Source organism: Aegilops tauschii, chromosome 2, assembly GCF_002575655.3.
Source record: "Aegilops tauschii subsp. strangulata cultivar AL8/78 chromosome 2, Aet v6.0, whole genome shotgun sequence".
Classification (NCBI taxonomy): domain Eukaryota; kingdom Viridiplantae; phylum Streptophyta; class Magnoliopsida; order Poales; family Poaceae; genus Aegilops; species Aegilops tauschii.
Window position 1 is genome coordinate 99,768,032 of NC_053036.3, and position 72,089 is coordinate 99,840,120.

The following is a 72,089-nucleotide window of genomic DNA, read 5'->3' on the forward strand; positions in this document are numbered from 1 at the left end:
ACTAATCTTGTCTTGAATTGGGGAAAGTGCCACTTTATGGTTAATGAAGGTATTGTCCTGGGGCATAAAATTTCTGAAAGAGGTATTGAAGTTGATAAAGCTAAAGTAGATGCTATTGAAAAGATACCATGTCCTAAAGATATCAAAGGTATAAGAAGTTTCCTTGGTCATGCTGGCTTTTATAGGAGGTTTATTAAATACTTCTCTAAAATTTCTAGGCCTCTCACTAATCTCTTGCAAAAAGATGTTCCTTTTGTTTTTGATGATGATTGTGTAGAAACATTTGAAATGCTTAAGACAGCCTTGATTTCTGCACCTATTGTTCAGCCACCTGATTGGAATTTACCCTTTGAAATTATGTGTGATGCTAGTGATTATGTTGTTCTAGGGCAAAGAGTTGATAAGAAATTGAATGTTATTCATTATGCTAGTAAAACTCTAGACAGTGCCCAGAGAAATTATGCTACTACTGAAAAATAATTTTTAGCAGTTGTTTTTGCTTGTGACAAGTTCATATCTTATATTGTTGATTCCAAAGTAACTGTTCATACTTATCATGCTGCTATTAAATATCTTATGGAAAAGAAAGATGCTAAACCTAGACTTATTAGATGGGTTCTCTTGCTACAATAATTTGATTTGCATATTATTGATAGAAAGGGAGCTGAGAACCCCGTTGCAGACAACTTGTCTAGGTTAGAAAATGTTCTTGATGACCCACTACCTTTTGATGACATATTTCCTGATGAACAATTAGCTGTCATAAATGCTTCTCGTAATGCTCCATGGTATGCTGATTATGCTAATTACATTGTTGCTAAATTTATACCACCTAGTTTCACATACCAGCAAAAGAAAAAGTTTTTCTATGATTTAAGACATTACTTTTGGGATGACCCACACCTTTATAAAGAAGGAGTAGATGGTGTCATTAGACGTTGTGTACTTGAGCATGAACAAGAGCAGATCCTACGCTAGTGCCACTCCGAGGCTTACGTAGGGCACCACGCTGGACACAGAACTGCACACAAGGTATTGCAATCCAGTTTCTATTGGTCCACTCTCTTCAAGGATGCTCGTAAGTTTGTCTTGTCTTGTGATGAATGTCAAAGAATTGGGAATATTAGTAGACATCAGGAAATGCCTATGAATTATTCACTTGTTATTGAACCATTTGATGTTTGGGGCTTTGATTATATGGGACCGGGACCTTTTCCTTCCTTTAATGGGTATACACATATTTTAGTTGCTGTTGATTATGTTACTAAATATGTAGAAGCTATTCTAACTAGTAGTGTTGATCATAACACTTCTATTAAGATGATTAAAGCAGTTATTTTTCTGAGGTTTAGAGTCCCTAGATATGTAATGACTGATGGTGGTTCAACATTTTATTCATGGTGCTTTCCGTAAAATGCTTGCTAAATATGATGTCAACCATAGAATTGCATCTCCATATCATCCTTAGTCTAGTGGTCAAGTAGAATTGAGCAATAGAGAGATTAAATTGATTTTGCAAAAGACTGTTAATAGATCTAGAAAGAATTGGTCTATGAAGCTTGATGATGCATTATGGGCTTATAGAACTGCTTATAAGAATCCTATGGGTAGGTCTCCGTATAAAATGGTTTATGGAAAGGCTTGTCACTTGCCTCTTGAACTAGAACATAAGGCTTATTGGGCTATTAAAGAGCACAACTATGATTTCAAACTTGCTGGTGAGAAGAGGTTATTTGACATTAGCTCACTTCATGAATGGTGAACCCAAGCCTATGAGAATGCCAAGTTGTTTAAAGAAAAAGTTCAAATATGGACTGATAAAAGGATACAAAAGCGTGAGTTTTATGTAGGTGATCATGTTTTGCTATACAACTCTCGTTTAAGATTTTTTGCAGGAAAACTTCTCTCTAAGTGGGAAGTGTTGGGGAACACGGTAATTTCAAAAAAATTCCTACGCACACGCAGGATCATGGTGATGCATAGCAACAAGAGGAGAGAGTGTTGTCCACGTACCCTCGTAGACCGAAAGCGGAAGCGTTAGAACAACGCGGTTGATGTAGTCGTACATCTTCACGATCCGACCGATCCAAGTACCGAACACACGGCGCCTCCGAGTTCAGCACACGTTCAGCTCCATGACGTCCCACGAACTCTGATCCAGCAGAGCTCCGAAGGAGAGTTCGGTCAGCACGACGGCGTGATGACGGTGATGATGATGCTACTGACGCAGGGCTTCGCCTAAGCACCGCTACGGTATGACCGAGGTGGACTATGGTGGAGGGGGGCACCGCACACGGCTAAAAGATCAATGATCAATTGTTGTCTCTTCAGGTGCCCCCTGCCCCCGTATATAAATGATGGAGGAGGGGAGGCCGGCCAGCCGCTAGGGCACGCCAGAAGTGTGGAGTCCTACTAGGACTCCCTAGTCCTAGTAGGATTCCTCCTCCCACATGGAATAGGAAAAAGGGAAGGGAAAAGGAGAAGGAAGGAAGGAGGCGCCCCCCTCTCTAGTCCAATTCGGACCAGACCATGGGTAGGGGTGCGGCCACCTTTTGAGGCCTTTCTCTCCTTTCCCGTATGGCCCATTAAGGCCCAATACGAATTCCCGTAACTCTCCGGTACTCCAAAAAATACCCGAATCACTCGGAACCTTTCCGATGTCCGAATATAGTCATCCAATATATTGATCTTTACGACTCGACCATTTCGAGACTCCTCGTCATGTCCCCAATCTCATCCCGGACTCCGAACTACCTTTGGTACATCAAATCACATAACTCATAATACAAATCGTCACCGAACGTTAAGCGTGCGGACCCTACGGGTTCGAGAACTATGTAGACATGACCGAGACACATCTCTGGTCAATAACCAATAGCGGAACCTGGATGCTCATATTGTCTACTACATATTCTACGAAGATCTTTACCAGTCAAACCGCATAACAACATATGTTGTTCCCTTTGTCATCGGTATGTTATTTGCCCGAGATTCGATCGTCGGTATCTCAATACCTAGTTCAATCTCGTTACTGGAAAGTCTCTTTACTCGTTCCGTAATGCATCATCCCGCAACTAACTCATTAGTAACATTGCTTGCAAGGCTTATAGTGATGTGCATTACCGAGAGGGCCCAGAAATACCTCTCTGATACACGAAGTGACGAATCCTAATCTTGATTCATGCCAACCCAACAAACACCTTCGGAAACACCTATAGAGCATCTTTATAATCACCCATTTATGTTGTGACGTTTGATTGCACACAAAGTGTTCCTCCGGATATTCGGGAGTTGCACAATCTCATAGTCCGAGGAACATGTATAAGTCATGAAGAAAGCAGCAGCAATAAAACTGTAACGATCACAATGCTAAGCTAATGAATGGGTCTTGTCCATCACATCATTCTCCTAATGATGTGATCCCGTTCATCAAATGACAACACATGTCTATGGCCAGGAAACATAACCATCTTTGATGAACAAGCTAGTCAAGTAGAGGCATACTAGGGACACATTGTTTTGTTTATGTATTCACACATGTATCAAGTTTCCGGTTAATACAATTCTAGCATGAATAATAAAGATTTATCATGAAATAAAGAAATAAATAATAACTTTATTATTGCCTCTAGGGCATATTTCCTTTAGTCTCCCAGTTGCACTAGAGTCAATAATCTAGTTCACATCGCCATGTGATTTAACACCAATAGTTCACATTACTATGTGATTAACACCCGTAGTTCACATCGCCATGTGACCAACACTGAAAGGGTTTACTAGAGTCAGTAATCTAGTTCACATCTCTATGTGATTAACACCCAAAGAGTACTAAGGTGTGATCATGTTTTGCTTGTGAGAGAAGTTTAGTCAACGGGTCTGCCAAAATTCAGATCCGTATGTATTTTGCAAATTTCTATGTCTACAATGCTCTGCACGGAGCTACTTTAGCTAATTGCTCCCACTTTCAATATGTATCCAGACTGAGACTTAGAGTCATCTGGATCAGTGTCAAAGCTTGCATCGACATAACTCTTTACGAAGAACCTTTTGTCACCTCCATAATCGAGAAACATATCCTTATTCCACTAAGGATAATTTTGACCGTTGTCCAGTGATCTACTCCTAGATCACTATTTTACTCCCTTGCCAAACTTAGTGTAGGGTATACAATAGATCTGGTACACAGCATGGCATACTTTATAGAACCTATGGCTGAGGCATAGGGAATGACTTCCATTCTCTTTCCATCTTCTGCCGTGGTCGGGCTTTTAGTCTTACTCAACTTCACACCTTGCAACACAGGCGATAACTCTTTCTTCGACTGTTCCATTTTGAACTAATTGAAAATCTTGTCAAGGTACATACTCATTGAAAATCTTATCAAGCGTCTTGATCTGTCTCTATAGATCTTGATGCTCAATATGTAAGCAGCTTCACCAAGGTCTTTCTTTGAAGAACTCCTTTCAAATACTCCTTTATGCTTTCCAGAAAATTCTAAATCATTTCTGATCAACAATATGTCATTTACATATACTTATCAGAAAGACTGTAGTGCTGCGACTCACTTTCTTGTAAATACAGGCTTCACCGCAAGTATGTATAAAACTATATGCTTTAATCAACTCATCAAAGCATATATTCCAACTCAGAGATGCTTGCACCAGTCCAAAGATGGATCGCTGGAGCTTGCACATTTTGTTAGCACCTTTAGGATTGACAAAACCTTCTGGTTGCATCATATACAACTCTTCTTTAATAAATCCATTAAGGATTGCAGTTTTGTTATCCATTTGCCGGATTTCATAAAATGCGGCAATTGCTAACATGATTCGGACAGACTTGAAGCATCGATACGAGTGAGAAAATCTCATCGTAGTCAACATCTTGAACTTTGTCAAAAAAACCTTTTTTGACAAGTCTAGCCTTGTAGATAGTAACACTACTATCAGCGTCCGTCTTCCTCTTGAAGATCCATTTATTTTCTATGGCTTGTCGATCATCGGGCAAGTCAACCAAAGTCCATACTTTGTTCTCATACATGGATCCTATCTCAGATTTCATGGCCTCAAACCATTTCGCGGAATCTGGGCTCATCATCGCTTCCTCATAGTTCGCAGGTTCGTCATGGTCTAGTAACATGACTTCCAGAATAGGATTATCGTACCACTCTGGTGCGGATCTTACTCTGGTTGACCTACGAGGTTTGGTAGAAACTTGATCTGAAGTTTCATGATCATCATCATTAACTTCCTCACTAATTCGTGTAGGCATCACTGGAACTGATTTCAGTGATGAGCTACTTTTCAATTCGAGAGAAGGTACAATACCTCATCAAGTTCTACTTTCCTCCCACTCACTTCTTTCAAGAGAAACTCCTTCTCTAGAAAGGATCCAAATTTAGCAACAAAAGTCTTGCCTTCGGATCTGTGATAGAAGGTGCACCCAATATTTTCTTTTTGGGTATCCTATGAAGTCGCACTTCTCCGATTTGGGTTCGAGCTTATCAGGTTGAAACTTTTTCACATAAGCATCGCAACCCCAAACTTTAAGAAACGACAACTTGGGTTTTCTGCCAAACCACAGTTCATATGGTGTCATCTCAACGGATTTAGATGGTGCCCTATTAATCGTGAATGTAGCTGTCTCTAATGCATAACCCCAAAACGATAGTGGTAAATCGGTAAGAGACATCATAGATTGCACCATATCCAATAAAGTACGGCTACGATGTTCGTACACACCATTACGCTGTGGTGTTCCGGGTGGCCTGAGTTGCGAAACTATTCCGCATTGTTTCAAATGAAGACCAAACTCGTAACTCAAATATTCTTCTCCACGATCAGATCGTAGAAACTTTATTTTCTTGTTACGATGATTTTCCACTTCACTCTGAAATTCTTTGAACTTTTCAAATGTTTCAGACTTATGTTTCATCAAGTAGATATACCCATATCTGCTCAAATTATCTGTGAAGGTCAGAAAATAACGATACTTGCCGCGAGCCTCAACACTCATCGGACCACATACATCAGTATGTATTATTTCCAATAAGTCAGTTGCTCGCTCCATTGTTCCGGAGAACGGAGTCTTAGTCATCTTGCCCATGAGGCATGGTTCGCAAGCATCAAGTGATTCATAATCAAGTGATTCCAAAATCCCATCAGCATGGAGTTTCTTCATGCGCTTTACACCAATATGACCTAAACGGCAGTGCCACAAATAAGTTGCACTATCATTATTAACTTTGCATCTTTTGGTTTCAATATTATGAATATGTGTATCACTACAATAGAGATCCAACAAACCATTTTCATTGGTTGTATGACCATAGAAGGTTTTATTCATGTAAACAGAACAACAATTATTCTCTAACTAAATGAATAACCATATTGCAATAAACATGATCAAATCATATTGATGCTCAACACAAACACCAAATAACACTTATTTAGGTTCAACACTAACCCCGAAAGTATAGGGAGTGTGCGATGATGATCATATCAATCTTGGAACTACTTCCAACACACATCGTCACCTCGCCCTTAACTAGTTTCTGTTCATTCTGCAACTCCCGTTTCGAGTTACTAATCTTAGCAACTGAACTAGTATCAAATACCGAGGGGTTGCTATTAACACTAGTAAAGTACACATCAATAACATGTATATCAAATATACCTTTGTTCACTTTGCCATCCTTCTTATCCGCCAAGTATCTAGGGGCAGTTCCACTTCCAGTGACCATTTCCTTTGCAGTAGAAGCACTCAGTTTCAGGCTTGGGTCTAGCTTTGGGCTTCTTCATGGGAGTGGCAACTTTTTTGCCATTCTTATTGAAGTTTCATTTTTTTTCCCTTGCCCTTTTACTTGAAACTAGTGGTCTTTTCAACCATCAACATTTGATGCTTTTCTTGATTTCTACCTTCGTCGATTTTAGCATCACGAAGAGCTCGGGAATCGTTTTCGTTATCCCTTGCATATTATAGTTCATCACAAAGTTCTAGTAACTTGGTGATAGTGACTAGAGAATTCTGTCAATCACTATTTTGTCTGGAAGATTAACTCCCACTTGATTCAAGCGATTGTAGTACTCAGATAATCTGAGCACATGCTCACTGGTTCAGCTATTCTCCTCCATCTTGTAGGCAAAGTACTGTCAGAGGTCTCATACCTCTTGACACGGGCATGAGTATGAAATACTAATTTCAACTCTTGGAACATCTGATATGCTCCGTGGCGTTCAAAACATTTTTGAAGTCCTGCTTCTAAGCCGTAAAGCATGGTGTACTAAACTATCAAGTAGTCATCATACCGAGCTTGTCAAAACGTTCATAACGTCTACATCTACTCCTGCAATAGTTCTGTCACCTAGCGGTGCATCAAGGACATAATTCTTCTGTGCAGCAATGAGGATAATCCTCAGATCACGGACCAAGTCCGCATCATTGCTACTATCATCTTTCAACTTATTTTTCTCTAGGAACGTATCAAAAATAAACGGGGAGCTACATCGCGAGCTATTGATCTACAACATAGTTATGCAAATACTATCAAGACTAAGTTCATGATAAATTAAAGTTCAATTGATCATATTACTTCAGAACTCCCACTTAGATAGACATCCCTCTAGTCTTCTAAATGGTCACGTGATCCATATCAACTAAACCATGTCCGATCATCACGTGAGATGGAGTAGTTTTCAATGGTGAACATCAGTATGTTGATCATATCTTCTATATGATTCACGCTCGACCTTTCGGTCTCCGTGTTCTGAGGCCATATCTACATATGCTAGGCTCGTCAAGTTTAACCCGAGTATTCTACGTGTGCAAAACTGGCTTGCACCCATGTAGATGAACGTAGAGCTTATCACACCCAATCATCACGTGGTGTCTCGGCACGACGAACTTTGGCAACGGTGCATACTCAGGGAGAACACTTTTATCTTGAAATTTAGTGAGAGATCATCTTATAATGCTACCGTCAATCAAAGCAAAATAAGATGCATAAAAGATAAATAACACATGCAATCAATATAAGTGATATGATATGGCCATCATCATCTTGTGCTTGTGATCTCCATCTCTGAAGCACCGTCATGATCACCATTGTGACCGGCGCGACACCTTGATCTCCATCGTATCATCGTTGTCGTCTCACCAACTATTGCTTCTACGACTATCGCTACCGCTTAGTGATGAAGTAAAGCAATTACAGGGCGATTGCATTGCATACAATAAAGCGACAACCATATGGCTCCTGCCAGTTGCTGATAACTCGGTTACAAAACAAGATCATCTCATACAATATAGCATCATGCCTTGACCATATCACATCACAACATGCCCTGCAAAAACAAGTTAGACGTCCTCTACTTTGTTGTTGCAAGTTTTACGTGGCTGCTACGGGCTAAGCAAGAACCGTTCTTACCTACGCATCAAAACCACAATGATAGTTCGTCAAGTTAGTGTTGTTTTAACCTTCTCAAGGACCGGGCGTAGTCACACTCGGTTCAACTAAAGTTGGAGAAACTGACACCCGCCAGCCACCTGTGTGCAAAGCACGTCGGTAGAACCAGTCTCGCGTAAGCGTACGCATGATGTCGGTCCGGGCCGCTTCATCCAACAATACCGCCGAACCAAAGTATGACATGCTGGTAAGCAGTATGACTTGTATCGCCCACAACTCACTTGTGTTCTACTCGTGCATATAACATCTACGCATAAACCTGGCTTGGATGCCACTGTTGGGGAACGTAGTAATTACAAAAATTTCCTACGCACACGCGGGATCATGGTGATGCATAGCAACGAGAGGGGAGAGTGTTGTCCACGTACCCTCGTAGACCGAAAGCGGAAGCGTAAGAACAACGCGGTTGATGTAGTCGTACGTCTTCACGATCCGACCGATCCAAGTACCGAACGCACGGCACCTCCGAGTTCAGCACACGTTCAGCTCGATGACGTCCCACGAACTCCGATCCAGCAGAGCTTTGAAGGAGAGTTCCGTCAGCACGACGGCGTGATGACGGTGATAATGATGCTACCGACGCAGGGCTTGGCCTAAGCACCGCTACGATAAGACCGAGGTGGATTATGGTGGAGGGGGGCACCACACACGGCTAAAAGATCAATGATCAACTGTTGTCTCTTGAGGTACCCCCTGCCCCCGTATATAAAGGATGGAGGAGGGGAGGCCGGCCAGCCCCTAGGGCGCGCCAGAAGTGTGGAGTCCTACTAGGACTCCCTAGGCCTAGTAGGATTCCTCCTCCCACATGGAATAGGAAAAAGGGAAGGGAAAAGGAGAAGGAATGATGGGGGCGCCCCCCCTCTCTATTCCAATTCGGACCAGACCATGGGGAGGGGTGCGGTCACCTTTTGAGGCGTTTCTTCCTTTCCCGTATGGCCCATTAAGGCCCAATACGAATTCCCGTAACTCTCCAGTACTCCGAAAAATACCCGAATCACTCGGAACCTTTCCGATGTCCGAATATAGTCGTCCAATATATCGATCTTTATGTCTCGACCATTTCGAGACTCCTCGTCATGTCCCCGATCTCATCCGGGACCCCAAAATACCTTTGGTACATCAAATCACATAATTCATAATACAAATCGTCACCGAACGTTAAGCGTGCGGACCCTACGGGTTCGAGAACTATGTAGACATGACCGAGACACATCTCCGGTCAATAACCAATAGCGAAACCTGGATGCTCATATTGGCTCCTACATATTCTATGAAGATCTTTATCGGTCAAGCCGCATAACAACATCTGTTGTTCCCTTTGTCATCGGTATGTTACTTGCCCGAGATTCGATCGTCGGTATCTCAATACCTAGTTCAATCTTATTACTGGCAAGTCTCTTTACTCGTTCTGTAATGCATCATCCCGCAACTAACTCATTAGTAACATTGCTTGCAAGGCTTATAGTGATGTGCATTACCGAGAGGGCCCAGAGATACCTCTCTGATACACGGAGTGACGAATCCTAATCTTGATTCATGCCAACCCAACAAAACCTTCGGAAACACCTATAGAGCATCTTTATAATCACCCATTTACGTTGTGACGTTTGATTGCACATAAAGTGTTCCTCCGGATATTCGGGAGTTGCACAATCTCATAATCCGAGGAACATGTATAAGTCATGAAGAAAGCAGTAGCAATAAAACTGTAACGATCACAATGCTAAGCTAATGAATGGGTCTTGTCCATCACATCATTCTCCTAATGATGTGATCCCGTTCATCAAATGACAACACATGTCTATGGCTAGGAAACATAACCATCTTTGATGAACAAGCTAGTCAAGTAGAGGCATACTAGGGACACATTGTTTTGTCTATGTATTCACACATGTATCAAGTTTCTGGTTAATACAATTCTAGCATGAATAATAAACATTTATAATGAAATAAGAAAATAAATAATAACTTTATTATTGCCTCTAGGGCATATTTCCTTCAGGAAGGTCCTTACATCATCGAGGAGGTCTATCGTTCCGGTGCCATAAAAATCAACAACGCCGAAGGCACAAATCCAAAGGTGGTAAACGGTCAAAGAATCAAACATTATATCTCAGGTACTCCCATTAATGTTGAGACCAATATAATTAATACCGTAAAACCGGAGGAGTACATAAGGGACACTTTCAAGAACGTTTCAGACTCTGAAAGGAATAGGTATGTGGTACGGTAAGTAAACCGACTCCAAAACGTTTGCAGTAGCAATTTTTCTCCGTTTTGGAATATTCAAAAATTTAGGAAAATTAAAAGTATCCAGAAAGAGACACGAGGCCACCATAAGGGTGGAGGGCATGCCCTACCCCCTGGGCGCGCCCCCGTCCTTGTGGCCACCTCGTGTGCCCTCCGGACTCCGTTTTCTTGCACGATACTTCTTTTGGTCGGTAAAAATTCATTATATAATCCCCCAAAGGTTTTGACCATAGTACCACGACAAAATCCCCAGCTTTCGTTTTGAATTGTTTCTATAGCAGATTTGGAGCAAGATGTCTTTGCAAGAGTCGGTCAGGGAGAGTAGGGTATCTCACCCCTAGCCCAAGAGCATACAACGAAGCTAACCACTTCGGGCAATCAACGGAGGAAGAGATGGAGGCCGACTTGAAAAGAGTGGATGCCCTGGAAGAGGATCAAGAAGTTACCTCTATTCTTCAAACTAGATTCATGCTGGAGGAACTTCAGAGCTCAGCAATACCAAACTCGGTCATTCCTCCCAATGCTAGATTTCTCTCTTATGAAAATATGAAAAAGAGTGTTGCTTTTTCTCCCACAGCTATGAAACATCCATGGGTGAATGGAGCTCTAGCTATCACGGGCAAACTTCGCAAGGAAGTAATGTATCTTAAGCAACAAATAAATAAGCTCGAGGAAGAGAATTGCATCCTAAGGGGCATCATCGCCAAGAATATCACACCACCACCCCCGAAGAAAGAGACATAAATACATGGGTATGGGCACTCCCCTTGGCAACTGCCAAGCTTGGGGGAGGTGCCCTGGTATCGTATCACCATCACATCTTAATCTTTATTGTTTTTCTTAGTTCGTCCTTTTGGTTATATCTAGATCTAGTAGAATAAAGTTTTAGTATGATCTAGCTTTGAGTTTTGTTTCGATCTCTATCTATGTAATCGAGTCCGTGAGTTATATATAATAAAGACTAGTTTTGAGTTGAGGGCTTTGCTTTATTTCTATGATCTTGAGGGAATTAAATAAAAGAAAGGAATAAAAAGAAATAAAAAGATAATATATTGATCTTATGGAGAGTAAAGAGTATGATGAATAAAAATTGTTGAGAGTTGACAAACATAGTTTTGGTCATTGTTGCAATTAATAGGAAGTAATAAAGAAATATAGGTTTCACATATAAATATACTATCTTGGACATCTTGTGTAATTGTGAGCACTCATTAAAATATGACATGCTAAAAAGTTGATGTTGGAAAAGGAAGACAACATAATAGGTTATGTTTTCTTATATCCGAATTGAAGTTATATTGTCATGGATCATCCAACATGTTGAGCTTGCCTTTCTCCCTCATGCTAGCCAAATTCTTTGCACCAAGTAGAGATACTACTTGTTCTTCCAAACATCCCTAAACCCAGTTTTGCCATGAGAGTCCACCATACCTACCCATGGATTGAGTAAGAACCTTCAAGTAAGTTGTCATCGGTGCAAGCAATAAAAATTTCTCTCTAAATATGTATGATCTATTAGTGTGAAGAAAATAAGCTTTATACGAACTTGTGACATGCAATAAATAAAAGCGGCGGAATGCATAATAAAGGTACTTATCACAAGCGGCGATATAAAGTGACGTTCTTTTGCATTAAGATTTTGTGCATCCAATCATAAAAGCGCATGACAACCTCTGCTTCCCTCTGCGAAGGGCCTATCTTTTACTTTTGTCTTCTGCCCTTATACAAGAGTCATGGTGGTCATCACCTTTCCTTTTTACACTTTTTCCTTTGGCAAGCACTATGTGTTGGAGAGATCCGGATATATATATATCCACTCGGATGTAGGTTTTCATAAAGTATTATTGTTGACATTACCCTTGAGGTAAAAGGTTGGGAGGCGAAACTATAATCCCCTATCTTTCTCTGTGTCCGATTGAAACTTTGAACCCATAAGTATCGCGTGAGTGTTAGCAATTGTGAAAGATTAAATGATAGTTGAGTATGGGGACATGCTGAAAAGCTCTTATATTGACTCTTCCCAATGTTATGATAAATTGCAATTGCTTCAATGACTGAGATCATAGTTTGTTAGTTTTCAATGAAGTTTCTGATCCATACTTTACTTTGTGAACGAATTTTTACTTTAGCATAATAAATTATATGGCATTATATGTTGCTGTTCTAAACATGATCATGATGCCATCATGTCCGTATTTTATTTTTATCGACACCTCTATCTCTAAACATGTGGACATATTTTTCGATTTCGGCTTTCGCTTGAGGACAAGCGAGGTCTAAGCTTGGGGGAGTTGATACGTCCATTTTGCATCATGCTTTTATATTGATATTTATTGCATTATGGGCTGTTATTACACATGTCACAATACGTATGCCTTTTCTCTCTTATTTTATAAGGTTTACATGAAGAAGGAGAATGCCGACAGCTGGAATTCTGGACTGGAAAAGGAGCAAATATTAGAGAACTATTCTGCACAACTCCAAAAGTCCTGAAACTTCACATAGAGTGTTTTTGGAATATATAAAAATATTGGGCGAAGAAAGCACCAGAGGGGGGCCACCAGCCAGCCACAAGGATGGAGGGCGTGCCCCCGTCCTTGTGGGCCCCCTGGCAGGCCTCGGATGCCCATCTTCTGCTATGTGGTGTGTTTTGACGTAGAAAAATAGGGGGAAGCTTTCTGGACGAAGCGCCGCCGTCTCTAGGCGGAACTTGAGCAGAACCAATCTAGGGCTCTGGTAGAGCTGTTCTGCCGGGGAAACATCCCTCCGGGAGGGGGAAATCATCACCATCGTCATCACCAATGATCCTCTCATTGAGAGGGGGTCAATCTCCATCAACATCTTCACCAGCACCATCTCCTCTCAAACCCCAGTTCATCTCTTGTATTCGATCTTGGTCCCAAAACCTCAGATTGATACCTGTGGGTTGCTAGTAGTGTTGATTACTCCTTGTAGTTGATGATAGTTGGTTTATTCTGTGGAAGATTATATTTTCAGATCCTTAATGATAATTAATACTCCTTTGATCTTGATTATGAATATGCTTTGTGAGTAGTTACGTTTGTTCCTGAGGACATGGGAGAAGTCCTGTTGTAAGTAATCATGTGAATTTGGAATTTGTTCGATATTTTGATGAGATGTATGTTGTCTTTCCTCTAGTGGTGTTATGTGAACATCGACTACATGACACTTCAGCATTATTTGGGCCTAGGGGAAGACATTGGGAAGTAATAAGTGTTGGAACCTCCAGTCCCTCGCCGCCGCTCTCCTCGCTCTCTGTGTTGCTGTGGCTCGAACCAACGAAGGAGAAAGGGAGGAGGAGGATGAACACGAGGACACGGTGGTTATTCCAGGCGCACAAACGCCAACTCCACAAGCTCGTACTCGCAAAACCCGCACTGTTACAACGATTAGCCGCCGTGGCTTTATACCCGGAGCCAGCGACTCGGCACGCACCCACGCTCCCTCCCCCCTCGCACCCGCGATCCGCTCGCCTCGCTCGTGCCCACGACGCACCCCGAAGCGCACGGGTCACAGCGGGCCACCAGCAGATCACACGCGATCACCCCGCGTAGCTCGCCAACGGCCTACGGTCATACACACACACACACTGCGCATGTCCGCATGGACACGCCCGTGCTGGACCTACACGCACGCACACGCTACTCGCCGTGGACCCGGCGCGCCCGACACGTTCGGTGCGCGCCCATACACGCACCAGCCGTGCCAGGCTCGACGCCGCGGCTTATTACACCCAACACTTGCGCCCTAAGCTGCGGCTCACAGCAGGCCGGCGTCCTCGACGTCGCCGTCGACCAGCAACGCACGCTCTAATGCTGGTGCCTTCTTCCACTGCGGGCACTCCCGCTTGAAATGGTCGCGCACGCCGCACTTGTAGCAGCATCCACGCCGGTTGCCGCCGTTGCCCGACGCCTCGCTCCATGCGTTGTCGTCGTCCCGTGCACCTCCCTGCTGCCGCTCGCGTGCCCTCCACTGCGCCGTCGTGAACATGAGCGCGCCGTCTGCTCGCTCGCCGTCTGTCTATCCACGCCGTCTGCCTATCCACGCCTTCACAGCCGCTCGTCGAAGGCCTTCAGGCGCCCCAGTGCATCGTCGAACAACAGCGTGTCCAGGTCGCAGAACTACTCCATCCCGGCGACCGCCGCATACAGGTGATCGGGGACGCAGTCCAGCAGCTTCTTCACCATCGTTGTGTCTTCCAGCGTTGATCCGAGCCCTGCAAAACGCGCCGCCATGGCCCCGAGCTTGCCGGCGAACTCGTCCAGCGTGTCGCCGCTTGCCATGTGCAGGAGCTCGAACTCTCCGCGTAAAGTGCCCAGCCGCGCCGCCCGCATGCGATCCACGCCCACGAACATAGCCTTCAAGCTCGCCTACACCTCTGTCGCCGTCTTCTTCGACGCCACCTGCAGCAGCAGGTCGTCGGTGAGTGCACCGAGCAGATAGGCGTGCGCGGGCTTGTCCTTCTTTGCGATGACGGCCGCCGCCGCGTCCTCTGGCACCACCACCGCCTCCCATAGCTCAGCGGCATCAAGGTTCGCCTCCACCTTGATTGAACACGCCGTGTAGTTGTCGCCGGTGAGCAGCGGCACCGACTGCGGCAGCGATCCACCAGCTCTGCCGGTGTACGGGACGATCGACATCGCCGGCGCGCCCTGATCCAAACGTGGCTCTGATGCCAATTGTTGGAACCGCCAGTCCCTCGCTGCTACTCTCCTCGCTCTCTGTGTTGCCGTGGCTCGAACCAACGAAGGAGAAAGGGAGGAGGAGGATGAACACGAGGACATGGTGGTTATTCCCGGCGCACGAACGCCAACTCCACGAGCTCGTACTCGCAAAACCCGCACTGTTACAATGATCAGCCGCCGCGGCTTTATACCCGGAGCCAGCGACTGGGCACGCACCCACGCTCCCTTCCCCCTCGCGCCCGCGATCCGCTCGCCTCGTTCGTGCCCACGACGCACTCCGACGCGCACGGGTCATGGCGGGCCACCAGCAGATCACCTGGGATCACCCTGCGTAGCTCGCCAACGGCCTGCGGTCACACACACACTGCGCATGTCCGCACGAACATGCCCGTGCTGGACTTACACGCACGCACACGCTACTCGCCGCGGACCCGGCGCGCCCGACACGTCCGGTGCGCGCCCATACACGCACCAGCCATGCCAGGCTCGACGCCGCGGCTTATTACACCCAACAATAAGTAGATGATGGGTTGCTAGAGTGACAAAAGCTTAAACCCTAGTTTATGTGTTGCTTTGTAAGGTGCTGATTTCGATCCATATGTTTCATGCTATGGTTAGCTTTACCTTAATTCTTCTTTCGTAGTTGCGGATGTTTGCGGGAGGGGTTAATCATAAGTGGGAGGCTTGTCTAAGGAAGGGAAGCACCCAAGCACCGGTCCACCCACATATCAAATTATCAAAGTAACAAACACGAATCATATGAGCATGATGAAAACTAACTTGACAACAATTCCCATGTGTCCTCGGCAGTGCTTTGCTTTATATAAGAGTTCGTCCAGGCTTGTCCTTTGCTACAAAAAGGATTGGGCCACCTTGCTGCACCATTTTTTACTTGTTACCCATTACGAATTATCTCATCATACAACTATCTGTTACCGATAATTTCAGTGCTTGCAGAGAGTACCTTGCTGAAAACCGCTTGTCATTTCCTTCTGGTCCTCGTTGGGTTTGACACTCTTACTTATCAAAAGGACTACGATAGATCCCCTATACTTGTGGGTCATCAGCGACCAGAGTTTAGGTTCTTCGGTTCCGGCGTTTTTGCATGGGATCGAGCTAGGTAAGCTCATAAGCGACATCATGGGAGGCGCACGAGCACATTGATACTTGGCTCTTCACGAAGAGGACGACAACGAACTCGACATCGGCGGCCGAAGCAGCCGCAGTGGTAGCGGCTAGCAACAATGGTGTTTTGAGCAGTAGAGGGAGGGGAAGCAAGCAGAGCTCATCAAGGGAGCACATGGAAGGCTCTTCGGGGGCTTGTAGCGTAGAACGGTGGCAAATGAAGGCGGCGTTCGTCGGATCCTGAGGTGGAAGACGTAGTCGATCCGGTCGCTCCGTTGTAGCCTGGCTTGGTCCAGTGGTTGCAGTCGACGCAGATGAGGGTGGCGCTCCTCTTGGACATGATGAGGCGGCGTGGGACAGCCGGTGGCCGCAGGATCGACAACGAGCGTGGTGGCGGCGGCTTGGCCATGTGTGCGGGAGAGGATGAGGTAGTGCGAGGAGGAGGGCGACAGAGGAGCTAGGGTTCCAGGAGCGCGTGGACGGCCTTATCCCCCCTCTGGCACCATGTAGCGGCTCAGTAGTGTCGATCCGTCGACGGCATCGGCCGCAGGCGCGCGCGATGATGTCACGGCGATGAAAACAACGACTGGTGCGGTGGGCTGGGCTGGGCCTGGCACTGTATATGCTGGGCCAGGTAAGTGCACAACACGTTTTCTTTTTTTTTTCAAACTTGTCTTTTCTGTTTTGTGGAAGTGCCTAAGGGAACTGCATCTCGGCCTGTTTGTTCTCCTTCTCCTCAACCCTAGTGCATATCTTGATGTCCTCGGGCGCGAGAAGCACCGCGAACTCACGACACTCAGGGAAGTTCAGAATCGCCCCTTACTGAAAGAACTCTAGTGCCATGCATCATAAGCGTGCGCCGCTAACTCCGGGTGTCTCAATGGCCAAATTTGTGTATTAATTACATTGTCCTTCCTAATGGTGGCATAGTACTTATTTCTCTTCTGTCCCACACCACGAAACCTCAGAGCCATCTGTGACGAAGCATATATAACTAACAAGTTTGTAAAAAATGGGCATATTAACGAGTACCTGCAAAACCTACGATGTAATAAAACATACACTACAGCTACACTAATATAATCATAGTCTAGAACTACACTAAATTCTTTCACTACAAGTAAACTACATAGAACTACAATAAAAGTACACTATCTAAAATCATAGTCTACAACTACACTAAATTCTTTCACTACAAATAGATTACATATAACTACAATAAAAGTACACTATCTAAAATCATACTCTACAACTACACTAAATTGTTTCACCACAAGTACACTACATAGTACTACAATAAAAGTACATTATCTAAAATCATAGTCTACAACTACACTAAATTCTTTCATCACAAGTACACTAGTAGAACTACAATAAAATTACATTATCTAAAATCATAGTCTACAAATCATATAATATAATATTACACTAAAATTTTACACTACTCTTACACACAAAATTTCCACATTATTCTAACTTTTACACTACACTAAGTAGAACACACCCGTGGCGGCAATAGATGGCGAGGGGGCGTTGAGGCGTATGGGGGCGGGGACAACGGCCGGGGTGGAGGCGAGGCTACGTGGGCGGCGATGATGGAGGCGGAGGCGACGACAGCGGGGATGGCGGCGTTGGAGGCGGAGGCGACGGGGGCTTCGGCGGTGGAGGCGAAGGCAGAGGCGGCGGTGGAAGCGGAGGCGACGGCGACGGGGGCGGCGATTTAATGTGGATCGAATGGAGACAGATGGTTGTGTGTGTGGGTGGGGGAGGGGTGTTTTAATCAATCCGTCTGGGGGGCGACGGGGTAATTGCTGGCATTGGCCTACGTGGCCAATGCCATTGCTATTATATTGTTATTTTTTGTATCTGGTGTTGCACATATTTTTTTTTTATATTCATATAGATGTTTAGCTTCTTATTTTATTGTTTTATTTTCCTATTATTTATTTTATTTTTATTTTTATTTATTATTTTGTGTAAATATGTAAACATACAAGTAAAACCAATAATTAAAACACAACATCGATCTCATTAATCTAGCCTAGATACATAATAGTTGAAGAATGAAAATAATAACAAATATATATATAACATCTACTACTACACTCTTTATCTAGACAAAGAACATCATCAGTGTAATGATTTTCACGAGAAAAAAAGTTGCCACTACTCCAGCAGGGAGAACGAGGCCAAGCATAACATGAGCTAAAAGGGCATATTGAAGCATCTTGAATTTTTGGATTTGGCCGTGCATCACATCAGTCTTCAGCTGCATCTCATCTATCTGTTGTCTTAGTTCACCAATGGAGTACTGGAGCAACTCGCTCACGTACTTCAGCACGAGATCAACCCATATCCATGTGTAGCAATATTTTGTCCCTAACGTCTGTGGATCACAATATACACACACATATATTAATGATCACGACACTCTATATATAAAGTTGAATTGTACAAATTAGCAGAAATAGATCATAGATCAAGATGTATTTTCTGTCATGTTACCTTTCCATGGTTACTTTAGATGTACAACTTTCGCTCTGGATTACTTTGTGTGTGCGACATATGTTTATCAGCAGGGCGTCCACAGCCGCTGTCGGGAGAAACGACACCTACGGGGTCACGATGAATCCCTTTTGCTACGGTTGGCGGGCGAGGGGCCGTGGAAAGAGCGGGATTGAGAGATCAACGCAGGGGGGTTATCCAGGTTCGGGCCACAAGTGATGTGTAATACCCTACTCCTGCTGGTTTATGTTTATCTGGTATTCTTGGACTAGCTACAAAGCGTGCAGGGTCCAAAAAGTCTGGATCCTTCCTTAGTACACCGCGGGCCTCCTTTTATAGTTGAAAGGGGCTGCCACAGTGGCACACAGGAGGTGAAAAGTTGTATAGTAGTCGAGTCTATCTCCTGGCATCGTAGGACAAACACATTCAATGCGCTGCCGAAGTGCCCTTCTTGCTTTATCAGGGACGGCAAGGAAGCTCGTCCCAGCTGTCGCTGCCTCGCCTGGCTTCGACGCGCGTCTGAGCTGACGAGGCGTGTAGCGCCACGCTTGCTGGCTGGCTGCTGAGTTGGTGCGGTGGCAGAGTCTTCACGAAGATCTGCATGCCACCATGCAGGTGCTTGCTGAGTTGGTCTAGAGGCCGCACGTCCCCACGGAGGTGCTCGCCTAGTTGGTGGGCTGGCAGCTGTGTGGGAATGACGGTCGAGTCTTGGCTGGTGTGGGCCTGGCTGCGGCCCCGCGGATGTCTTTGGCAAGGGTCTTGCCGGGCCCCGACAAGGGTCTTGCCGTGGCATCGTGGGTGTCCTGGCAAGGGTCTTGCCGGGGGAGGACTCGTGGGTATCCTCCGCAAGGATCTTTCTGAGGATCTTCGTCTTCTGATTCTCATCTAGTCTTGCATGTTCTTGGTCTTCACAAAGATTTGCATGCCACCACGGAGGCGCCTCCCAAGCTTTGGTTCCAATGTGGTTGAGGGCGGCGGAACTCCCAGGCTCAAGGGCGGCAGCCCTGCTGGCGCTAGGCAAGTTGCCCCGGCAAGGTTCTTGATGGGGCTGGGGAGGCCGCCTCAGTAAGGGCCTTGCCGGGGGAGTCCACCTCGCCCTTCTGCTCTTTGTGCTTCTGGCTTGGCGTTGCTCTGGTTACCTTTGCCTCTTCTGCCCCGTGAAGCGTGGCCACGGGCGTGGGGCTGCGATTGCCCATGCACAAGTAAAGGGGTACAAAAAGGGACCCCTACTTTTGTACACCGACAGGAGCCCCCGGGCCTGGGACACATATAAGCGCGGGGCGTTATTGGGCCAGGCCCAGGACGGTGTGCGGGCACGCGTGCGGTGGAGTTTTTACCGCAGTAACTCCCTCGCTCGTTGCGCTTCCCCATGACCCACATTGAATGCGTGACGTGGGGGTCGTGCGTGGGGCGGTGGCTGCACGCATGCGTCACATCGTGGTAAAGAGGCGGCTCGCGCCTTCCCCATAAAAAGAGGAAAATGCAGGGGGGCGGCTCATTTACTAAGTGGACTCGAGTCGTGGCCTTCAAGGCGCCCGTGCCCCACGATCACCGGGTGGAAAACAGTCGCCTCACTTGTCTCCTCAATTTTGGCTTGCTCGCCACGTGTCCCCCATGCCTCGAAGATGGTAGGCGGTGGACGCGGGGGGCACGGGCCTTAAATGACATGGCAGGAAACCGGGTCGTCGCTGGTTGGAGCAGCGGGTCGGTCTCGATTCCCTGCGCCCCTGGTGGCCGGATTGGTTAAGTGGGCGGCCGAGCCCCGGCCCCGCCCCTTTATAAGAAGGGGAGGGGGATGGCACCCCTTAATCTCTCATCATTCATCTCCTTCCACCTTGGCTCCTTCCTTCCTTCTGCTATGGCGAGAGGGCGCGCCGACACTCCGATGGCGGCCACGAGGGTCTCTGCTTGATAGCGTGCCCCTCCTTCCCAAGACCTCGTGGCGGCGGAGCCGGCCGTGAGAGGAAGGGGGAGGGGGCGAGGCCGAGGCCGCCGTGGCGCTCGGGGAAGAGGAGGACGGGGCGGCACACCGGCCTCGCCCCCGCTAGCGGCCCCTCCCCCAATGGAGGGCCACGTCGGAGACCAGCCCCGCGAGTTCGTCATCAGGCTGCACCGGCCAGTGCGCCGTCGTCTTCGTCTCCCTACTCCGTTTGCTCGGGAGATGGAGCTCGACCCACGACATGCTCTGAGGTTGCATATGAGGGGCTGCGGGAATGGCAGCATATGAGGGGCTCGTTCTCCACTTCAAATTAATGGAGAACGGCCTGCTCTCCATCAAGGTCTTTGGGCACTTGGGAACTCGCCTAAGGTGTTGCGTGGAGAGATCCTCAGATGATGAAGATTCCTCCTCAAGCGGGAGTGATGACGAGGACAGCGACAACGACAACGAGGGCGTCAAGCGGGAGGATGCCGACTCCGATTGACTGCGCCGCCCTCCTCCCTCAGCCACGCGCCCTGCCGAAGGTCTTCCTCGTCAAGCTCTCCATCGGCGCATTGCCCGTCGCCTCCTTTTTGCCTTCACCTGCTGCACCTGGGAGGAAAGGGGCAAGAACGGGGATCACGGGGCACTTATCATTTTTAGTTTTTAAGCCTGCGAGTACTTGTTAGATTTAAACCTTATAACCCCCTGCTCATGTTTACATTCCGTACGAACTGTACCTGTTTGGAACGTATTAATGAAAAAGGGGGCTTGCTGGGTTCTTTATGCATGAGCGAGGCCCATGCCAAGGAATGAATCCTTGTTATTTTTAAGATAAACATTGTCGCCCGGCAACAGGCCTTGCCGTCCCCTCACTTCATTCACCACCGTCCTCACGCTCTTGGCGGAGGCAGGGGCGAAGTAGGGTTAGGCCCTTCGTTTGCTTCCTTGTCACCGCAACTACAACCAGATTCCAGCCCAGGGAATAGTTCTTGGGCACAGGAAAGGGGGAGCACGGTGGCCCAGGAATAAACAAGGCTTCATACGTCCCAATTCCATACGGAAATGCATAACAGGGGATAAAGGACTTATCTGAATCTGCAGCCCCCGGCAACCTTGGCTTGCCGTGGTTGGGTGCTTGAATCTGTAGCCCCCGGCAATGGCTTGCCGGGGTCGGGGATGTCGATCCGTCTCCCTACCCTTAAATGGCTTAGCAGAAACGCCTGTGCAGCCTGCGAACCAAAGAAAAGACTGGAAAGGACGGAAAGACACACACCCGACCTCTATGGTAGGGGTTAGTTACCATCGGGCACTATCAACCCTACCAAAGAGAGACTTAACCTAGCATGCGTGCTAAAACTTAGGGCGCCAGCACTTCATTTATTTATGCTCAGGGTCTGCGCCTGGCTCTGTACAAAGGGTTACATGCCTTGTCGGCAAGGCTTGTACAAAACGTGGTTTGCCGGGAGGCCTGGCAACTGCGCCTCATGGGTAAAACTTACGAAGATGTTCGATGTTCCAGGAGTTGCTCGCTGGGATACCATCTTTGGTCTCTAGGCGGACTGCGCCAGGCCTGGTGACTCGTATTACCCGATAAGGGCCTTCCCACTTCGGCGTCAACTTGTTGGAATTCTTGGCCGACTGAACGCGCCGAAGAACAAGGTCGCCTTCCTCAAGACTTCGGGCATGAACCTTGCGGCTATGGTAGCAGCGCAAGGCTTGCTGGTAGCGTGCAACTCGCATAGCCGCCCGAAGACGATCTTCCTCAAGGATCGTTGCGTCATCTTGCCGCAACTGCTCTTTCTCAGGCTCGTCATAAGCGAGCACTCGAGGTGACCTGTGTGTGAGTTCCGTGGGGAGAACTGCTTCTGCCCCGTATACCAGGGCAAAGGGTGTCTGGCCGGTGGCTCGATTTGGCGTTGTTCTAATCGACCAAAGAACCGTCGGTAACTCATCAATCCAACGCCTTCCACACTTGTGCAACTTGTGCAACCTATCAAAAGTATTTGTCCTTAGGCCTTGCAGTACTTCAGCATTTGCCCTCTCCGCCTGGCCGTTGCTCCGTGGGTGTGCCACTGAAGCGAAATAGACCTTGCTACCAAGGTCCTGGATGTATTGCATGAAGGCGCGGCTTGTGAACCGCGTGCCGTTGTCGGTGATGACCCTGTTCGGCACACCAAAACGGCAAACTAGCCCCTTGAAGAACTTGACGACCGACTGTGCTGTCACCTTCCTCACTACCTCCACTTCGGGCCACTTTGTGAACTTGTCGATTGCGACGTACAAGTACTCAAAGCCCCCGACAGCTCGGGGGAAGGGGCCTAGTATGTCGAGCCCCCAGAGCAAAAATGGCCAGGAGAGACGGATTGTTTGAAGGGCTTGAGCTGGTTGATGAAGTTTCTTCGAATGGATTTGACATGCTTCACACTTGGTTACTAGCGCAGCTGCATCCTGGAGGGCTGTGGGCCAGAAGAAACCTTGTCGGAATGCCTTACCGGCAATGGCCCTTGACCCTATGTGGGAGCCACACATACCTCCATGTATCTCTGCCAACAGCTCTAGTCCGTCCTTCTGAGGAATGCACTTCAACCTGACTCCGTTTGGCCTCCTTCTATACAGGGTATCATCCACAAACTGGTACATGTTGGACCGACGGGCTACTTTCTCTCCTTCTTCCTGCTCCTCGGGGAGCTGTCCTGTTTGGAGGAAACGGACGGTGGGTTGCGCCCATGCCGGAACCTGGGGCTTGACGACAATGACCAAAGGCACATCTTCGGCCGCAGGGGCAGCTGCCTCTACGGTCAGGGCCTGGGGCCCCGTCAGAGGTAGTTGCCCCTCGGCAAGCTTGGGGTACCCGGCAACCTCCTTGCCGGCGGCTCCTGGGAGCTTAGCGGGAAGGTACTTGCCGGGGCTTGTCTTCCTTCGCTTGTTCTGCCTTGCTGATGGCTCTACGGATGGTTGTATTAACTGAAGTACAAAGGTACTTGGTTCCACAGGCAACTTGAGGGCAGCGCGTTTCGACAGGTCGTCGGCAATGCTGTTCCCTGCTCGGGGAACATGTTCTGCCTGTAGGCCATCGAAACGTTCTTCCAACTTCCTCACTTCATTCACATAGGCCTCCATCAACGGGCTCTGGTAATCCTTGTTAACTTGCTTGATGATGAGCTGCGAATCACCTTTGATGATGAGCTTCTTGCTTCCGAGGTCCGCCGCGATCCTGAGACCGGCAAGCAACCCCTCGTACTCCGCTGTATTGTTCGTTGATTTTTCCCGGGGGAAGTGCATCTGGATTACGTACTTGAGGTGCTCTCCGGTGGGTGCGACGAGTAGCACGCCAGCACCAGCACCTTGGAGTGAGAAAGCTCCGTCAAAGTACATAATCCACTCACTGCTCGTCTCCTTGCCGGGAAGGGTGATCTCTTGAATCTCCTCGTCGGGCATTGCTGTCCACTCTGCTATGAACTCTGCCAAAGCTCGGCTCTTGATCGTTCAAGTACTTTCAAACCTGAGGCCAAAGCTCGACAACTCCAATGCCCACTCCACAATCCTCTCTATCACATCTGGGTTGTGCAAAATCCGTTGAAAGGGAGGCGGGTGACGACGGTGATCTCGTGCGCTTGGAAATAATGGCGCAGCTTTCTCGAGGCCATGAGGAGGCCGAAAAGCAGCTTCTGCATTCCAAAATATCTTGACCTAGCCCTCTGCAGGAGGGAACTGACAAAATACACTGGGTGCTGCTCCATCTTCTTCTTCTGCCCCACTTCGCCCATCCGCTCAGACTCTGCCTCGCCGGGACCGGGCCTTGCCGGGGGTTCTGGTTTGTCGGCGTTAGGCTCTGCCAGGGAGGACCCTGGCTCGCCATCCGACGGCTCTGCTGCAACTGCTGCTTCTTCCTCAAGTTCCCTCTGTGCCACCAGCACAACACTGACCACTTGATTCATTGCTGCTAAGTACAACAGCAACAACTCCCGTGGTTTAGGCGCGACTAGTATTGGCGTGGAGGAGAGGTACCTCTTCAAATCTTGCAGCGCTGCCTCTGCCTCTGGAGTCCATTTTACTGGACCCACCTTTTTCAAAACTTCGAAAAAGGGGATGGTGCGCTCAGCAGATTGGAGATGAACCTACTCAGGGCAGCAACGCAGCCGGCGAGCCTACGGACGTCTTTGACCCGTTTCGGCGCCTCAATCTGCTCGATCGCCTTGATCTTGTCGGGATTTTCTTCGGTTCTGCATTGAGACACAAAGAACCCGAGAAGTTTGCCGAAGGGGACACCGAACACGCACTTCTCTGGGTTGAGCTTGAGGTTGATCTTGCGCAGATTGGCGAATGTTTCTTCTAAATCTTCCACGAACGTGGCCTGTCCTTGGTTTTGACCACTTTGTCATCCGTATAAGCTTCCATATTTCTATGTAGCTGGGGCTCAAAACCAATCTGGACTGCTCGGGCAAATATTGAACCAGCGCTCTTCAACCCGAAAGGCATTCGTACAAACAGTACGTACCACATGGGGTGATGAACGCGGTCTTCTCTTCGTCTTCCTTCATCATGAAGATCTGGTGGTATCCTCAGAAGGCATCGAGGAATGACAGCAGGTCACACCCGGCAGTGGAGTCTACAATCTGGTCGATGCATGGCAGAGGGAAAGGATCCTTTGCACATGCTTTATTGATGTCTGTGTAGTCAATACACAGCCTCCACTTCCATTTGCTTTACGCACCACCACCGGATTGGCCAACCATGTGGGGTGGAGTACTCCTCTTACCAGGCCTGTCGCCTCCAACTTCCTGATTTCTTCAATGATGAACTCTTGTCGCTCCAAATCTTGCTTCCTAACCTTCTGCTTGACGGGCCGCGCGTGAGGACATACAGCAAGATGGTGCTCAATCACCTCCCTGGGAACGTCGGGGATGTCAGATGCTTGCCATGCAAATACATCGACATTCGCCCGCAGGAAGGCAACGAGCACGCTTTCCTATTTGCCGTCGAGGGTGGAGCTTATGTTGAAAGCCCCGCCCGTGCCGTCCTCCTTGACGGACACCGTCTTGGTTTCTGGTGGTGCAGCCTTGGACTTCTTGCTCTTGCCGGTGGAGCTCTCTGGCACGTCCTCAACTAGAGCACAGCACTCCGAAGAGGTGCGCTTGCCGGAGTGGATGCAAGAGGTCTTGCCGGCCTTCTTCCTTCCCGGCGCTTCATCGGCAGGAGCAAGTGCCCTGGCGGCAGCTGCCGCAACTGCCTCTCGGTAGAGTTGGTCGGCGCAGATGAGCTCGTGTTTCTTGTCAGAGGGGACGGTGATGATGGTCAACGGCCCTGGCATCTTCAATGTGTTGTAGATGTAGTGTGACGCCGCCATGAACTTGGCCAGCGCTGGGCGGCCAAGGATCCCGTTGTACGGTAGGGGGATCTCGGCAACATCAAAAACGATCTTCTCCGTCCTGTAGTTCAGCTCGCCCCCGAACGTAACGGGCAGCGTGATTTTACCTTTCGGCTGACTCCTTCCCGGGTTGACCCCTTGGAACGTGCCCGTCTCCTCGAGATCTCCATCAGGAATCTACAGCTTCTTGATCACAGCGGGCGAGATCAAATTCAGACCGGCCCCACCATCAACCAGCACTTTGGTCACCTTGAGGTTGCGTATTGTTGGTGAAACCAACAACGGCAAACACCCGACTGCAGTTGTGCGATCAGGGTGATCCTCGGTGTCAAAAACGATGGGCGTGTGGGACCACTTCAGGGGCTTCTGGGCATCGAACGACGGCTCTGCCGCAGTGACCTCACGCGCCCACTGCTTGAGCTGGTGTTGTGATGTGTGCAACGAGGCACCACGGTCGACGCACATGGCCTCTGTAGCCTTCTGGAACTCGTGCTCGCCAGACTCGTCGTCCTCGTCGTGATCATCATCTTCCTCTTTCTTGTCGCGGCCCCGAGCGGGCCTCTCTTGTTGGTTATCGTTGCTGCGGCGACCCCCTTGGCCGCCACGCTTCTTGCCGGATCCCTCAGCACCATCCCGACCCTTCTCCTTGTCTCGCCTTTCATATTCAGCCTTCTGCTTTTCTGCAAGCAGCTCAACCTGTCGGCAGTTCTGGAGGTCATGGCCCTTGGTGCGGTGGATCTTGCAGTACTGCTTGTCGGAGCCTCCTGGCCTGCCGGCGGCCGCCAGGGCCAAGCAGGCGGCACACCCGGCAACCTCCTTGCCGGGGTCGTCAGCCTTGGCCTTTTTGGCGGCACCGAGCTCGCCGGATCCCTCAACGGCAAGCACAGTCTTGCCCTTGCGCTTCCTGTTGCAGCGCCGGCCCTTTGTCAGGGCGGCGGTATCTTCGTCTATGGAGTCAGTTTCCGCACCGGCATCCTCGCTGGGGTACTTCATCCCCTCTTCAGCTCGAGCACATCTATCGGCCAGAACATAAAGTTCAGCCACATCCTTGACCTTGTTCATCGCCAACTCTTCACGCATCTTGTGGTTGCGCACATTATGATGGAATGCGCTGACAACGGCGGCGGGGTGAACATTTGGGATGTTGTACTACACCCGGCTGAACCTCTGTATGTACTTGCACAGGTTTTCACCTTTTTCTGGGGGATGATGTGCAAATCGCTTGCCTGGCCATGAGCTTGGTGGCCTCCAGTGAAGGCACCAACAAACTCATGACACAGATCCGACCAAGAAGAAATGGAATCCACTGGCAAGTGCATCAACCACGACATGACATTGGATTTGAGTGCCAACGGGAAGTAATTGGCAAGCACCTTGTCATCGCGAGCTCCAGCAGCTTGCATCGCGATGGTGTAGATGCTGAGGAACTCCCACGGGTGGGTCTTGCCATTGTACTTCTCGCCAACATCGGGCTTGAACGTGAGGTGGGAGGGCCATTGGAACTGCCGCAACTCTCGAGTAAAGGCTGGACAACCCACCTCGTAAGGCAGGTCGCCGGGGCCCCCCAGCGCCGGGTGGTCTATAGTAGGCCCGGCACGCTGATCTGACTGATGGCGCATCTCCCGTCGTTGTTCGATGGTAGTTCGAGCATCTTCCTGGGCCCGTTCCCGAAGGACTTGACGTTGGTCGCGGCGGGTTCGCGGGTCGGACGATGCTGTGGAAACGTTGTCACCGACGTTGGGTCGACGGGCCGTTGGCTGTTGTCACGGCCGCAGGGGGGGGAGTGCACCGTGGTCGCAGCGTCTGTGGTCCCCCCACCGCCGGCATGCACCGGCTCGTCAGGACGCCGGTGCGAGGGTCTCGCTGGGAGCGGCTCGTCTTTTTTGGCGAAGCTTACAAGGCTTCGGATGGTGGCTCTCGACTCGTCAAGCTTCTCCGCAGCAGGGGGAAGTCGAGGAGCAGCTGCACGCGCGTCAGCGCTTCTGCTGGCGTAGGCGGCGGCGAGATCTGCGTAGACCGTGATGCACTCCAACTTCTAACCGGGTTAGAAGGGGCTCTGTCGCGGTCTCGCGGTCGCACGCCGCCTGCACCGGCGTCTGAGTGCGCACGCCGGCCTGGTTCGTCCTGCGAGTGGCGCACATGGCTCTTTCCGTGGCGGTGCCCAGGGGCTCCGGCATCGCGGTGTTGCTCATCGCGCGCGGCTTGGGAAGCGCGCGGCGCGGGCGCCAGCTGGGGTGCCGTAGAGGTTGCTGCGCCGCCCGTGGGTAGCTCGGCCCCCCGGACCCAGTGGGCCGTGGCTCGTCGTCTCGGATTTGGACGACGCTGCTCGCCTGGCTCCGATCGCCAGAATGTCATGGATGCTCGCGGGCCATGTCTCCGGCCCCATCCGTGGCCACCCGGCTGCCTGCTCGCGCTGGCGCGGACGGGCCGACCCCGGACAAGCCGATCGCTGTGATCCCCTTTTTCTTGGGGCCATGGTGATGATGAAGCCGGTGCGCTAACCTCCAAACCGGATTTTCACAGCTCGTGCCCCCTACTTGGCGCGCCAAAGATGTCGGGGGAAATGACACCTACGGGATCACGAGGAATCCCTTTTGCTACGGTTGGCGGGCGCGGGGCCGTGGAAAGAGCGAGATTGAGAGATCAACGCAGGGGGGTTATCTAGGTTCGGGCCGCAAGTGATACGTAATACCCTACTCCTGCTGGTTTATGTTTATCTGGTGTTCTTGGACTAGCTACAAAGCATGCAGGCTCCAAAAAGTCAGAATCCATCCTTAGTACGCCGCGGGCCTCCTTTTATAGTCAAAAGGGGCTGCCACAGTGGCACACAGGAGGTGGAATGTTGTACAGTAGTCGAGTCTATCTCATGGCATCATAGGACAAACGCATTTAATGCGCTGCCGACGTGCCCTTCTTGCTTTATCGGGGACAGCAAGGAAGGTCGTCCCAGCTGTCGCCGCCTCGCCTGGCTTCGACGCACGTCCGAGCTAACGAGGCGTGTAGCGCCACGCTGGTTGGCTGGCTGCTGAGTTGGTGCGGTGGCAGAGTCTTCACGAAGATCTGCATGCCACCATGTAGGTGCTTGCTGAGTTGGCCTAGAGGCCGCACATCGCCACGCAGGTGCTCGCCTAGTTGGTGGGCTGGCAGCTGTGTGGGAACGTCGGTGGAGTCTTGGCTGGTGTGGGCCTGGCTGCGGCCCCGCGGATGTCTTCAGCAAGGGTCTTGCCGGGGCCCTGGCAAGGGGTCTTGCCGTGGCATCGCGGGCGTCCCTGGCAAGGGTCTTGCCGGGGGGGACTCGTGGGTATCCTCGGCAAGGATCTTGCCGAGGATCTTTGTCTTCTGATTCTCATCTAGTCTTGCATGTTCTTAGTCTTCACAAAGATCTGCATGCCACCACGGAGGCACCTCCCGAGCTTTGGTTCCAATGTGGTCGAGGGCGTCGGAACTCCCAGGTTCAAGGGCGGCAGCCCTGCTGCCGCTGGGCAAGTTTCCCTGGCAAGGTTCTTGCCGGGGCTGGGGAGGCCGCCTCGGCAAGGGCCTTGCCGGTGGAGTCCACCTCGCCCTTCTGCTCTTTGTGCTTCTGGCTTGGCATTGCTCTGGTTGCCTTTGCCTCTTCTGCCCCGCCAAGCGTGGACATGGGCGTGGGGCTGCGACTGCCCGCGCACAAGTAAAGGGGTACAAAATGGGACCCCTACTTTTGTACACCGACAGCCGCAAAGCAGCACCGGTGCCCTCGCTCGATTCCCGACAGTTTTGGTGCCGGCTGCATAGTTGCCGGATCGAAGGGACGTCATGCTGCAGCGAGATTATTCACCAGACAGGGCTGGCTGCATTGGCCATGGCGAGCGCATGTAGTAGCCAATGGGGCCAGAAGAGAGCTCGACCAAGGCGGCGGAGTCCCAAACTTTCAACACGCCCCGCCGACGTGGGCTTGCACGTGGGGCTCATGCCGATTCGACAAGCTCCGGTGGGTCCATTATCACCAAAGCAACTGACTAAGAGGGACTATAATTTTGTGGAGAATAGAAGTGAATGTATTTGAGAACAAGTGCTGCCAACACATCTATATATAGGCAGAAATTAGTGCTGGCGTCCCCGACGACGACACGAGAACACAAGCTTAAGTATCTATGGCGTTTTTATAAATTTCACTACAGTAGTATATTGCAACTGGTCACGACAACTCGGCCCACATAGTAGTGACATCATAAGTATTAAGAATGCAGTGATAGCAATGTATAGCCGGTGTACCAATTTGGACGATGGAAGCACTATTTGAAAAAAATAGTGCTCGCGTTGATGAAAAACGGCGCGCCACAAACGAAAGTTGTGGCTAGCCGTTTTGCCACTAGTGATAGCTACAGTGCATCAGTTGCATGTCCATCCGTACTCCTTGCATTGAGATCGATTATAAGGCCTCTCCATTGCCCAACGATCAGCCTCATTGATGTAAGACTATCTTATACTTTTGCGTCTTCCCTTATAAAGGCTAACCATCATTCTCTTTGCCATCCAAAGTGCTAAGTACATGGCTCACGCTCAGGTATTGTGTGGGAGTTTAAAAAGCTAAAGCGAGAAAAAGTATGATTTAATTTCTTTGTTTGGCACCGAGGTGTTCGTGATAGATATATTTTTGTTAGGAATACCGAGCTATTCCATGCTTAAATGATTAAGTGTGTAGGGATAATGTTCTTTAGCATTTATATTTTCAAAGGCAATGATTATTTGCTAGTATGTTTGTGTATTATTGTTTTGATGTCAAATTGATAGATTATTGCCTTAAATCACTCGCTTCCAAAGATTCATACCACAAATGTATTACTTGATCAAGAACATGTTAGGTAGCATTTCACATCAAAAATTCTGTTTTTATCATTTACCTACTGGACGACGAGTAGGAATTAAGCTTGGGCTGCTGATAGGTCTCCAACATATCTATAACTTATGATTGTTTCATACTATTATGTTATCACTTTTGTATGCTTTATATGCCATTTTATATTGTTTTTATGGATTAACCTATTAAATTAGTGCCCAGTGCCAGTTCCTGTTTTTTGCATGTTTTTGTTTGGCACAAAAACCATACCTACTGAAACAAACACGGTGAAACTTTACGGTGATTCTTTTCTGGAACATAAGAGACCCTAGAAGCTTCACGGAGAGACCAGAAGACACACGTGAGAGGCCACAAGCCCAGGTGGCATGCCCAGGGGGTTGGCACGCCAGGCAGGCTTGTGGGCCCCTTGATGCTCCGTTTGCCCTAATCTCTGGCCTATAAATTTCCGTATATTCCAAAACCTTGGAACAAGACCCAAAGCAATTTTTCTACGACCGCAAGCCTCTGTTCTTCCGCAAAACCCTCTAGAGGCCTTCTTTGGTACTCTGTTGGAGGGAGAAACTGTTGGTGAGGTAGTCTTCATCAACCTTTCTTCCTCCATGATGATGTGTCAATAGTTCCTCCAAGACCTATGGGTCCATAGTAGTAGCTAGATGGCTCTCTCTCTCTCTCTCCCTCTCTCTCTCTCTGGATCTTCAATACAATGATCACTTCTGAGATCAATCCGATGTAATCATTGGTGGTGTGTTTGTTGGGATCCAATGAATTGTGGGTTTATGATCAGAATTATCCATTGAACTATTTGAGTCTCTTGACATTTATTTGCTGCGTAATTTTATAGTTTTGTATTTCTCTTTGATCTATCTATTTCTTTTGGCCAATTAGATAGATTTATCTACACTACTATTAAAAGAGCAAACATGAATTCCCTTAGAGACACACCACAAAGTGTACACAGGATTATCAGAGGCGTTAGATCAATCCAACTAAATAGCATCTAATAGTCCATATCACATCAAGGGTCTGCCACGCACATGAACGTCCCAGATTAAATGTTCTGCCAAGCAGACTGCCCGGCACACTGGTTCGCCCTCACTTAACGTGGATAGGGGGTTTCTATCCCGTAATTTTCTCTTTGCCCTCACAACACGTCGTCTCTCTGCTACCCCACAGACGCGTGCGCAGATCGCCGCCACCGCCCGCCGCTCCTCCTCTGTTGTCTGCTGCCTATGGGCGTGAGCGCGGATCGACACTGCCGTTGTCCCTTGTCCGCTCCTCTTCTGCTACCCCACAGACGCAAACACGGGACTCATTCGCCGCCATCCGCTCCTCTACTGCCCCAATGACGCGAGCACAGACCGCCGTCGCCACTTGCCTCTCCTACGCTGCCCCATGGATGCGAGCGACGGAGCGAGAGTCTCCGGCGCCACCGTCGGCTTCACCTCTGCTGGCCCACGGAAGTGAGCGCGCGGCGCCGTGGCCGCCTGCTGCTCTCCTCTGCTGACCAACGGATGCGAGCGCGGGCTGCCGCCGTCGCCATGTTGACGCCCTCGCCACCAAGCCATCAAACTTTGATCAGGTACAAGCTTCGATCAGAATTTTCTTTAAGACTTTACCTCAACATCAAGCCGCCGGCTTTGCGTAGGAAGTTAGCTGACGGGAAACAAACCTAGGTGGCTCATACTCTGTAGCAAGGAAAGCAATCTGGTTTCATGGAACACTGACTCTCCCCACATATTCAATTATTAGGAGTACCGTAATTAGAAGAATCTGCGATTGAGACAACAAAATAAATATTGACCAAAATGACGGACATCAGTCAAAGTTCACCTCGTGGCAGATTTGGGTCAAAATTCATAAATACAAAGAGTAACATAAAAAAACATGACTACAATTGTACTCCTATTTCTTAATATACCGAGTAAACAAAATGCAATGGCCTATAATATAGAGTTTATGTGCTTTGCATGAAACAGAATGCATGTCACTGAAAATATCTCTATTCTCTAATATGTTCTGTTATTATATAAGCACATAATTGGGAGGACTGACATCCAACTTGGCTAAATGAAAGAATTAGCAAACATAATTTAGGAGATGCCTATCTTTTGTAGCATGGAAGTGAGATAGTCAACAAGTTCTATATCAAAAGACCCTGAGCATGGAAGACAGAAAAAGTGACATCCCAACTAATAATAGGAAAAGATAGACAACATACACGAAACGGTAGAATCGGCTCCTCCACTCATGCTTCTCTGAATTTCTACTTGCTAAATCCAGAACATGCTTCTCTGAATTTCTACAACCTAAGTTCAGTAGATCCTTCTCTGAATGTTGGCTTGCCAATTGGTATTGTATTGTAGACTTGAGAGTACTGTATGAAGTCTATTTGTGCCAATGGATTGCCACATTTTTATGTTAGTTTTAAGCCATTTGAATGAAATGACTACAAAATCTCTATGACAATCTACGACTAATCATTTTGTGCAAATAAAAATCAGTACATGCTTCTCTATATATCTGAAATACAATTAAGCAAAATTTGTTCTTATATGTTGGCCTGCCAATTGGTATTGGGTACCATGCATTAATGTTTTTCAAATGCTTAATCCAAGTGCCACTTCTGTACTCAATAAGGTGAACTTTTATTTAAATAACTAAATGTTGGTTTGCCGAAGTTTTATTCTGATCGAATTCTGGTACTTACATTGTATGTTTACCAACATTACATATGGCCAGGCAATCATTTGGGCTATTTATGTAGCAATTCATCAGACTCAGCAATCGAGTAAACGCAGTTAAAGAGTAAGGTATGTATATATGTTTGGCAATTTAATTCCTTCTTCCACATTGTATGATGTCAAGTTTCGGACATAGTTATATATATGATTTACTGTTGTAGGTTGTAGTGTTGGCATGAAGAATCGTAATACGAATTTAATGACTATCGTGCCTTACTGTCAAGATGAATAATGGCCAACTCAGATATTCTTTGAGTATGTTTCTCCTAAAGCTAACTTACCAATGTTTAGTGCAGATGCTGATAACTTTTTAGTTTGTTTCAAAGTTGTGTAGTTCAGATTCCGAAATTTTGTGTACGATTTATAGAAGATGCTATGTAAGATGATGACAGCATACTCTGTACATGTGAGTTCAGCATGGTTCGATGATGTATGATTTTTTTTAAAGAAAACTATGACTACAAGGACCTACAACAAACCTAAGTCTGCACAAGGTAAAAATCAAAGTGGACTTCACCTCTTGATCATTTCTGAAATTTCCAAAATGAGATGTACAAGACTTTCTTATTTACTTGATTTGCTATTTACCCAGGGTAAATAAATATATCACCAACTCTTACCTACTTGGACCTTATAGAGCCTGAAGATTTTCTTGGAGACAGGTCAAAAAGCAGATCCAAAAGAATTAAAGAAACAAAGGGAAAGGAGAGGTATGCACTAAACAGGGATGAGATATTAAAAGGAAGACACGAGGCAAGGGATAATAACAAAGCTACATCTCCTTTCTAAATTGAAAGCGCACTCCATCTAAGACACCCGTGGCCATATCACCTGGTTTGTCCATTTTTCTGTTCTTTATGATGTAGCAGTCACAAGTATAATCATATCTATGATCAATTCTTTCTGACAGATTTTCACACTGCGGAGAAGCCCACTGGGCAATCTGCTTTCACTCAACTGCGATACACACCAGCTGCGGAAGGTGATGTTTTTAAGTTCAATGGTTTGAGTTTATGAAACAAATGGTTGTCCAGTTGCTTCTGCTGTTTGCAACACAAGCATATAGAGCTAAAATTATCAACCACCGGAGAAAGCGATTTTCTGAGACAACACGCTGATAAACACCACTTATCAAGCATCACCATCAGAAGAGACTAACTGGAAAAACCAAACTCTTAAAAAGGCTGCAAGCGAAGAGAACGTACCTCAATATGAGGTTGCTTGCTATTATGAAAGCGAGGTGCACTTGGTGTGTATACATCATCCAGTGAATCCAAGCTTGCTTCCCTTCACATATGCACAAGAAGATTTCACAAAAATCTAGCAATCAAGGAACATTTGACAATCACAATTAGACTAAGCAAGGAAGATGTACCTGCACTGTAGCTAAACACTAGAACCCAACTGCATACTGTACCTGTCCCATAGTTGATTGACTTGATTCTGTCAGAGCTAAACCTGCATGCATTTTGATAATAGTTAGACGAAAAAAATATTATTTACATAGCATTCATTTGAGTTACAGAAGCTATGCAAATGCATGTTGATTGCCTCAACGATCAGGAAATTTTCCAGTACTGCAGCCCCATGGAATGCATTGTTATGTATATGTTATTTTTCATGCCATGAAACTGTTGTTCAGATAAACAACAATGCATCTTGTCAGAAATGAGAAAAAAGATTAGCTAGAGCATCCTGAATTACATTTAAGAATGTTCAGACCAAGCAAGACTAATCAAATATGCCTTATTGGTATGGCATTATATAGAGATATTATGTAGTCACTGAATAAACTACAAATAAGTTCCAACTTAAGACTGCAATTGTACCAGTGTAAAAGAGCAGTTTCCACAGACTATAGAATTGCATGAGCAATGGATTACATTACAACATTTCTGATTATTAGATCACGCTTACGCACAATAGCTAAAGCGGCCAAGGCATAGGCTTCTGGCGGCCATCGTGCGAGGCGTGGGGCTGTGGCTACGGCGGCGTCATCAAGGCGCAAGCAGCGCCATCGGACGGAGCCGAATTGAGCAGAGGCGGGATGACGAAATACCAGTCACGGGTGAGGTGGCCAGGTGGGGAGGGCGTCGACCATCCACTCTGGAGCATGTGGTACTTGGCCACGGTGAGGCTCGCGACACGCCCAACCCATCGGAGCAAGGCGTCCTAGCCGGTGCTCCTCGGCGCTCGCTCCGATTCTGCGTCTTGTCCCGCGGGAGGAGGAGGTAGGCGTAGGGGAGCCCTTCAGCTCTCATGTCGAGTCCACGACCGAGGATCTGGTGGAGAGGAAGTCTGCGCCTCCGTCGACGGAGGTGGAGAGGCAAGAGAAGGGCGGCCGTCTCAGCAGCGATGGGGACTGGGGAGGCAGAGGGGCAGTCCCTGCCGAAGCAGCGCGCAACAAGGGAGGATCCCTGTGCCGGCGGCGCGATGCAGTGGGGAGGGCGGAGGCGCTGCTTGTCCGGGAGCAAGATGAGAGAGTGTGTCAGTGGTGTGTGTGGCCACGGCGTGTGCGTGTGTGTGTCCGACGGGTGTCATTTTTTTATCAAGTCAGTCAAGGAATGCTTTAGGTTGTGAATAATATAAAGAACCCATTGGAAGTTAAATTTTAATTCAAATTATTAAGATTTTTGGATATTCTTTATTGCATAATACAGTATATGTCTGATGAGTATGAAGCTATAGAAAACATGGGAAATCCATTTGGGCTCCTAGGAGCACGTGCTCCGCGCATGAAAATTTATTTTGGAATGTCATAAAATCCCAAAAGAAAAAATATATTCAGTCACATATTTTCATGGTTTGTCGATTTAAAAAATTGTTGTGTGTGTGAATCGTACATTGCACTCTCATGCTTAAACCGTTAGGCCCATGATACCGTATTTGGGTGGGGGAACTAAATAAAAATCAATTCGATAAAAAATCAACTTCAGGAGTAAATAGATTTCTAAAAGCATGTGTTATATTTGAGAGACGTGTGTTGCACGTGCATGCTTACTAGTCTTTAGTGGAAGATGTGCTTTGTAGTAGGTTCAATCTTACTTTGTCTACATTATGGCATCTTGCTTAATGTGTTACTCTGTTTATCATGAACTTAATACTTTGAGATGCATGCTGCACAACGGTCTTGGGGTGGAGTAATAGTAGTAGACAATGCAGTTGGATTAATAGTATACTTTGTCACATACGTAATGTCTATATATTGTTTATGCCTTGGATGATCATCATAGCTTGTCGGTGTACAAAAGTAGGGGCACTCCTTTCTACCCCTTTACTTGTGCATTGACAGTTGGAGCCGCGCCCACGGCCACACTGAGCAGGGCAGAGGAGGGAAGTCGAAGGCACAAGGCGACCAGAGGCAACGCCAAGACCAGAGAACACGAAAGAGCAAGAGGGCGAGGTGGACTGCCCCGGCAAGACCCTTGCCGGGGCAGCCTCCGCGGCCCCGGCAAGAGCCTTGCCGGGGCAACTTGCCTGATGCCAGCAGAGCGGGCCCTGCCACCCTTGAGCCCGCGGGTTCCAACACAACCAACCAACTACATTGGAACCAAGGCTCGGGAGGTGCCTCTGAGGTGGCACGCAGATCTTCGTCAAGATCATAAACTCACCAGATCAGGTGAGGATCAGAAGACGACGATTGTTGAGGATATAACCATTAGAGTCACCCGCCCAAGAGGGGCCGGGTTACGTCATAATGGTCATCACGCAAAGCCCAGTACCAAGCTTGAAGACGACGGGTTAGATAATGGGCTTAAGACCCGGAGGTGGCTTAAGGCCCGTAGTGATAACCGCCATTATGGTGGAACTTGTAGTGTAAGGCAAGAATAGTTGAGAGTCCGAGCCGGACACTCTTATGAGCCGGCCGGGACTCTGAGAGCCGCTGGGCATCAACCTCTCTATATAAAGGGACGACCCGGCGGCGGTTTTGGGACAAGTAAGATCTCGTCGAGGGCTAGGCATTGCGATTAAGCTCCCTGGTCATCGAAACCATCATCAATACCACCTCAACTGGACGTAGGCTTTTACCTTCACCGTAAGGGGCCGAACTAGTATAACCCCCGTGTTCCTTGTCCCGTTTAACCCCTTTAAGCTTCCTAGCTGCGATGGCTCCACGACTAAGTCCTAGCTCGAGGACATCTGCCGTGATAATTCCACGACAGTTGGCGCCCACCGTGGGGTCAGCGCACGGTGGATTTGAGTTCTTGAAGGGCAGCTTCGAAGGGCTCAAGGGATACGCTGTGGGCCGGATGACCAAGAGTCGTCGCGGGAAGCTCTACATCGATGATGCAAACTGGGGCCCCGACGCCGGCTCAATTGAGTACGGGTACCGGGTCCCCTTCGGCGGAATTCATGTCTTCATTGGCAAGATTGGTGAGCCGGGCCCTGAGCCGGATCTCTGCGCCGATCTCATCGAGACGGCTCAGCGTGCACGACCCGCCCGGGCTCTACCTGCCTTGAAGCATGCTTTTGTGGGATGTGTCCATGGAGGATTCTCTGAAGGATCTGGATCTGGTGATGAGACGGCCGCCGGCTCTGACGGCGAGTCGTCTACGGATGAGTCAAACTCGTTGTATCAACTTCAAGATGGCAGGTTCAGGGGTTGTTCCCATGGCGACAGCATTCCGGACCCCTTTGAACCGCCGAGCCGGGTTGGAATCTTCATGGCCGGTGCGCAACCTATTCAAAACCCCACCTCCGGGTCAGGAAGCCCGGTGCCTTCACCGGCTCAGGTGCTGATGGATCTCACAGACAAGATGACGGTCCTATTGACCGCTGCGGTGGATCCGGCGGATCAAGTTCAACATGACGCGGAGGTGGCTCAGTTAAAGTTGGATCTAGCAAAGGCCAAGGAGGATCTGGCGGCGGAGGGGATCAGGATGGCTGCAGAGAGGGCGGCTCTCGACGCCCAGACTCAGTTGATTCAGGCACAGTCCTTCCGGCTCACGATGGATTAGAACGCGTCCAATGAGGTCATGCGAAGGAGGCATCAAAAGGCCCAATCTCGGCTCCCTCCGGTTTACGATCCTCGAAACCTCTTCAACACGCCGGGTGCAGGGTCTAGTAACCCGCCGGAGATCATAGTGCCCAGGGCTGGGACACCAATTCAGCCCCAAGTGATGGGACCTCCCCGGGTGAACCCTGCCCCGCCTCAGTACGTGCCAATACCACCGGGTCATTATGCCAACCCGTTGGAAAACATGGTCGCCGCGGCAGCACGGCTGGCGGCTCTCCCGATGGATGGTGACTCTCCAACGGCGGTTGAAACCCGCCGGGTCAGAGAACTCCTTCAGACAGCTCTGGCGCAGCAAGAGGCGTATTCTTATAGCCGGGACAGGATCCATTCAACCCCTCGTCCAGGCCGGAGCCCGAGTTATAGCAGGCACATGGTCGCTGCGACCGGCTCAAGTAATGTCCGACGCCATGACTTGCCACCTGGCCACGGCCCGGCTCATAACGGAGCCTTTCACGTAGTAGACCAAGACCGAGCACGACAAGAGGCGGAGCAAGTGCCTCAGTTGACGGCTTACCAGACACCCCCGGCTTATCCGATGGCTTCCGTCGACGTGGGTATCCCTACGAGAACTGAAGGTGTCCCTTGTTTAGTGCCGGCTCTCCGCAATGAACGTCTACCCAAGGACTTCGAAGGGCCTAGGAAGGTGCCTAATTACACGGCAGATTTACAACCCGGAGCCTGGATCGAGAGTTATGAGATGGCTATGGAATTGCTGGAGGTCAGCGAAGCGGCGATGGCCAAGTACTTCACCATGATGTTGGATGGGACTGCCCGCACTTGGTTGAAAGGGCTGCCACCGAATTCTACCGGGTCTTGGGCTGAGCTGAAAGCCCGGTTCATCCAAAACTTCAAATATACCTGTAGACAGTCTATGTCAATTGTGGATTTGACTAATGTAAACAGCAGGAGGGTGAGTCTATGACACATTGGGTTCGCCGGTCAAAGAGATAATACATTCATCTGATAAGATGGATGCCAGCTCTGCAGTCTTAATGTTGGAGCAGAATTGTCGTTTCCTGCCCCTGAAGATGAAACTCGGGCGGCTCAAGCGCGACTGCAATGATATGGGTACGCTGATGGCGGCTCACGTCAAGTACGCCGACTCTGGTAGTACCAAGGACCCCGCGTCAGATGATGAAAGGACAGGGAAGGGAAAGAAGAACGGCAACGGCAAGGGTCCTCAGCATAACCCGGCGAACCAAGGAGGTAATAAGCGTAAGGCTGATGGTAGCATGGAGTTTGTGGCCAATGCCAGCTCACAGGGTAACAACCAGCGACGTAAGGGGAGGCCACCTCCCCGAGCCGGCGGTTCTGGCCCAACGCTTGAGCAGTTGTTGAATGAGCCCTGTCCAAGGCATGGCTCTAGGGAGAAGCCAGCTACTCATCTATGGAAAGATTGCGCAATCATGAAGGCCTTTAAGAATTCCAATGCCTTTAATGGCAACAATGGCTCGGACGGCGGCCCAGGCGCTGGCGGCTTTCATGGCCCGGGCGGCGGCTCAAATTCCAATCCTCAGAATGTTCAAGGGGGCTTTAATCAGCAATCCGGCCAGGGTCATCAACAGCAACAGGGGGGATACCAGACCAATCCAAAGCAGCTCAATGGTGGATAGTATCATGTGTTTACCACGAGTCTGTGTAAGCGAGATCAGAAGCTTCATAAGAGGGCTGTGAATGCTGTTGAGCCGGCGGTTCCACGCTATTTAAGATGGTCTGAGCAGCCTATTGTGTGGAGTAGGGAGGATCACCCTCCCCGGGTTGATAATCCGGGTCACCTGGCCCTGGTGGTGGCCCCTTAGGTGGGAGGATATAAGTTCACTAAGGTGCTCATGGATGGAGGCAGCAGCATCAACATCCTCTATTATGAGACCTTCCGTCGTATGGGGTTGATTGATAAGAACCTCAGCCAGTCCAATACTGTTTTCCATGGTGTGGTGCCTGGTAAGTCGGCTTATCCAGTTGGTAAGATCAAACTGGAAGTGGCCTTTGCAGATGAGTACAACTACAGGGTGGAAAAATTGACCTTTGAGGTGGTCAAGATAAGAAGTCTGTATCATGCCATATTTGGGCGGCCGGCTTATGCCAAATTCATGGCACGGCCGTGTTACGTATACTTATAGCTCAAGATGCCGGGTCACAATGGGACCATTACGGTTCATGGCAGCCGAAAGATAGCCTTGGAGTGTGAAGAAGGTGATGCGGCTTATGCAGAATCCGTTTGTGCAACAGAGGAGTTGAAGTTTTACAAGGACAATGTTGACCCAACTAACATGACATCTCTGAAAAAGCCGACCACGGAACATGACCCGGCAATGAAATTTAAGTCAGCTGATGAGACTAAACTTGTTGATTTCGTTCCAGGTGACTCATCTCAGCAGTTCAGCATCAGTGCCAATCTGGATCCAAAATAGGAAAGCGCGCTCATCGAGTTCATCCGTGAGAATAGGGACATTTTTGCATGGAAACCTTCTGACATGCCAGGTGTACCTAGAGAACTCGCTGAGCACACTCTTAAGATTGATCCGAAATTTAAGCCGGTCAGGCAATTCCTTCGGCGGTTTAATGAGGAGAGGCGGAAAGCCATTGGTGAGGAGGTGGCCCGGCTCTTGGCGGCCGGGTTAATTGTCGAAGTCTTTCATCCAGAATGGTTAGCTAACCCGGTGCTCGTGCTCAAGAAGAATGGCACCTGGCGGATGTGTGTGGACTACACGGACTTAATCAAGGCGTGTCCGGCTGATCCTTTTGCTCTCCCCCGTATTGATCAAATCATTGATGCCACGGCGGGTTGTGAGCGTTTAAGTTTCTTGGATGCGTATTCTGGATACCATCAGATTAAAATGGCAGTTAAGGACCAGGAGAAGACGGCGTTCATCACTCCCTTTGGAGCCTTCTGTTATGTGTCTATGCCTTTTGGACTCAAGAGTGCACAGGCGACTTACCAGCGTTGTGTGCAGAATTGTCTTCATAACCAGATTGGGCGCAATGTTCATGCCTATGTGGATGATATCGTGGTTAAGTCCAGGGAGAAGGAGACCCTGGTAGATGACCTTAGAGAAACCTTTGATAATCTCCGGGTTTACAAGATGATGCTTAACCCGGCCAAGTGTGTTTTTGGTGTTCCTGCAGGCAAGCTCTTGGGTTTCCTGGTTTCTAACAGAGGCATTGAAGCTAACCCGGAAAAGATAAAGGCAATCACCTCTCTGGCTAAGCCGGCGTGCATCAACGACGTCCAGCGTCTAGCTGGCCGCATCGCTGCTTTGAGCCGGTTTATAAGCCGTTTGGGTGAAAAGGCCATGCCACTGTACCAGTTGATGAAGAAAACTGATGACTTTGTCTGGAATGATGCTGCTAATACTGCTTTTGAGGATTTGAAGAGACAGCTGGCTGAGGCCCCAGTCCTTGCTGCTCCGGTTGACAAGGAGCCCTTATTACTGTATGTAGCTGCTAACACACGAGCCGTCGGTGTGGCTGTGGTGGTGGAGCGCAAGGAAGAGGGTAAGGAGTATCCGGTTCAGTGGCCGGTTTATTACGTCAGTGAAGTGCTCATCGAGTCCAAACAGCGGTATCCGCATTGGCAGAAGCTTGTTTATGGTGTGTTCATGGCAAGCCGGAAGCTTAAGCATTATTTCCAAGGTCACCCCATCACTGTGGTTAGTTCTGCTCCCCTTGGAGATATCATCCAAAACAGAGAAGCCACAGGAAGAGTGGCTAAGTGGGCTATAGAGCTTGGGCCTCATGGTCTGAAATACGTACCGCGCACTGCTGTTAAATCTCAAGCTTTGGTGGATTTCATCAACGATTGGATAGAGCTACAGGTGCCTGAAGAAAAGCCGGATAATACATATTGGACTATTCACTTCGACGGGTCTAGGCAATTGGAGGGCTCGAGGGCTGGAGTTGTATTGGCTTCCCCTAAAGGTGACAAGTTTCATTATGTGCTACGGTTGATGTTTCCTTGTACTAACAATGCGGCTGAGTACGAGGCCTTGCTCCATGGTCTTCGGATGGCTAAGGAGATGAGCTTGAGCCGGGTAAGGTGCTTCGGTGACTCAGACTTAGTGGCTCAACAAGTATCAGGCAAGTGGGATTCCAAGGACCCTCTCATGGAGGCTTATCGCCGTGAAGTTGATGCCATTGCTGGACATTTTCAGGGTTACCAAGTAGAGCACATCGATTGCAGGAAGAACGAGGCGGCTGATGCACTAAGCCGGCTGGGCTCTCAGCGAAAGCCGGTGCCGCCTAATACTTTCTTGGACATCTTGCATAACCCTTCTGTTAAGTTACCTACAGAGGAAGACTTGGCTGTCCCTGACCCGGAAGCACAGTTGGTGGCGGCTCTCCACATCACCCCGGACTGGACAGTACCATACTTGGCTTACATGACCTGGAGAGATTTGCCTGAGGATGAAACTTTGGCCAGACAAATAACACGACGGTCTAAGTCAATGGTCATTACCAATGGTGAGCTACATCGTCGCAGTGTCACTGGAACTTTCCAGCGTTGTGTTTCCCCTGAGGAAGGCCAAGATATTTTGCGTGAGATTCACGAGGGGGATTGTGGCCATCATGCCGGCTCAAAATCTCTTGTGGCCAAGGCTTTTCGTCATGGTTTTATTGGCTGACAGCTCATGCTGATGCGGAGGACTTGGTCAGTAAATGTGATGGTTGCCAGAGGTTCTCGCGACGGGCTCATGTACCGGCTCAGGAGCTGAGGATGATACCAATCACTTGGCCATTTGCGGTCTGGGGGCTTGATATGGTTGGGCCTTTTAAAAGGTCCAAGGATAAGAAGACCCACCTTTTGGTGGCAGTTGACAAGTTCACAAAGTGGGTTGAGGCAGAGCCAGTTAGCAAGTGTGACGCGGCCACGGCGGTTCAGTTCATGAAAAGGGTGATATTTCGCTTCGGCTTTCCACATAGCATTATAACTGACAATGGTACCAATCTGTCTAAGGGCGCCATGGAGGAGTTTTGTCAACGAGAGCATATTCGACTTGATGTTTCATCAGTGGCTCATCCTCAATCCAATGGTCAAGCTGAGAGAGCTAATCAGGAGATCTTGAAGGGCATTAAGCCCCAGCTTTTGGTCCCTTTGCAACGGACGCCGGGTTGTTGGGTGGAGGAGTTACCCTCCGTGTTATGGAGCATCAATACTACTCCTAACAGGTCTACGGGTTACACGCCTTTCTTCATGGTTTATGGAGCGGAGGCAGTCCTCCCCAGTGACATCCGTCATGACTCGCCTCGAGTGGCGGCTTATGTTGAGGCGGATAATGAACAGGCGCGCCAAGATGCTCTTGACTTGTTGGACGGACAGCGTGACGTGGCAGCAGCTCGCTCAGCGATTTACCAACAAGACCTGCGCCGTTATCACAGCCGCCGGGTTAAGTCCCGGGTCTTCCAGGAAGGTGATCTGGTGCTCCGGCTCCTCCAAGATCAAACAGATGCACACAAGCTATCCCCGCCTTGGGAAGGGCCCTTTGTGGTCAGCAAGAACTTGCACAACGGGTCATACTACCTTATTGACGTTCGGGAGCATAAAGATTCACGCAAGTCGGAGGAAGAGACCCGTCGGCCGTGGAACATAGCTCAGCTTCGGCCTTATTACAATTGAGCTACCGGCTCTCATAATGTACATATTTCTATAGCCATGTATATATTATGTTAAATAATAAAGCAGGACCTCTGTCCTTTTCTCCTCCAAAGGTAAACGTGTTATTTCCATTACAACATCACATGGTCACTTGGAGGTGGATCTGGCTTATGATCGTATTCGAATCTAGCCGTAAACAATATAATCAACTGGGGGCTTCCTGTTCAAACATAGGTCGTATTCGAACCAAAGAGAACATAATTGTCGATACCCACTTGATTGGCAAAGTGCCAAGCTCATTGGGGAGTTTTCTTTGATCATATTTGAATCATAGCTCAACCCCCTTTGGGAACCGACGTCGATCGTATTCGAATCAGCGTCATTAAACAACTCTTAAGGTCATTTGGGGGCTTCCTGTTCAAACATGGGTCGTATTCGAACCAAAGAGAACATAGCTGTCGGTACCCTCTTGATTGGCATCGCCAAAGCCACTGGGGGCTATATGATCGCATTCGAATCTTAGCTTAACCCCTTTGGGACGGTTCTCTGGTCGTATTCGAACCGGAAGCCCCTAAGTTTTTGATCTTCTGACTTACAACAAGTTCTGTTGGTCACATCAACAGTGTGCAAGGGCGGCTTTTCCTTTGCCGACTTAATTTTGATTCACAACGTTGATAACACATAGTAAGTATTCTTGATGCTGGTAAACCGGAGTTGAGATCTTCACCTCATTATTCGGGTTACATAAACCGGAAATATACTTGAAGGCTTGTAAGTATGCTATTATGGTTACATCAAAGATATAATTGAGGGCCAGTCTTTGGTGATTTTTAGTTCATGTTCCGGGTTATATATATAAGGTCTATGATTCTCAGTGCGGTAAGCCGCCTAGAGACTTGTGATTTGTTTTCTATGCAGGATGGTTAAAGACAGCTATTCGAGCTTAAGGACAATAAATGATCAATTATGACCCGGAGGAATATAAGGAAGCAACTTCAATGGAGTTAAGCATTCAACACGTGCACGATGGCACGACAAGGTTAAAATGTTTGTCCTACTCTATTACAAGGCTCCCCGAGTCCAAAAGGTGAGGCATTGTTTTAAAGGCGTAACCATGGGCCGCCTAAGAGTCAAGATGCTTGCCGGGTCGAAGCTTCCGGCTCATCCCTCTCCACTCCTCCGGCTATTCCCATGACCTGGAAGGTTGACGATTTCCAGTCAATGCCGCTCAAAGCTTCAAATTGAGCCTCCTCGTCAATTAACCCGGCCGGGTCAACTTCTGGGGCGAAGGTATGCTTACGAGTCGGAGGGATCAAGCTGATTGCTTCGTAGCGTGGAGTGGGGATCCTCTGATTCTCCGAGTCATAGCCCGACTGATACTTGGTAAGGTCGGTGTCATTCCCAATCGAGGTAGCCACAGGGTGCACACTCTTCACACAGGCAGCAAAGTCTTTTTGATCAAAGGGAGTACCGTCTTCCTTCAGACTGGGGTATCCAAGCGCGATCTCCGCCAGGTCTAGCTCCGGGAGGAAAGCCTTGGCCCGGCTCAGAGCAGCTATGGCTCCGGCTCTTGCAGAGGCCCGTCGTAGCTCTTGGAAACGCTGAGGAAGAACGGCAAGCCGCCGAAGTACGTCCGCCAGGTGAGTCGGAACCTCATTGGACAGGGCCACAACGGCCAAGGCGCGCTGTGACCCGTTGTAGAGTTGCTCCACCAAGGTGTACACGACCTTCAGCTTGGTTAGCACATTCTGATTGAGGTTGGCGCTTCTGGGACCTGTTTAACAAAGTAAGGTAAGCCGCTAGCAATGATGGGACTTATGAGACATAAAGAATGTAAACTTGTTGAAAGCCTGCAGAATGACTTACCGAAGATTGCGGCGACCATCTGTGACACATGGCGTTTTAAGCCGGAGAGTTCGGCGGTTCTCTCCGTCAGAGCCGCCTCCGCCTGTTCGGCCCGGCTGACCAGAGCAGCTTTCTCCTCGGCCCAAGTCTTCCTTTCGGTTTCAAACTTCTTCTTCAGCTTCTCTTGTGCAGCAACACTGAACTCAAATTTAGCGTTGGCCTTCCGGGTCTCAGTTTCCTGAGTCTTCAGGCGGTTCTTCAGCTCAGAGATCTCAGCTTCAAATTTCTTGCAAGCAGCCTGTACAAATTCCGGGTTATAGTATGAGTAATTATTATACAACATTAAAGTCCCAAGCACTTTCCAAGCAAAGACACTTGGCACTTGGGGGCTAATGCATGTAGAAAGGTTCTCTTTACAAATTGCCGGTTCATGAAAGTAAGCCGGAAGTTAAGTCTACAACATATTCTATCATCAGTGGTAGACTTGGGGGCTAGCATGGGGAGAATGACTATGGAGTAAGCAAGAGAGTGGTACCTCAGATTTTTGCTGTATTTGCTTTACCATGTCAATCTCTAAGTCCCGGCTGTTGTGCACTTGACCAATGTAACTTGAGACGATGTCTCCAATGCTCAAATTCGCATAGTCAGTGATCTCCAGCCTGGCCCTGCGGCGCTCCAACATTTCTTCTTTGGCGGAGCATTTGGCCAGCGCAGTGGGTCTCCCCGGCTCGACAAACTCTGTCCGGGTGATTACGACGTCCGGGTCATCGGCCGGCTGAGCTGGGCTGGGGATCTCCGGGTTAGCGGAAGTCTCTATGACTGGCTCGTCGGTTGGAGCGGTGGCTTCAGGAGCAAAGGGAAATGGCGGCTCTTGAGCTGAAGTTTCCGCTTCAGTCAGGACCGGCTCTTCGACCGGTTTATTCTTCTTTGCCCTCTTGCTGAGCTTTGCCTGGGCACTGAAAGGACAAAAGGTTAGTAGAAAAGCATGAGTAAAGATAAGCACAACACAAGATGATCATCGTTACCCGGGTGCGGTCTTGAAAGCCGGCAGGTTAGATTGCATAGAATCACCAGAGGAAGGTGAAGTTTCCTGATAATTTGAATCAGAAGAATTGAGCGGTTGACGAGTAACGCCCGCCAAAGGATGAAAAGGATATAAGTTGGAGATAACCTCGGTCCGGCGCTTCCTTGATGCTTCAGGTAAGCCGGAGGAGAGGTCTGCATCCTTGTTGGTCCGGGTGTGCCGTCGGCTCTCATGAATCTGTTGCTTCAAAAGAAATTGAGGATCTTGATAAGCTAAAGGATGTGAAAATCTTACTTTCCGGGTTACTCTTCGGACTTTCAGCCTTGGCAAGGGCTCCGAGTCGGAGGAAAGTGTCGTTACCTCTTCAGTCACCGGGTTACTCGCTCCGGTGTCATCCTGCTGATGATCAGTATCGATAAGGCGGATAGGAATAAACAAGAAACAAAAGAAGAGCCTACAGATTCAGGGGTTACCTCTGACTCGGAGCTGTCACTTAGCTGAAGCAGCTCTGAGGCAGTAGGCCTGCTTCCCTTCTTGCGGGGAGCGGCTCTCCTGGCGGCTTTCTTAGCCTTCCTGGCTTTTTTGGCCGCCTCATGGTCATATTTGACCTTCCAGAACTTGTCATTAGCCTGAAACATACAACAAAGATTTCTTAAAGTTCAGATGAAAACTATTAAAAGGAAAACCAAGGAGTTCATGTCAGTGGCTTACCCCCGGAGCCGGGTTAACTTGGCAGAAGGGGTTTAAGCCGGTTCTCCCACAGTCGGCTAAGCTCTCATTCAGGAGAGACTTGGTCATGTCGTCCACGACGTCCTCAGGAAGATCGTTGGGGCTGTGCCGCGGAGGGTCATCCTTCCGGCCCGTGAAATCACACATTAAGCCGGGGCGGCAGCTCAAGGGGATCACCCGCCAAGAGATCCAGACCCGGACCAGATCAATGCCATTGAGGCCATTTCCCAGGAGAGCCTTGATCTTATTGATGGTGGGGATCAGAGGTTGACGCTCAGCTGAAGACAGTTTGTCTGGCAGGGGGTGATTTGGCTCCAGACGCAGGGCACGAAAGCCGGATAGAGGGCTCTCGTCAGCCGGAGAAGTGTCCTGGCAGTAGAACCATGTCTGGTTCCGGTCCTTTGGATGGCTTGGCAGCTCAGCGTAAGGAAAAAGGCAATCTCTCCGTCATTGAATGGAGATTCCACCAAGTTCCAAGCTCGGCCCGTTGGCGCACTCGTTCTGGCGGTTCAGATAAAACAGCTCCCTAAAGAGCAGTAGGCTGGGCTCTTCTCCGAGATAGACTTCGCAGAATACTTGAAAATTGCAAATATTTGACATGGAATTAGGTCCTATGTCTTGCGGCCGCAGATCAAAGAAGTTCAGAACCTCTCTAAAGAATTTTGAGTCGGGCGGTGCGAAGCCCCGGCTCATGTGATCAGCAAATATCACCACCTCGCCATCTCTAGGTTGAGGTCTTTCCTCTAACGGGTCAGGGGCAAGATAAGACATGACCTCCTTCTTGGGCAGGTAACCCGTCTTCATGAAATCGGCTAAAGTGTCATCAGTGACATTGGATCTCATCCAGTTGCATGTGATGGGTGCCTTGGGAGCCTTGGGTGGCATTGTGAAAGATGAAGCCTATGGCAAAAGGGAGATGTCTGGTTCAATTATAAGCCGGAAGAAATTTACAGTTCAACACTCAAAATGGCGGCTTATGAAGGGGCCTAATGACATATGGCTGATTGCGTTGGGTTATCTAAGCCGCTGTGGGCATCGTGAGTAATTCAGGTTGTCTACAGCTTGATCATAAATGAGCCGGAAATTTTACAGCGTGTGGCTTCTTTTAAGCCGGAAATGTGAGCCGCCATAGCTAAACAGATGCATTTTTTGACGAAGTGTGGCGCAAACAAGTTTCACAGATCGCAATAATTATTCTGGATCAAACGGTCGGCTAAAAACAAAAATTTCTAGACCTAGAACTGACACAGAGGAAGTTCATAGGCTCGAACGGGGCTTCTGTGCAGTAGAAAGGATCTATGTGCATTAGGGACGGATGCGAAACAGTTACCGCAGCAGTTCTACACTGTCTAAAGATCAAGAAGGGGTGTTAACAGTGGGATCTATCAAGTGTTCGTGATGAACGGCGACGAACACCGACGAACTCGAAGGTCGCTAATGCGGATCTGAGGAACAGGGAGGAGAAAGCTTACAAATGTGGAGTTACTGCGGAGGTTCGTCGTGTTTTTCTGGTCACGTCGGGTTGATGCAGCGGCCTGAGTTGGTGAAGACGAGGAAACCAGCGGCGGCGGCGGCGGAGCTCGGGCGGCAGTACAGTGGCGAGAGGAGGAAGAAGATGGAGGCGACGAGTAACTGGAGGCTCATGGGCCGGGCTATTTATAAGGTGAGGCTCATAAGTGGGCGCGAGAAACGAGGAGGCCACGGCGTGATTATCTCGCCACGAAAGCGCCTCGATTTTCGGGATAGCCATTAAAGATAAGATCCATTGGAGTATAACAGAATAAAAAATGGACTTAATGGAAGATGACGTCATGGCGGGTTACCAGGACTCCAGAAGATGACGTCACGACGGGTTATAACCTTCGCAGACCATAAGCCGGAAGATTTTTTCTCTCAAAGGAACTGAAGATTAACATGAACCGGTTCAAATCAATCTGGGGCCTAATGTTGAGGATATAACCATTAGAGTCACCCGCCCAGGAGGGGCCGGGTTACGTCATAATGGTTATCATGCGAAGCCCAGTACCAAGCTTGAAGACGGCGGGTTAGATAATGGGCTTAAGACCCGGAGGTGGCTTAAGGCCCGTAGTGATAACCGCCATTATGGTGGAACTTGTAGTGTAAGGCAAGAATAGTTGAGAGTCCGAGCCGGACACTCTTATGAGCCGGCCGGGACTCTGAGAGCCGCTGGGCATCAACCTCTTTATATAAAGGGACGACGCGGCGGCGGTTTTGGGACAAGTAAGATCTCGTCGAGAGCTAGGCATAGCGATTAAGCTCCCTGGTCATCGAAACCATCATCAATACCACCTCAACTGGACGTAGGCTTTTACCTTCACCGTAAGGGGCCGAACCAATATAACCCCCGTGTTCCTTGTCCCATTTAACCCCTTTAAGCTTCCTAGCTGCGATGGCTCCACGACTAAGTCCTAGCTCGAGGACATCTGCCGTGATAATTCCACGACAACGATCCTCGGCGGGATCCTAGCTGAGGAAATCCACGAGACCCCCGGCAAGACCCTTGCCGGGGACGACCTTGGCACCGCGGCAAGACCCTTGCCGAGGCCCCGGCAAGGCCCTTGCCAAAAGACACTTACGGGGCCGCGGCCAGGCCCGCGTCTGCCAAGGCTCCACCGCCGTCCCCATGCAGCTGCCAGCTCAACCAGCTGAGCAGGCACCTGCGTGGCGACGAGCGGCCTCCACGACCGACTCAGCAAGCACCTGTGTGGTGGCATGCATGTCTTCGTGAAGGCTCCACCACCGCGCCAGCCCAGCAGCCAGCCGACGTGGCACCACGATGCCTCATCAGCTCGAACACGTGTCGAGGCCAAGCAAGGCGGCGACAGCTGGGACGTGCTTCCTTGCCATCCCCGATAAAGCAAGAGGGGCATGTCGGCAGCACATTAAATGCGTTTGTCCGACGGTGCCAGAGGATAGGCTCATCGACTATAGACCTTTCCACCTCTTGTGTGCCACTGTGGCAACCCCTTTTGCCTATAAAAGGAGGCCCGAGGCGACCAGGAGGAGGATTCAGATCTTTTGGGCAAGTTGCACCCCGTAGCTAGCTCAAGAACACAAGAACACTCAAATACATCCACCAAAGCAGGACTAGGGTATTACGCATCTTCGCGGCCCGAACCTGGGTAAACGATCCGTGTACTTCCTGTCAGACCCGGTCTTTGCACAACCTCGCGCCTGCCAACCGTAGAAGGGATCCCAGTGACTCCATAGGTGTCGTTACCACCGACATCTTTGGTGCGCCAGGCAGGGGGCGCAGTTGAGGAAATTCGGTCTAGCAGTTATGTAACACCCCGGATGTAACTTTCCATATTTGTAACTCCAACTCTTGCCATTTTCGGCTATGTGTTATGATATTCCCTTCGTGGTCGGGTTTTGTCTTTCGTTTTGCATTTTGTTCATGTCATGCATTTCATATCATGTCATCATGTGCATCTATTTTGCATACGTGTTCGCCTCATGCATCCGAGCATTTTCCCCGTTGTCCGTTTTGCAATCCGTCACTCCCACATGCACCGGCGCACCCCACTTGTTTCTTTTCGTGAGCGGGTGTTAAATGTTCTCGGAATGGACCGAGGTTTGTCAAGTGGCCTTGGCACACCACCGGTAGACCACCTGTCAAGTTTCGTTCCATTTGGAGGTCGTTTGTTGCTCCAACGGTTAACCGGGTAACCGCAAAAGCCTTTTGTGTGTTGCAGCAAACCCCCCCTCCAAACAGCCCAATAACCCCTCTAAGTCACCTCCATGCTCTCGGTCGTTCGATCACGATCGTGTGGGTGAAAAACGCACTCCATTTGGAGTCTCCTAGCTCCCTCTTCCTATAAATATGCCCTCTCCTTCGAAATTTGCGTCCAAACCCTAGCCTCTTCCTCCTCCGCGCGCCGGACAAAACGTCCGCCCGCCGCCGGACACGTCCGCCGCTGCCCTCGCCCAATCCGCCGCCGCCACGTGTCCCGCTGCCGCCACCCACCGCTCGCGGCCCGGAGAGCCCGAGTCGCCCCCCGCCCCCGAGCCCATCTCCTCCGCCGCCAGATCCCGTGCGGGCCCGCGCCCCGCGCCGCCGAAGCCCGCTCGCCCCGCCGCCTCGTCCTCCCGTCGGCGCTGCCGCTCGCAACCGCGGCTTCCCCGCCGGCCCGCGCGCGCCTCCGCGGATCCCCGCCGCCGACCCCCGCGCCGCCGCCCGTCTCCGCCGTCCGCCGACTGCCGCGCCCGCGCGCCCCTCCGCCGGATCCAGCGCTCCCCCCTCCTCCGGGGAGCTCCTTCCCCCTCTCCGGCAAGTCCTCCGGCGCACCGCTGCTGCCTCGGCATCCGTGCCGCCCCGATTCAGATCTGGATCGCGAGGTTGACTTCGAAAATCTTCTAAGTCCCGATTATTTTCACATATTCTTGCTCGGTTCATCGCATCATATCTCATCGCATACTGCTCCGTTTTGCGTGCATGATATATCGAAATGTTCGCCACGAGATGCTCTTCATTTTGTTCCATTTTGCCATGCTCGTTTGAGTTCATCTTGATTCCCAAATCTCTGGTGAAAGAGTGCTATATGATGTTTACTGCTGTTACTTATCAAAACTTGGTGTTTTGTTATTTTTGCTACATTTGATGTGTGCATCTTTTGGGCACGAGCTCTACAGGTGTTTTGATATATGTCATGCCACATTTACAGAGGTGTATGCCATGTATTTTTGTGATCTATGTGTTGACTAGCACAAGCATGCAAACTAGGCTTCGTGATGTTTCTGTTTTCAGGGACTTAGGATTTTGCTAAGTCTGTTACTGCTGTTATTTTGTTGCCATGTATCCATGTGGCTACAGAGAGATCCATGCTTCTTTTGGGTATATTCAGTAAGGATGTTTTGTAGGTATGGTTATGCTCTATCTATCCGTGCCCCTGTTTGGAATTATGGAGTGCCATAGCATGTCTTAATCTTGCTCTACTTTTGCTATAAAATATTCCTGGCAGAATGTTAACATGATATTCAATTTTGCCAAGGTTGTTGTAGTTGATCCATACATGCTATGAACTTTCTCTTGCCATGGTTAGCTTCATAAACATGTCATCTTGCTGTAGATATGCTTGTTTTATCATGCATTGCTCTGTGATGAGTGAATCAAGCTCACCAAGATGCCTTCATAATTTCTGTTAATGCCATGCTCTGTTTTATGCTAAGTCTGAAACTTGTTAACGAAACTTGTTATGTTTACATGGGAGCCATTATATCTTCTCTGCCTTTTTGGCTCATGGCCAGTAAGGGACTTTTGTGCTATGCTTTTGGTAGATTCATTCCCTGCCTTGTTTTGCTATGTTAAGTTTTTGTAGCATGTGTTTTGCTTGCTCTGAACATTGCTACCTGATGCTGTTTTAGCCATGTCCAGTAATTTCACCAAGTCTGTGAAGCTGATATCTTTTGCATTTTTGCCATGCTTGTTTGAGCCTGTTATTGTGTGATCTAGCCATAGCTCAGTGTTAATCTTTTGTCAATCATCTCCTGTAGATCACTGTCATATGCTTTGTTGCTATGTTGGAGTGTTGTAGCATAGTTACTTGATGTATTCTAAATGCTATCATGCTGTTAATTGCAGAATCGTGTCATTCTTGTTTTGCTCGCCATTTGCAAACCGTGCATCCGTTTCCGGTGATATTTATATCAATTTCGACCGAAATTATCTCATCTATCCAGTGGCATACTTGGTTTGCCAAGTTACTGCCTTGTTCATCCTTTTTTTCGGAGCACGCATATGCATCGCATATCACATCTCGCATATCATGCATGTATTGCATCATGTTGCTTGTGCATTTCCCGTGATTGATTATGGTTCCATTGCTTGTGTTCTTGCTGTGGGTAGAGCCGGGAGACGAGTTCATGAACGAGGAACCTGTTGAGTACGCTTACGAGGATCAAGCTTTCGACAACTCTGAGAACCTTGCAGGCAAGATGACCATACCCTCGAAATCACTTCTATCTTTGCTTTGCTAGTTGTTTGTTCTAATGTCATGCTGCGCTACCTACCACTTGCTATATCATGCCTCCCATATTGCCATGTCAAGCCTCTAACCATCCTTTCCTAGCAAACCGTTGTTTGGCTAAGTTACCGCTTTTGCTCAGCCCTTCTTATAGCGTTGCTAGTTGCAGGTGAAGTTGAAGTTGGTTCCATGTTGGAACATGGATATTTTTGGCATATCACAATATCTCTTATTAAATTAATGCATCTATATATTTGGTAAAGGATGGAAGGCTCGGCCTTATGCCTGGTGTTTTGTTCCACTCTTGCCGCCCTAGTTTCCATCATACCAGTATTATGTTCCTTGAGTTTGCGTTCCTTACGCGGTTGGGTGATTTATGGACCCCGTTGACAGTTCGCTTTGAATAAAACTCCTCCAGCAAGGCCTAACCTTGGTTTTACCATTTGCCACCTAAGCCTTTTTCCCTTGGGTTTTCGCGAGCCCCAGGGTCATCTTTATTTAAACCCCCGGGCCAGTGTTCCTCTGAGTGCTGGTCCAAACTAGAGCACCGTGCGGGACCGTCCCTTGGCAACTTGGGTTACGTTGGTACCTGTACGCTTCGCTTTTCCGGTGTGCCCTGAGAACGAGATATGTGCAGCTCCTATCGGGATTTGTCGGCACAGCGGGTGGTCTTGCTGGTCTTGTTTTACCATTGTCGAAATGTCTTGTAAACCGGAATTCCGAGACTGATCGGGTCTTCCCGAGAGAAGGTTTATCCTTCGTTGACCGTGAGAGCTTATAATGGGCTAAGTTGGGACACCCCTGCAGGGTATTATCTTTCGAAAGCCGTGCCCGCGGTTATGAGTCAGATGGGAATTTGTTAATGTCCGGTTGTAGAGAACTTGTCACTTGACTTAATTAAAATACATCAACCGTGTGCGTAGCCGTGATGGTCTCTTCTCGACGGAGACCGGGAAGTGAACACGGTCTGAGTTATGAATGACGTAAGTAGGAGTTCAGGATCACTTCTTGGTCATTGCTAGGTGACGACTGTTCCGTTGCTTCTCTTCTTGCTCCCATTTGCATATGTTAGCCACCATATATGCTTAGTGCCTGCTGCAGCTCCACCTCATTACACCATCCTTTCCTATAAGCTTAAATAGTCTCGATCTCGCGGGTGTGAGATTGCTGAGTCCTCGTGACTCACAAATTCTACCAAAACAGTTGCAGGTGTCGACGATACCAGTGTAGGTGACGCAACCGAGCTCAAGTGGGAGTTTGTCACGACCGGTTTTTCAATAAAATAATTATTGAGAGACCAATCCCTTTTACGGACCAGTAAGGAAGAATTCCTTCTCACTGGTAGACAATATCTTGGTCACAGAAGAAAAATACCAGGACTACTGAATATGATAGAAGGTTGAGCGGAGACTGCCCAACAATTTATTACAAGCACGCCGATAAAACAAGACGGCGGATGGGGTGGCATAACTACTAACTCACGATAATAACGGTGGCGGAAATATCACCGCGAAGCGAGTGATATGACTCATGAAGACTACAGCTCTTCGAGCGTCGGAGTGAGGCTCGAGGACACTTATCACGGGTGGCGGAAGCGTATATAATACAAGTGACCAATATCCGGGATCGCACAGGACTGACTGGGACTCCTCTAGGCGTCGGACGCACTATCAAACTCTTCATCCAAGAGATTGCCTTCGTCAACATCTGGCCAAAACAACAAGCCAGGTGAGTACTATGAAAGTACTCGCAAGACAGTTCGGACATAAGATATAACAAATGTAAACATGGAGCATATATACAGATTAACCAGTGCGTTCAGGCATAGAGATAATAAATACTGGGTGCCAAACGAGGGTCTGAATGACTCCTCGAGAGGAAACTGCAAGAATAGTAATACTGGTGCCAAACGAGGGTCTGAATGACTCCTCGTGAGGAAACTGCGAGAATAGTAATACTGGTGCCAAACGAGGGTCTGAAAGACTCCTCGAGAGGAAACTGCAAGAATAGTAATACTGGTGCCAAACGAGGGTCTGAATGACTCCTCGAGAGGAAACTGCGAGAATAGTAATACTGGTGCCAAACGAGGGTCTGAATGACTCCTCGAGAGGAAACTGCAAGAATAATAATGCCACAGTCGGGCGTCGGGGCGACACCTCATAAAGGGCTTATAACAGAAAATAAAGGCAGTGCATGCCACAGTCGGACGTCTGAGCGACATCACATAAAGGGCTTCTATTGTAGCTCAATAATTCAGTAGCTCGGGATTTATAAATTATTACAAGTACGAGACAAATATAAGGTTAGTCCATCCACAGTAATAATAATTAAATTGGGTTCACCACTTGAGCTTGTTCACCGGGGGACAAGTTTTCCACGCGGATAGATAGGGATATACTGACTTCACTACTTGATCATGGATACGATGACTTGGAAGAATTTGACTCTGCAGAGTTTGTACTTAACCACAGCCAACGGATTTTAGTAGTCACAGGGACTAGTTCCGTTTACGGTGTTTTGGAAGAAACACGTCTAACCAGTACACACCCTTTCAATCTTCCGAAGCCAGGGATCACCCTCGGCAACGTTCAAGAAAAACCTTGAGACGGGGAGGCTACAACCTCGCGTAGCATGGGATCAAATTTCTATACGCGCGCTCTAAGGGGGTGCCCCCCCCCCTCGGTCCCAACCGGAAACACCCATGCCCCCTGACCGGATGACTGGCTTTAGTCCTGGGCCAAGGAACCATCATCCCGGCCCCTCTGTTTGGTGTGTACACGGAAAGAGGTTACCAACTTACTAAACCGTATCTTGGCAAAGAAACACGTGGTAGCACGGAGGGGAAAAGAACGATAACATGACTCCGTCCACGTTAACGTCGGAAATTGTCGGATGACACAAGGCCGGTATGCTACAACAGTACCACCTTGCTGCCCTTCATGTCACCACATGATTAGGCCATCTCTCATCAGAGATCATCGCAACTTTGGAACATGCGGGTAGTTGCCTCGCAAGCAACGGGGAACTCACCGATACTCATATGCCACGCACAAACTTTCACGCAAACATGCAAAAATCCTATCATATCAAAGGTTCAAACATACTTGCCTGGTTCAGAGAAGTCGGAGTCTAGCTCGGCGAAGTTCGCGGCTCCGTCACCTCTTCCGGAACCTACGGCAATAACGAAAACGGGCACTAACGTGAAAACCAACGCGTGCATAAAAATCTCTCCAAAAGTTTTCCAAATAAATCTCATAAAAAACTAGACAAAATTTTAAGACTGTCAGAAAAAGAATCACTCAAAAATCCCTTTTTATTAAGAAGTTATAAAGGTTTCTGTCAAGGGACTCATGTGTAATGAAACAGAAAAGTTCCAGGGTTTAAACTGAGAAACCAGAAAACGCTTCGGAAAGAAATGCGCTAGCTAAAGAGGGAAAGTGTATTTTGCCCGAGGGCGCCAACAGAAAACAGTTCGAGGGAGAATAGAACAGAGGCTGACATGGGGGGTCCACATGTCAGGTTCAAAAAGCTCGCCGGCGCCCGAAGACTGCGGTGGACGCCGGCGTCGAACCACGGCGAGTCAGGAAGATCGGAGGGTACCAAGAGCTTCAGCGTGTTCTTCCGCGTCGGTGGGTGGTGGATTCGACCAACGGGGAGCACCACGTCGACGGCGACACTTTCTCCGGCGGACGGCGGCTCGGGTGATGGTGGAGAACTCCGGTGGAGGGCTGCAAACTTCGAATTGAAGCGCGGGTCAGAAGGAGGGATGCATAGTGAAGCTACTGGCAAGAGATGGGAGGCAGAGGCGCACGCACGGGAGCGAATCGAGCTGGATCCCGTGGCGGGTCGCGGCGGCCGGAGTCGAGGAAGGAGACCTCCTCGGGGCTCTTCCAGTGGCTAGGCGTGCTCTAGGTGGAGTGCAGAGGTGGTGTGGGTTCGAGTTGAAGCTCGGGGCCTCTATTTATAGGCGGATCGATGGGGTGGCCATGAACGGAGAATCTCCGGCGAGCAATTACGGCGATGCAGTGGATTGGCAGGAGGTTTGAGTGGCCAGGCAGCATCTGTGGAAGTTACTGGTGTCGTTCCCCCGCTAATCCCGGCTGGTCTTGGCGTAACGGCGCCGGTCCACGGTGGGGTGGCCGCACGGGCACGACGGCGGCAGAGAGCGCGCTCCGTGCCCTGCGGTTCACGACGAGAGTTGCAGCGTCTTCTGGGGAGTGGAAGGCCACGCGGCGAGCTCCGGTGGCTGGGGCGGTGCTGGGTGGCGCCGTCAGCGCCGCACCTCTCTCTGGCGGCCACAAAGCCGCCGCTGGCGTCGGTCACGGGGCGGCGCACCTTCTACTGCTCGTCGCCGACGTCCGCAAGGTGCCAGACGCTCGTGCGGTGCAGAGGACAAGGGGGAGGGGATAGGGAACACGGCGACACAGCGGCACTGGCGAGATCGACGTCGGGTTCTGAAGAAAACGACAGTGCACTGAAATGTTCTCTGAACTTTACTAAACCTGATTTTGACAATGCACTGCAGGTGTTCGACAGAATGATTTGGCAATGAGAAAAAATTTCCTGGGGCTGGGACTTGGTGAGGTGACCACTCAATTCACCCAGAGGCTGCCTGATTTTACTTGGAATTTTTGGAGAAAGATTTGAATGAATTTCACCAAATTTGACAAATCTGGTCCAAACTTGCAGCAAGTGTAGTTTGAAAATTTTGAACTGAAGACCAGTGGATCTTCATGGATCTTGGTTGAGGGTTCAAGGGACTAGGAAGGGAAAAAGGTTTGGGGGCAAAAATCAAAACAGAAAGTGCAGTTCCTTTGTAAATCACCAATGGCTAGAATAGAAGACAGAAATTTGTTTGAATATGATTTAAATGGAAAAATAATCATATGGGGAGGTTCAACTTGCTGGATTTGATGCAAATCATGATCCAAAGGTGAGGGAAGGTTTAGGAGAGTGGATTTGCACTAAGGCCATGGCAAGAGAGAAATGTTGAAAGTGGCAAAGGATTTATCCAAAAGCCATAGTGCATTTTCAAAGAGATTTTCAAAAGGCATTTTTCTCAAGTGAAAAGTATTTTGTCTTGAGTTCAAGTAAAAAGGCAAGGACCTCCAAGACCAAAAGCAAGTCTTGGGTGAATCCAAATAAAATTCTTGTCATGAGAAAAATATTTGAAAGGGAGGGTCCTTTTGAAGAAATTTTTTAATTCACCTCCCTCAAGTCAAATAAAATCTTTTGAAAAATCCAAATAAAATTTGGGTGTCACAACACCTACCCCCTTAGGAAAAATCTCGTCCTCGAGATTTCTGCTGATCCTCAAATAGATATGGATATTCTGCCTGAAGAAAATCTTCCCTTTCCCATGTGGCTTCGTCCTCAGTGTGGTTGCTCCACTGAACTCTGAAAAACTTTGTCGTTTTCTGACGGGTCCTCCATTCAGACTCTTCTAAAATCTTTACTGGCCTCTCTCTGTAGGTGAGGTCTGGTTGCACATCAATTCTCTCATGGGATACCTGCTTCTCTGGGTTACTTACACATTTTCTCAGTTGAGAGACGTGAAACACGTCATGGACGTCCGACAGCTCCTTGGGTAAGTCTAGTTGGTAGGCTACCGTGCCTCTTCGTGCCTTTATACAAAATGGTCCAATAAATCTTGGGGCTAGCTTCCCCTTAATTTTGAACCGTTGCAGACCCCTCATAGGAGATACTCGGAGGTATACAGAATCACCGGGTTCAAAGCTGACCTCACGATGCTTCTGATCATAGTAGCTCTTTTGTCGGCTCCGTGCTGTCTTGAGTCTGTCCCTGATCTATTTAACTTTCTCCTCGGCCTCTTTAAGCATGTCTAGGCCGAAGATACGGTTGTCACCTGTTTCTGACCAATTCAGTGGGGTACGACACCTCCGTCCGTACAATGCTTCAAAGGGTGCCATTTGCAAGCTGGCTTGGTAACTGTTGTTGTAAGCAAATTCGGCATACGGCAAACTCTCTTCCCAACTGGATCCATAGGTAAGCACACAGGCTCTTAGCATATCCTCTAGGATTTGGTTTACACGTTCTGTTTGTCCATCAGTCTGAGGGTGGTACGCTATACTGAAAGCTAGTTGCGTGCCCAGAGCTTGTTGTAGGTGATCCCAAAATTTGGAGACAAATTGTGTGCCTCGATCGGATATTATAGTCTTTGGGACTCCATGCAAACAAACTATACGGGAGAGATAAAGTTTGGCCAGTCTTTGCGTGGAGTAGGTAGTCTTCACGGGAATGAAATGAGCAACCTTGGTTAGTCGGTCTGTGATGACCCATACGGCGTCATTTCCACGCTGTGATCGGGGTAGTCCGACGATGAAATCCATTCCTATTTCATCCCATTTCCACTCCGGTATCCTGTTTGGCTGGAGTAGCCCTGCTGGCTTTTGATGCTCGGCCTTGATGCGCTGACATGAATCGCAACAAGCAATAAATGCGGCTATATCTCTTTTCATACCGTGCCACTAAAATCTTTCCTGAATGTCTTTGTACATTTTAGTTCCTCCAGGATGGATTGAGTATGGAGCGGTGTGGCTTTCGGTCAAGATTTGTTGCTTGAGTTCCTCAATGTTAGGTACGCAAAGTCTGTCTCCGTACCATAATGTTCCTTCACTGTCTGTGACGAACTCTGAAGTCTTACCAAGGTTCATTTTCTTCTTTATACCTTCGATGCTGGGATGTCCCTGTTGAGCCTTCTTAATTTGTTCCACCAGGGTGGGTTGTATCTCCAGATTTGATACGGTGCCCTCAGAGACTAACATCATGTTGAGCCTAGCGAACTCTTGCTGAAACTCAGGCCTCAAGTTTCGCGGACCGTCATTGTCCGGGCTGGGGTTTCGACTAAGGGCATCGGCCACTACATTTGCTTTCCCTGGATGGTAGTGAATACCGACATCATAGTCCTTGACCAGTTCCAACCAGCGTCGTTGGCGTAAATTTAGCTCTGGCTGTGTGAAAATATATTTGAGGCTCTTATGGTCTGTATATATTTCACAGCGATTTCCCAACAGAAAGTGCCACCACTCCTTGAGTGCATGAATGACTGCTGCTAACTCCAGGTCATGTGTTGGGTAATTTTCCTCATGTTTTCGCAGCTGCCTGGAGGCATATGCGACAACTTTGCCATCCTGCATCAGCACACACCCGAGACCCTTTCGGGACGCGTCACAATATACTTCAAAACTCTTGTGTATGTCTGGCACAGTTAAGACCGGTGCGGTTGTCAGCTTCTTCTTGAGTTCTTGGAAGCTTTTCTCGCATGCTTCCGTCCATACAAATTTCTTGTCTTTCTTGAGCAACTGTGTTATGGGTTTTGCCACAGTGGAGAATCCTTCAATAAATCTTCTGTAATATCCGGCCATTCCTAGGAAACTCCGCACATCTGTAACGTTGGCGGGCGGCTTCCAGTCAAGTATGGCTTTGACTTTTTCTGGGTCTACAGCCACGCCTTCTGGGTTCAATATATGGCCTAAGAAACGAACTTGTCTTAGCCAAAATTCGCACTTGCTAAATTTGGCGTACAACTGATGTTTCCTCAATTCTCCCAAAACAATTCGGAGATGCTCAGCATGCTCTTCTGGTGTCCTTGAGTAAACCAGAATATCGTCAATGAATACCACGACAAATTTGTCCATGAATTTCATAAACACTTTGTTCATGAGGTGGACGAAATATGCGGGGGCGTTCGTTAATCCAAAAGGCATCACCGTAAACTCGTATAACCCATATCTGGAAGTGAATGCTGTCTTGGGGATATCTTCTGTCCGTACTTTCAATTGGTGATATCCCGATCTCAAATCAATTTTTGAGAACACCTTGGCTTGTGCGAGCTGGTCAAACAAATCATTTATCCGTGGCATCGGATATTTGTTTGTGATGGTGACCATATTGAGGGCTCGATAGTCTATACACAGTCTCAGTGTCCCATCCTTTTTCTTGGCGAACAACACTGGCGAACCCCAAGGTGAGGAGCTGGCTCGAATAAATCCTTTGTCCAACAATTCCTTTATCTGCTTCTTCAACTCCACCAATTCTGAGGGTGCCATTCTATAAGGCTTCTTATAGATGGGAGCGGTGCCAGTGCTAGTTCGATGCTGAACTCTATCTCTCGATCTGGTGGCATGCCTGGCAGTTCTTCAGGGAACACATCAGGAAACTCGCATACCACTGGAACTTTCCTCAGTTCAGAAATGTCCACTTTGTTCAGTTTTGGTTGCTGTGACCGTGGTCTTTCTTGAGCTGTAACCTTTATTGTCTTGCCATGATGGTGGGTGAGAATCACGGTCCGATTGAAACAGTCAATGAATCCTTTGTTGGTGGTCAACCAGTCCATTCCTAAATGGACATCCAGTCCTTTACTCTCCAACACGATGAGATTTGCTTGGAATTGTACTCCTTCGAACTCAATGACCACTCCTTGGCAGTAACCCTGAGCGATTTGCTTATTTCCGGGGGACTTGACGATCATAGATTTTTCCAAGGGAAGTATCAGAAAATCATGTTGTAAAACAAAACTCTTCGAAACGAACGAATGGGAAGCTCCAGAATCAAACAAAACCGTGGCAGGTACTGTGTTGACAGGGACCGTACCGAGCACGATGTCTGGGGCATTCTGCGCCTCTTCCCTGGTCACATGGTTCAGGTGACCCTTCTTGTGGTTGTTGTTGGGATTGAAATTGTTGCGCTTGGGGGCTGGATTGTTTCCACCATTGTTTGGCTTGGGGGCGGCGTTCCTCGGCTTTGGGCATTGTTTAGCATAGTGCCCTTCTTCCCCACAAGCATAGCATTTGACCCCTGGACGGTACGTGAACTCTTTGTCCCTGGCATGAAACTGTCTGACGGGCCTTGGATCGGTAGTCGTGGATCTCCTTGCTTCTGTCCTTGGAACCTCAGTCTTGCTTCGGTTGTTGCGAGCAAGAGTCGTCTTGTCCCTCTTTCGCTTACGGATATCTTCCAGACTACGGCGCTCATTCTCCAAGGTAATGGCCTTGTCCACCAGAGTTTTAAAGTCCGGAAAGGTGTGTACAATCAGTTGGCATCTTAGTGCTGGTGCCAGGCCGTCCAGGAATTTTTCCATCTTCTTGTTTTCTGTCATGTGCTCGTCGTAGGCATAACGAGATAGCTGGGTAAACTGACCATTGTATTCTGTCACTGACATGCCTCTCTGCTTCAGGTCATCAAACTCTCTCTTCTTGATTTTTATGATGCTCCTGGGGATGTGTGCCCCACGGAAGACTTCCTTGAACTCTTCCCAGGTGATGTTGTGTTCACTGGGATGCATGTGTAGGAAGTTTTCCCACCATGCTGCAGCTGCTCCAGTAAGGTAGTGTGGTGCATAAAGTACCTTCTCATGATCTGAACAATGAGCAATGATCAGTTTCCTTTCAATGTCACGGAGCCAATCATCGGCTTCCAGTGGCCTATCGGTGTGAGCAAAAGTTGAGGGGCGAGTCTTCTGTAACTCAGACAACTTTGAATGTGGTTGATAGGGCTCACGGTGGTTTCCCATATTGATGACATGATTCATCATCTCTTGGTGCTGTTGCTGGCTTTGCTCGAAGAGACGACATACTTGAGACAGGGCTGCTTTGCTGTCCTGTTGACTGGACTGACCCTGAGTGAATTGTTGCTAGTCTGTGTCCCATAAACCTCTTCTGGCTGATTGGGCATGGAGCGAGTCCACGGACGAGACATTTTTCCAGTCTGGGGTATTATTTTACAAAACCCATGAGAAAAGCTGTGCAGCACAAGGAAAATCTTGCAAAGGCAACAATTTAAAAGACCTCAAGGTTTTTAAGAAAACATAAACGATTTTGCACGGAGAAGAACTGCTTAGCATATATCTTACACGCGAAAAGCAAACACGCGATACAGCACTCAGGATGCGCGTACACATTCCTGACATGTTATTTAGACTAGCGTACTCCTCCGGAAGGCAGCAAACACACCAATACAAACTAGCGTACAGAGAAAAACACATCATACAAGCAGACATAACGCGCGGCTACTCGGCGCTCTCAGTCGGAGATGGTGAAGATTTCCTTCCCCTTGCCGATGGCAAGACTCAGCGGTCCAGGAGAATCAACCTCCACCTCTTCTCTAGCTGGCTCCTGGCGCATAACGTTGCGCTGCGGTGATGGCGCGGGAGCGACAGGTGGTAGAGCGGGTGCGGCAGGCGGTGCAGCTCTGACTGGAGTAGGAGCGATGACTCGGTCGAACTCCTCAGTGGTAGGCAGACGGCGAGCAGTGGCCAAAATGGCCGGTGCATAAGAGGCTGAAGACGAGACGAATGTCAGAGGCGGTGTTGTGTGGAGAAGCTCCTTCCTGCTGGCAGGACCGCCCCGGACTAAGTCCATGCGGGCAGCCACAAGATCGTCTACGAGGTTGTCGAAAGACTCCTCCAGAGCCTTGAGATACTCCACAACCATCTTGATGGCTTCATCTCGCTCTCCCCGATGGCAGGCGAAAGCATAGTGACTGGTGTATGGCACATGGCATGGGAGGTAGCGGTAGCGACGAGTCTTCATCGTAGGAAGGATGTCCCGAAGACGAGCTATCGCCTCACGGGCAGCCATCTGCATGGCATGCCTCTCCGTAGGCATGGCCCTTCCCACAAAACGGAAGTGGCGAGCTGCAGAACGTCCTCCCTTGAATTGCACCATAGCTTGGTGCATAGACACGTCGTCGCTGAGCTTGTGCTGATAGAGCGTGAACTCCGGGCGAGCTGCTGGCCCGATCGCGAGCTTGGTGATGGAGACGAGGAGCTTGACAAACCCCTCGGGCACGTTCGTGAACACTCGATTCTCACAGCTATTGCCAGCCATCTACAAAAGTAGGCAAAAATTCTGAGTAGTCATGTCATAAATTTATGATGACCAATAGAAAATAGCTGCAATTTGCAAAATGCTGAAAAAGCACAAAAGACGCTAATAACCGATTAGCGATCGCACCTAGTGGCTTCCTACAGTCAGCCTGGCTCTGGTACCAAGCTTCTCACGACCGGTTTTTCAATAAAATAATTATTGAGAGACCAATCCCTTTTACGGACCAGTAAGGAAGAATTCCTTCTCACTGGTAGACAATATCTTGGTCACAGAAGAAAAATACCAGGAGTACTGAATATGATACAAGGTTGAGCGGAGACTGCCCAACAATTTATTACAAGCACGCCGATAAAACAAGACGGCGGATGGGGTGGCATAACTACTAACTCACGATAATAACGGTGGCGGAAATATCACCGCGAAGCGAGTGATATGACTCATGAAGACTACAACGCTTTGAGCGTCGGAGTGAGGCTCGAGGAGACTTATCACGGGTGGCGGTAGCGTATATAATACAAGTGACCAATATCCGGGATCGCACAGGACTGACTGGGACTCCTCTAGGCGTCAGACGCACTATCAAACTCTTCATCCAAGATATCGCCTTCGTCAACATCTGGCCAAAACAACAAGCCAGGTGAGTACTATGAAAGTACTCGCAAGACAGTTCGGACATAAGATATAACAAATGTAAACATGGAGCATATGTACAGATTAACCAGTGCGTTCGGGCATAGAGATAATAAATACTGGGTGCCAAACGAGGGTCTGAATGACTCCTCGAGAGGAAACTGCAAGAATAGTAATACTGGTGCCAAACGAGGGTCTGAATGACTCCTCGTGAGGAAACTGCGAGAATAGTAATACTGGTGCCAAACGAGGGTCTGAATGACTCCTCGAGAGGAAACTGCAAGAATAGTAATACTGGTGCCAAACGAGGGTCTGAATGACTCCTCGAGAGGAATTTGCAAGAATAGTAATACTGGTGCCAAACGAGGGTCTGAATGACTCCTCGAGAGGAAACTGCAAGAATAATAATGCCACAGTCGGGCGTCGGGGCGACACCTCATAAAGGGCTTATAACAGAAAATAAAGGCAGTGCATGCCACAGTCGGACGTCTGAGCGACATCACATGAAGGGCTTCTATTGTAGCTCAATAATTCAGTAGCTCGGGATTTATAAATTATTACAAGTACGAGACAAATATAAGGTTAGTCCATCCACAGTAATAATAATTAAATTGGGTTCACCACTTGAGCTTGTTCACCGGGGGACAAGTTTTCCACGCGGATAGATAGGGATATACTGACTTCACTACTTGATCATGGATACGATGACTTGGAAGAATTTGACTCTGCAGAGTTTGTACTTAACCACAGCCAACGGATTTTAGTAGTCACAGGGACTAGTTCCGTTTACGGTGTTTTGGAAGAAACACGTCTAACCAGTACACACCCTTTCAATCTTCCGAAGCCAGGGATCACCCTCGGCAACGTTCAAGAAAAACCTTGAGACGGGGAGGCTACAACCTCGCGTAGCATGGGATCAAATTTCTATACACGCGCTCTAAGGGGGTGCCTCCCCCTCTTGGTCCCAACCGGAAACACCCATGCCCCCTGACCGGATGACTGGCTTTAATCCTGGGCCAAGGAACCATCATCCCGGCCCCTCTGTTTGGTGTGTACATGGAAAGAGGTTACCAACTTACTAAACCGTATCTTGGCAAAGAAACACGTGGTAGCACGGAGGGGAAAAGAACGATAACGTGACTCCGTCCACGTTAACGTCGGAAATTGTCGGATGGCACAAGGCCGGTATGCTACAACAGTACCACCTTGCTGCCCTTCATGTCACCACATGATTAGGCCATCTCTCATCAGAGATCATCGCAACTTTGGAACATGCGGGTAGTTGCCTCGCAAGCAACGGGGAACTCACCGATACTCATATGCCACGCACAAACTTTCACGCAAACTTGCAAAACACCTATCATATCAAAGGTTCAAACATGCTTGCCTGGTTCGGAGAAGTCGGAGTCTAGCTCGGCGAAGTTCGCTGCTCCGTCACCTCTTCCGGAACCTACGGCAATAACGAAAACGGGCACTAACGTGAAAACCAACGCATGCATAAAAATCTCTCCAAATTTTTTCCAAATAAATCTCATAAAAAACTAGACAAAATTTTAAGACTGTCAGAAAAAGAATCACTCAAAAATCCCTTTTTATTAAAAAGTTATAAAGGTTTCTGTCCAGGGACTCATATGTAATGAAACAGAAAAGTTCCAGGGTTTAAACTGAGAAACCAGAAAACGCTTCGGAAAGAAATGCGCTAGCTAAAGAGGGAAAGCGTATTTTGCCCGAGGGCGCCAACAGAAAACGGTTCGAGGGAGAATAGAACAGAGGCTGACATGGGGGGTCCACATGTCAGGTTCAAAAAGCTCGCCGGCGCCCGAAGACTGCGGTGGACGCCGGCGTCGAACCACGGCGAGTCAGGAAGATCGGAGGGTACCAAGAGCTTCAGCGTGTTCTTCAACGTCGGTGGGTGGTGGATTCGACCAACGGGGAGCACCACGTCGACGGCGACACTTTCTCCGGCGGACGGCGGCTCGGGTGATGGTGGAGAATTTCGGTGGAGGGCTGCAAACTTCGAATTGAAGCGCGGGTCAGAAGGAGGGATGCATAGTGAAGCTACTGGCAAGAGATGGGAGGCAGAGGCGCACGCACGGGAGCGAATCGAGCTGGATCCCGTGGCGGGTCGCGGCGGCCGGAGTCGAGGAAGGAGACCTCCTCGGGGCTCTTCCAGTGGCTAGGCGTGCTCTAGGTGGAGTGCAGAGGTGGTGTGGGTTCGAGTTGAAGCTCGGGGCCTCTATTTATAGGCGGATCGGCGGGGTGGCCGTGAACGGAGAATCTCCGGCGAGCAATTACGGCGATGCAGTGGATTGGCAGGAGGTTTGAGTGGCCAGGCAGCATCAGTGGAAGTTACTGGTGTCGTTCCCCCGCTAATCCCGGCTGGTCTTGGCGTAACGGCGCCAGTCCACGGTGGGGTGGCCGCACGGGCACGACGGCGGCAGAGAGCGCGCTCCGCGCCCTGCGGTTCACGACGAGAGTGGCAGCGTGTTCTGGGGAGTGGAAGGCCACGCGGCGAGCTCCGGTGGCTTGGGCGGCGCTGGGTGGCGCCGTCAGCGCTGCGCCTCTCTCTGGCGGCCGCAAAGCCGCCGCTGGCGTCGGTCACGGGGCGGCGCACCTTCTGCTGCTTGTCGCCGACGTCCGCAAGGTGCCAGACGCTCGTGCGGTGCAGAGGACAAGGGGGAGGGGACAGGGAACACGGCGACACAGCGGCACTGGCGAGATCGACGTCGGGTTCTGAAGAAAACGACAGTGCACTGAAATGTTCTCTGAACTTTACTAAACCTGATTTTGACAATGCACTGCAGGTGTTCGACAGAATGATTTGGCAATGAGAAAAAATTTCCTGGGGCTGGGACTTGGTGAGGTGACCACTCAATTCACCCAGAGGCTGCCTGATTTTACTTGGAATTTTTGGAGAAAGATTTGAATGAATTTCACCAAATTTGACAAATCTGGTCCAAACTTGCAGCAAGTGTAGTTTGAAAATTTTGAACTGAAGACCAGTGGATCTTCATGGATCTTGGTTGAGGGTTCAAGGGACTAGGAAGGGAAAAAGGTTTGGGGGCAAAAATCAAAACAGAAAGTGCAGTTCCTTTGTAAATCACCAATGGCTAGAATAGAAGACAGAAATTTGTTTGAATATGATTTAAATGGAAAAATAATCATATGGGGAGGTTCAACTTGCTGGATTTGATGCAAATCATGATCCAAAGGTGAGGGAAGGTTTAGGAGAGTGGATTTGCACTAAGGCCATGGCAAGAGAGAAATGTTGAAAGTGGCAAAGGATTTATCCAAAAGCCATAGTGCATTTTCAAAGAGATTTTCAAAAGGCATTTTTCTCAAGTGAAAAGTATTTTGTCTTGAGTTCAAGTAAAAAGGCAAGGACCTCCAAGACCAAAAGCAAGTCTTGGGTGAATCCAAATAAAATTCTTGTCATGAGAAAAATATTTGAAAGGGAGGGTCCTTTTGAAGAAATTTTTTAATTCACCTCCCTCAAGTCAAATAAAATCTTTTGAAAAATCCAAATAAAATTTGGGTGTCACAACACCTACCCCCTTAGGAAAAATCTCGTCCTCGAGATTTCTGCTGATCCTCAAATAGATATGGATATTCTGCCTGAAGAAAATCTTCCCTTTCCCATGTGGCTTCGTCCTCAGTGTGGTTGCTCCACTGAACTCTGAAGAAAATTTTTAATTCACCTCCCTCAAGTCAAATAAAATCTTTTGAAAAATGCAAATAAAATTTGGGTGTCACAGAGTTCGACGAGGAACGTGGTCGTTACTATGTTTCTTTTCCAGATGATCAGTAGTGGAGCCCAGTTGGGACGATCGGGGATCTAGCATTTGGGGTTATCTTATTTTATTTGGATCTGACCGTAGTCGGTCTATGTGTGGATTTTGGATGATGTATGAATTAATTTATGTATTGTGTGAAGTGGCGATTGTAAGCCAACTCTCGTTATCCCATTCTTGTTCATTACATGGGATTGTGTGAAGATGACCCTTCTTGCGACAATACCTACAATGCGGTTATGCCTCTAAGTTGTGCCTCGACACGTGGGAGATATAGCCGCATCATGGGCATTACAAGTTGGTAATCAGAGCCATCCCCGACTTTGGAGCCCCCTGCTTGATCGAATCGTTGGCGTTGTTGAGTCTAGAACAAAAATGTTTTGAGTCTTAGGATTATATATATCGGAGAGTAGGGTTCTTTTTACTCCTCAGTCCCTTCGTCGCTCTGGTGAGGTCTCCTGACGTAGAAGTTTTGACTCTTCTCTCCTCAAATTTCACAAAAAAAAAAATTTAGTATCACACGGGTATCTTGGAATCGTTCCGATTGTTTTGTGACGAGAACATTGTTCTTGGTGCCTCCTGACATTTAGGGGTTGTGGCAGTGTCCCAGGGAGTTGAGTTCTGAGGTGTTGTCGTCACAATTTTATCGTTGCAGTTCTGGAATACCTGAGTTTCGCCGACATCGAAAATCTCTTTTATGCAGTTGTTGGTGAGATCACCTCGACGGCACCCAGTACTGGGGCGGGAGTTCGGGAGTATTGCCATAACTCGTATAACGGATGTTTTTCGAAGGTTGAGGTACACGATTTCCGAAGGTTTCTTGGTTATGTGTTGACGGATGGATACAGCTGGATCTAGGGATTGCTAGTTTGGGTGATATATTTTGTGTCCCCTGTATCCCCAACACCAGATTGCATAACCAGAAAGTTTCGGGAGTTTATAGGTGGGATTCAAGTAGCTCTTAGCATTTCTTCCCGCAGATATTTGGTTTGTGATTGGGTAATCCTTACCACTTATTTGTTCCAGTCGTACCTTTTTATTTTATTCATCAATCTCTTATCAAGTGGCTTCTCACCTTAATGGAAGTGTGATGATTTAATATGGAATTCATTCGTTCATCCTTGTTCGAATGTTTATTGTGAAGACTATATGTTGCAATTTCTATCCGTTGATTCTACTTGTCTACCTGTCTATCAAGATGCTAATGGATGTCACCCTCTTCAGGATGGCTCCGCCAACGCGTCAGAATCCGGAATGCAATGAGGGGAGTCAGGCGAACCCTCCGCCACCACCTCCGCCTCCGGAGGCATGGCAAGCTATCATGGCAGCCACCAACGCCAATGCTCAGATGATTTTGAAACTCTTGCAAGAGCGCACCCAAGGGCAAGGCAATCAAGGAAATCAAGGCCAAGGCAACAATCAGCCTCACTTCGCTACCCACAACCAGTTCCTCGCAAATCAGCCGAAGTCTTTCAGCTGCTGTGTCGAGGCCACAGATGCCGATGATTGGCTCGTGGACATCAACAAGCATTTTGAATGTAGCAATGTCAGGCCTGAGGACTTTGTCAAGTTCGCTTCTTTTCAACTAAAGGATCAAGCTGCCGAGTGGTATCAACAATACAAAGATTCCAGAGGAGGTCGTGTGATTACCTGGGATGATTTCCGTCGAGACTTCAAAGCTCACCACATTCCACAAAGTGTTGTTGAGAGCAAGCGTGAGGAGTTCCGCAATCTCAAGCAAGGCAGCATGTCCGTGTATCAATACAATACCCAGTTTCAGAAACTCACTCGCTTCGCTAAGCAAGACATTCCTGATGAAAAGAGCTTGATCTATCAATTCTGAGGTGGCCTCAGAGAAGATCTGCAATTACCTCTCGTGCTTTTTGAGCCGACCAAGTATGATGATTTCTACAACATGGCACTGAAACAAGAGGCTGCTCAGCTCAAGTGTGAGGCTTCTAAGAAGAGAGTCAGGGACGTAGTTCAGTCTTCTTCTTCCTCACTAGTGGCTGCTAAGCAACAGAAGTTCTGGTTGCCTCCTCCTCCTCCATTTCGTCAGCCTTACCAGCAGAAGAACAAAGGTGGCCATGGATCTTCCCACCCACCCAACCCTGGCTATCAGAACAAGTCTCAGAATATAGCTCCAAAGTCGAATGCTCCTTATCATCGTCCACTCTCAGAGGTGACTTGCAACAAGTGTCAGCAGAAAGGTCACTATGCTAACAAGTGCTTCAACCAAAGGCGCCTTCCGCCTCCTCCTCCTGTGAGATCTTCCAGCAATGCAGTGGTCAAGCATAATCCCAAGTCAGCAAAGGTGAACATGATGAATGCAGCTCAAGCGGAGGAATCTACTGATGTGATAATGGGTAATCTCTTAGTTAATGATATTCCTGCAAAAGTTTTATTTGATACTGGTGCATCGCTTTGTTTCATGTCAAGATCGTTCTTTGCAAAGAATGATTTTACTTGGTCTTACTTGGATAAACCATTGGGTGTTGTTTCTCTGGGGAAGTCAATGAGAGCCAACTCGATAGCTCCTGATGTCTCTAACAAGATGGGCGACTATAAATTTCTGTCTTCTCCAATTGTTCTTGGTGACTCGGATATTGATCTAATTCTCGGGATGGACTGGCTTTCTAAGCACAAGGCTCAACTTGATTGTGCGGCCAGGGAAATTCAATTGACACACTCTTCTGAGGATGTTATCATCTA

General features: G+C 48.7%; 1 long non-coding RNA gene across 3 annotated transcripts; it reads left to right on the top strand.

Moving 5' to 3' along the window:
• Window positions 1–32,322: 32,322 nt before the first annotated feature.
• LOC120974996 (uncharacterized) lies at window positions 32,323–36,887 on the top strand. Of its 3 annotated transcripts, none has more exons than XR_012201937.1 (6): window positions 32,323–32,755; window positions 33,916–33,986; window positions 34,079–34,411; window positions 34,510–34,751; window positions 34,828–34,899; window positions 35,824–36,887. It is a non-coding gene; the product is annotated as an uncharacterized lncRNA (long non-coding RNA). The 3 variants fall into 3 exon arrangements; XR_012201938.1 differs by having other exon boundaries at window positions 35,864–36,887; XR_005770704.3 differs by lacking the exon at window positions 35,824–36,887 and having other exon boundaries at window positions 34,828–35,817.
• The last annotated feature ends 35,202 nt before the right edge of the window (window positions 36,888–72,089 follow it).